General features: G+C 45.4%; 5 protein-coding genes across 5 annotated transcripts; 1 reads left to right on the top strand and 4 right to left on the bottom strand.

The window, feature by feature from the left end:
* Positions 1-20,266: 20,266 nt before the first annotated feature.
* On the bottom strand, positions 20,267-22,114 carry LOC130830405 (sperm-associated antigen 11A-like). The gene is made up of 2 exons (XM_057697612.1): positions 21,992-22,114; positions 20,267-20,455 (listed from the first exon to the last, which is right to left on the bottom strand). The coding sequence occupies exons 1-2, from the start codon at positions 22,044-22,046 to the stop codon at positions 20,268-20,270; spliced, it is 243 nt and encodes an 80-aa protein (XP_057553595.1). The 5' UTR covers positions 22,047-22,114; the 3' UTR covers position 20,267.
* A 15,617-nt stretch (positions 22,115-37,731) lies between these two features.
* LOC130830404 (sperm-associated antigen 11B-like) lies at positions 37,732-44,083 on the bottom strand. The gene is made up of 3 exons (XM_057697611.1): positions 43,972-44,083; positions 42,775-42,924; positions 37,732-38,098 (listed from the first exon to the last, which is right to left on the bottom strand). The coding sequence occupies exons 1-3, from the start codon at positions 44,024-44,026 to the stop codon at positions 37,965-37,967; spliced, it is 339 nt and encodes a 112-aa protein (XP_057553594.1). The 5' UTR covers positions 44,027-44,083; the 3' UTR covers positions 37,732-37,964.
* A 3,809-nt stretch (positions 44,084-47,892) lies between these two features.
* Positions 47,893-51,341, bottom strand: LOC130830505 (beta-defensin 104A-like). Its single transcript, XM_057697759.1, has 3 exons — positions 51,267-51,341; positions 50,862-50,913; positions 47,893-48,395 (listed from the first exon to the last, which is right to left on the bottom strand). The coding sequence occupies exons 1-3, from the start codon at positions 51,339-51,341 to the stop codon at positions 48,211-48,213; spliced, it is 312 nt and encodes a 103-aa protein (XP_057553742.1). The 3' UTR covers positions 47,893-48,210.
* A 50-nt stretch (positions 51,342-51,391) lies between these two features.
* On the bottom strand, positions 51,392-59,577 carry LOC130830504 (beta-defensin 106A-like). The gene is made up of 4 exons (XM_057697758.1): positions 59,529-59,577; positions 56,883-57,020; positions 51,945-51,952; positions 51,392-51,409 (listed from the first exon to the last, which is right to left on the bottom strand). The coding sequence occupies exons 1-4, from the start codon at positions 59,575-59,577 to the stop codon at positions 51,392-51,394; spliced, it is 213 nt and encodes a 70-aa protein (XP_057553741.1).
* Positions 59,578-63,462: 3,885 nt separating this feature from the next.
* On the top strand, positions 63,463-66,872 carry LOC130830503 (beta-defensin 105-like). The gene is made up of 3 exons (XM_057697757.1): positions 63,463-63,532; positions 63,834-63,875; positions 66,745-66,872. The coding sequence occupies exons 1-3, from the start codon at positions 63,463-63,465 to the stop codon at positions 66,870-66,872; spliced, it is 240 nt and encodes a 79-aa protein (XP_057553740.1).
* Positions 66,873-70,278: the final 3,406 nt, after the last annotated feature.

Genomic DNA, 70,278 nt, shown 5'->3' with positions numbered 1-70,278 from the left:
GCTTGCGGGACCTTAGTTCCCTGACAAGGGATTGAAACTGAGTCCTCAACAGTGAGAGCCCAGAGGCCTAACCGCTGGATGGCCAGGGAATTTCCTGCTATTGTAAATCCTGAGGTGACTCACTGTAAGTGTGATTTCTCAGCTGTCCTATCACCTCTATAACCACTTGTCTGTATTAAACTCCCCCCATTTGAGGTCCTTATATTTCCTTCAAGTTCCCTCATTGGATTTTGACTGTCTTCCAAGCCCATGCTCTAAATCATGACAATGTTAAAGTTCTGTTCATTCTTCCCCTTGTGGTGACAACACCAGCTAGAATGACACGTGGCTACACACTGCCCTCCTGTCTACTTTATCAGCATCTGAAGGTTTAGCATAAAGTGGGAGCGTTGAGACGATGATATAGAGTTGCCAGTTGCTACCAACTAATTGTGGCCCTTGGTTTACACATTCCTCACAATTGTGTGCTTTCCATCGTAGGTATGTGAGTGAGGCAGTTTCTAGAATTCCAGCTTATCACTGTTATTTTAGCTTAATTATTTTTCTCCAAAAGAATGTAAGCAAGCAAACAGGAGAAACAAAACCTTTCCTTGACTATGTAACCACAGAGTGCCTTTTCTTCTGTAAGGGTGGCAAACTGTAGGCGTTTAGTCTGGGACCATCTATGGAAGTATTTTGTTTTGTCTCCATGGAGGTTTGAAAAGCAGCTTAGCACTTAGTCTTATTTTTCCTGCTTTATGCATTAATATATTTGCATATCTCCTGAAGGCATCTGAGCTGCTACTCCTGCTTTACAAGATATGATCTTCCCTTCAAACCCAAGTCAGAGAGTTACATTTCAACATGGGGAAGTGAAGCAGGAGGGCATAGGCTGTATTTCACACTAGGTGATTGAGCTGTCTGTCTCCACCAACTCCCTGGGTATGGACTAATACTTTATGTCATCTTTAGGCAACATTTTTGCATCTTCCAGGCATGAGCGAACATTGTTGACCCTTTTAGCTTCCTGAAAATACTCTTGAATTGTGAACATTTTATTTGACGTTTTGCTCCAACCACTGTGCTTAAAAAAAAAAATAGAGGAAATACCAATAGAAAGGAGAAGAGAGGAAGTGCAAAGAAGAGACAAGTGTTGGTGCAGGGGATGCCTGGCTCTCGGGGAGTCACAGACTCACGACCTGGTTGATCGGGCGGAGCAGAGTCAGAGACACAGCTGTTCCCCCCGGGAGCTGGAGCACATGGTGGGGAAACACAGAGCGAGTTAGGGAACGGTGAACAGTCTAGTCTGGCCAAGTGGACGAGCATGGGGACAAGTCTGCCTTGATTCAGCTGTGGGGGCCGAGACAAGAGTTCATGAAAAATTAGGTCTAAGGTTTAAATTATCAAAAATGCTGACCTCACCAACATCTCCCTCAGTAAAGACAGGGAAGAAGGGCTGAGAAAGCCCTGCTTACAATCTGGCCAATAAGCCTGGTGGTAACTCTTCCAAAAATCTTTGTGTTTTAAAGATGATTTACATAATCTACCTCCAAGTGATGTCTTTCAATGACTCTGGGAGTGTGGCCATTGTGAGATAGGCCACGGATGCCAGGGCCCGTCACTGGATCCCAGCCTCTCTGTCCTCCTCCTCCACACCTCAGCAGCGGTGCGGTTCTCAGCTCAACTAGACATGGTCCAGAGGGAAGAGCTCACAGTAGAGGCAGTGCCTGTTTTTCTCCACCTAGGAGCTGTGCCAAAAGTAATATTTGAAGAGTATTGAGGAAGGCCATGGGCGTATCTTCTCAGTGGTTTCTCACTGAGTCACTAAGACTGTAATACTAAAATCACCCTACATTGCCATTTCTAGCCCTCATTTGTTTATATGAAAAATAAATTAATTTCAAGAGATGATGCTTAAGGTCCTCTTTGGCTACCTTACTAAGGCGTCATTTCAAGGTTCTCCACACCCACCATGACTTACCGTCACACAGCCATTCCTCACTCCTCTGGACATGGACCAGTCTAAGCCAGCCAGACCCACGGATGACTCACCGTCACCTTGATGGTGAACTACCCCTCAGGATTTTACTCAAGGGCCCAGCAAACACAGAGATGCTTCTCAGCTTTGGGAAAGGGTGAATAAACTAGCAAAGTGATTCCATGTCCATATTCTGCACCAGCTGTGCATAGAGAGCTCCTCTTAGGTGCTTCTTGGGTCACAAGTCCAAATCTCCTCAAATTACCCATCCTGACTTGCTTCAAGTGAGGACCATAATTACTTGATGTCGCCTAAGAATATTACAAGAAGAACAAGAAAAAAAATGAGAGCCATTGCGTGGGGAACAGAACGTCTCAGGAGAGAAGAGGCAGAAGCTTGTGTTGTCTCTGATATTGAACCTTGGGCTGTGCCTACTTTGTGTTTGCTGGAAGGGAAGGGGAACAGTTCACTGCAGAAAAGACCTTGGCTCCAGTGAATGAATATTCATATTATATTCAGGCTGGAGCTTAAAGGGCAGTCTCTTCCTTTTCTGGGCACACCCAGGTTGACTCCTGCCAGGAGGTAGAAGTGTCTCCTGAATTAATACAGCTTTAAAATTGTTTTGGCCATTCCTTATATTTCTCTTTGTAGCTTAGACACCTTGAGAATATCTTTTTTAAGGAAGAAGACACCCTGATGCTTTAGAATGCACAAATTAAGCAAAGATGTAAAAGACATATGAAGGGCTCTAAAAATTAATTCTTCTCTACCAACTTATGGTAGAAAGTGAAGGAGCCAACTCTCCCCAGTGAATCTCTGTGCTCCAAGCTCTCCCTCAAATTTTTATATTTTTCCTGTTCTTGCTACTTTCTTTCTTATTATAGAGGAAGTTTTTCTCTTTTCCAAGTCTCTTCTCTCTATATCTTTAGAACCCACCTCTTTTAACCATATACTGTTATTTATCCTCTTTCTCTCTCCTGCCACTTTCTTACCCTCTCTTTCTCCACTAGCTCCTGTGTTAGAGCCCAGTCACACTTAATTCTCTAGGTACTCATGTCCTACATTGCTGTCATCCTTTGAATAACTGGAGGTATTTCCAAACTAGGAAACTTAGGGAAAAAATATCATAAAGGAGAAATAATACCCAAAGAATCAGGAAATAGAGAACATCAGCAGGCAATGCAAAGTCAACAAAGGATTTACAAAGGACAACCATCTGAACAAATTTATGTTTTAGCAAAAAAATTACAGCAAATATGGAGATAGGATCAAGATGGCAGAGTAGGAGGACGTGCGCTCACTCCCTCTTGCAAGACCACCGGAATTACAACTAACTGCTGAACAATCATCAACAAAAAGACACTGGAACTCACCAAAAAAGACACCCCATATCCAGAGACAAAGGGGAAGCCACAATGAGATGGTTGGAGGGGCACAATCGCATTAAAATCAAATCCCATAAATGCTGGGTGGGTGACTCACAAACTGGAGAACAGTTATACTGCAGAAGTCCACCCACTAAAGTAAGGATTCTGAGCCCTACATCAGGCTTCCCAACCTGGGAGTCCAGCAACGGGAGGAGGAATCCCCAGAGAATCAGACTTTGAAAGCCAGCGGGATTTGATTGCAGGACGTCCACAGGACTGGGGGAAACATAGACTCCACTCTTGGAGGGCACACAAAAAACTGTGCTCACCAGGACCCAGGGGGAAGGAGCAGTGACCCCATAGGAGACTGAACCAGACCTACCTGCTGGTGTTGGAGGGTTGCCTGCAGAGGTGGGGGGCAGCTGTGGCGCACTGAGGAGACAGGGGCACTGGCAGCAGGGGTTCTGGGAAGTGCTCATTGGCATGAGCCCTCTCAGAGCCTACCATTAGCCCCACCAAAAAGCCTGTAAGCTTCTGTGCTAGGTGGCCTCAGGCCAAATGACCAACAGGGTGGGAACAGAGCCCCACCCATTGGCAGACAAGCAGATTAAAGTCTTTCTGAGCTCTGCCCACCCAGCCTTACCTAACCTACCATCAGTCGCTCCCATCAGGAAGCACCCATGAGCCTCCTAGATAGCTTCCTCCACAAGAGGACAGACAGCAGTATCAAGCAGTATCAGCAGTGTTTCATCTTGTGGAACTGAAAACCACAGCCACAGAAAGAGAAAATGAAAAAGCAGAGGACTTTGTACCAGATGAAGGCACAGGATAAAACCCCAGAAAAACAACTCAATGAAGAGGAGATAGGCACACTTACAGGAAAAGAATTCAGAATAATGATGGTGAAGATGATCCAGGACTTTGAAAAAAGACTGAATGCAAAGATCAAAAAGTGTACCAAAGACCTAGAAGAATTAAAGAGCAAACAAACAGAGATATGCAACACAATAACGGAAATGAACAACACACTAGAAGGAACCAACAGCAGATTAACTGAGGCAGAAGGGCAAATGAGTGACCTGGAAGACAGAATGGTAATAATCATTGATGCGGAAAAGAATAAGGCAAAAAGAATGAAAAGAACTGAAGACAACCTAAGAGACCTCTGGGACAATGTTAAACGCACCAACATTTGCATTGTAGGGGTCCCAGAAGGAGAAGAGAGAGAGAAAGGACCCGAGAAAATATTGGAAAAGATTATAGTTGAAAACTTCCCTAACATGGGAAAGGACATAGCTACCCAAGTCCAGGAAGTGCAGAGAGTCCCAGGCAGGATAAACCCAAGGAGAAACACGCCAAGACATATAGTCGTCAAATTGACAAAAATTAAAGACAGAGAAAAGTTATTAAAAGCAACAAGGGAAAAACGACAAATAACATACAGGGGAACTCCCATCAGGTTAACAGCTGATTTCTCAGCAGAAACTCTACAAGCCAGAAGGGAGTAGCATGATATATTTCAAGTGAGGACAGGGAAGAACCTACAGCCAAGAATACTCTACCCAGCAAGGATCTCATTCAGACTCGACGGGGAAATCAAAAGCTTTACAGACAAGCAACAGCTAAGAGAATTTAGCACCACCAAACCAGCCTTACAACAAATGCTAAAGGAACTTCTCTAAGCAGGAAACATAAGAGAAGAAAAGGATCTACAAAAACAAAAACAAAACAATTAAGAAAATGGTCATAGGAACATACATATCGATAATTACCTTGAAGGTAAATGGACTAAATGCACCAACCAAAAGACACAGACTGGCTGAATGGATACAAAAACAAGACCCATATATATGCTGTCTACAAGAGACCCACTTCAGACCTAGGTACACATACAGACAGAAATTGAGGGGATGGAAAATGATATTCCATGTAAATGGAAATCAAAAGAAAGTTGGAGTAGCAATACTCATACCAGATAAAATAGACTTTAAAATAAAAAATGTTACAAGAGACAAGAAAGGACATTACATAAAGATGAAGAGATCAATCCAAGAAGAGGAGATAATAATTATAAATATATATGCACCCAATATAGGAGAACCTCAATACATAAGGCAAATGCTAACAACTATGAAAGAGGAAATCAACAGTAACACAATAATAGTGGGGGACTTTAACACCCCACTTACACCAATGGACAGGTCATCCAGACAGGAAATTAATAAGGAAACACAAGCTTTAAATGACGCAATAAATCAGCTGGATTTAATAGTTATCTATAGGACATTACATCCAAAAACAGCAGATGACGCGTTCTTCTCAAGTGCACATGGAACATTCTCCAGGATAGATCACATTTTGGGTCCTAAATCAAGCGTTGGTAAATGCAAGAAAATTGAAATTGTATCAGGCATCTTTTCTGACCACAATGCTATGAGATTAGAAATCAATTACAGGAAAAGAACTGTAAAAAACACAAACACATGGAGGCTAGACAATATGCTACTAAATAACCAACAGATCACTGAAGAAATCAAAGAGGAAATCAAAAAATACCTAGAGACAAATGACAATGAAAACATAACCATCCAAAACCTATGGGATGCAGCAAAGGCAGTTCTAAGAGGGAAGTTTATAGCAATACAATCCTACCTCAAGAAACAAGAAACATCCCAAATAAACAATCTCACCTTACACCTAAAGAAACCAGAGAAAGAAGAGCAAACAAAACCCAAAGTTAGTAGACAAACTAGAACATTTGTAGAGACATGGATGGACCTAGAGACTGTCATACAGAGTGAAATGAGTCAGAAAGAGAAAAACAAATATTGTATATTAACACATATATGTGGACTATAGAAAAATGGTGCAAATCAACCTGTTTGCAAGGCCAAAATAGAGACACAGATGTAGAGAACAAACACATGGACACCAAGGGGGGAAAGCAGGGAGGGTTGGGGGGAAATGAATTGGGAGATTGGGATACCAAATTGTACACTCTAAATATATGCTGTTTATTGTCTGTTAAAAGAAAAATTACAGCAAATATAATATGGACGATGGGTTAGAGGATTACAAGGCTAAACGTCGGCAGACTGAGAGCTGAACTGAGGGCTATTTAGTTCCCAAAAACAATGGGATGAAGAGACAGACTTGAGAGCAAGAACAACCTGGAAGTTAGAATCCAAAGTTGGTATGATTGAGCACGAGAGAAGGAATCAGGAGTGAGAGGAAACAGGCTAGGAAGGCCGCCAGTGTTCTGCTCAGGGGACAAGTAAGTGGTGGTATCGTCAAGAGGGAGAGACAATCAAGCTGGTGACACCCGACAGGCGTGAAGGGAGACGTGCTCTGGAGAGAGCCAGGCCGTGATGTGACACCTTCTAACAGGCTCAGACTAGTTCAGGAATTTGAAGCCTTTGCAGTGACGCGGTGCTGTGTGCATTTTCCCAGAGTCACAAATCACAATCAACAAGTGCTGCTCTCCCGACTCCTGAGGGCAAAACTAAGGCTGTTACATCAAAAATTCACATGAGGCTACCCATCTGACGGCAGTGTTTTCATTCCAGGCAGGAGGAGTGGCCATGACGGTTACTTTCTGTTTATCCTTCTACACTTGAATCGGATTCTTTGACTGCATTTCACGCTCAGCCCCAGTGAAATGCCCCACCAGACGACAACTCTTGCCAGCCTACGTGGTCTGCTGGTGGCTGCTTCCTTGAGCAGGAATTTTAAGGGATAGGTGATGCTTAGAAAACAGTCACCAATGGGCCAGAGGCTCAGGTGGAGGAACTAATGTATCGAAAGGCAAGAGGTGGGACCCTAGGGAAAATTTTTGAAAACATAAGACTTCTGCCACTATTATGTAACCAAAACTGATACTTAAACTTAACCTCTTGGCTGCTGCTGAAACAAGCATTGGGAAACCATCAGATGCTGTACATGTGACGACTGCCATCTACTGAGCCGTTATGTTCCCAGCACTGTAATTCGGGATATGATGTATCTTTTGTGACAAAAAAAGCATGAAGTCAGTATTACGATCTGGATGGTAAGGATAAGGAAATTGAGGCTGAGAGAAGTGAAATAAGTTGGTCAAATTCAAGTTTGGAGTCCAGGTCCATCGAGCTCACAGATAAGGCTAAACATTCACTCTACTATTTGGGGTCATTATAACTATGTTCTGTATTCACCTTTTCGTCACAGGTTTTCGGAGTGGGGTTTCCCGATGGAAAGGCCAACGACCGGATGTGGTAGAGAATGAACGGAAGAGGATTGGGGGAATTGAAGCTCTCTCTCACCCACTCCACCCAGACCACAGAGCTGTTGTGAGATTGCCCAGATATCTGTCTTATGCAAGTATCAATAGCACCAAGAGATATTCAATCAGCTGATGAATTTGGCCTCTCCCTCTCAATCTTCCATATTTAAAAAAGAATGCCTTATGATTGCATATATCAGAAACCAGAAAACCTTTTCTATAGAAGACTAGACAGTACATACTTTTAGGCTTTGCTGGTCATATGCTTTCTGTTACAAACACTCGGCTCTGCAGGTGTGGTGTAAAAGCAGTCGTAAACGATATGTAAACACGCGGGCATGGCTTTGTTCCATAAAACTTTATTTACGAAAACGGATTGCAGCTGGATTTAGCCAGTGGGCCATGGCTTGCCGGCCCCAGGCATATATTTGTAAGATAACAAGTGTGTAGTCAGCCTCTAAGGTGGCCTCTGATGGCACCCGCCCTACTGGCATTCATGCCCCCGTGTAACCCCCTCCTTTTGCTTGTGGACTGGCCTGGTTGACTCGCTTCTAGTAGAATGTGGCAGAAATGATGGATTAGGCTGTAAAAGAAGTGTGGGGTCAGATTTGGGTACCCACTTGCTCTCATACTTGCTGACTCTGAGGGAAGCCAGGTGCCATGTTTTGAGCTGCCCTACAGGGAGGCCCGTGCGTCAAGGAGACTTTTGGCCAACAGCCGCTGGGGACTGAGACCCTTAATCTCACAGCCTGCGAGGCACCAGCTCCTGCCAGCACCCCCCCCCCCCAAGTGAGCGTAGAGATGTGAGCTTTCCAGTGGAAACGCAGGCTGGCTGACAGCCTGACAGCAATGTCACGAGGGCCTTGATCCAGAAGCGCCCCGCTAAGCCGTGATGGTTTCCACAAGGCACAGAAATTGTGAGATAGTGTTTGCTGTTTCCAGCCATTAAGCTTTAGGTCCATTTGTTATGAGGCAATGGGTAACCATTATGGTGAGGTGTGGTACAAGCCGTACTCTGCATGAGATTTGGAGACGTGAGATTTTCGGCCTCAAGTTTTTTGACACATTTTCTGTGTGAGTTTAGGTTAGCTGCTGATGCGGTCTGGGCCTTCCATTTCCTCTCTGCCTGCCAAAGGAACAGGAATAATGCATTTCTGAGGTTATTCAGGTCTAAATCTTCATACTCCATTTAATTGAGTCAAAACTGATTCCTGCCTCTGAACCAGAGTCGTGAACCGGCAGCCCGTAGGTAACATACAGCCCACCGACCTATTCTGATATAATTGCTATCATTTTAAGGACTAAAGATTCTGCAGAAAAATCCAGATTTCTGGCATCTTCAGGGAAATTCTCATACTGTAACATCAAGGAGTATCCAAAGATCTTTCCGCCTTTACATGGAATATGATCCCCGCAATGCAGTACGGGACCCCCAAGCATTATTTTTCATGGGCCTGTCTCACTTCTTTTCGATGCCTGGCTCTGAGGTCCTCTAGGAGCCACTTAAATTGTGCACAGTCTTGCACTGAGATAGTCCCTAAAGCAGAGCAAGGCTGTTCTCTTAGCTCCTGATTATGTCTTGAGTCCAGGACGTTGGCCACCTGACGTCTCCATCTGTCCCATGTGAAATCCAGCTGCGTCCCGAGATCCGCACCCACAGGTCCTGCCGCAGAGACCGCAGCAAGACTCAGCTGAGAGCCCAGACAGGGCGTGCGTCTGGTCTGCCACAGTTGCCACGGTCTTCACGCGCTGCCACAGATCTAGAAGACCTCTCATCCCTCCTACAGCCTCTACAGGGAGACAGACGCGCGTGTGCACGCACAAACACACACACACAGAGAATTACAGCATTCGCTCAGAGGGAACCCACGCTTGTCTTATATTCCCTCTGCCCCTGGTACATAAGAGCCTGAAAAACGTCCCCTTCGTCCACTTTCCTGCAGGTCCTCACTGCCCCGCATCTATCCTCTAACAATCTCTGTGAATCCTTGATTTCTCTTTTCTCTTTCCCATTCTTTCTCCGTCCACATCCTTCCTTTTCACCACCCCCCACTTGACAGTCATGTAAACATTTTTCTATTTATATATGCTGTTTGCATGTGTATTCTTATTCTTTTGAGTGCTAGGCATCTGGTCATGAAAAAATACAGTCTGTATAATGTATGTATATACGTACATAAAAACTTAAATTACTGCGACCTAAAATTTGTTTTGTTTTGAGGGTATTTTTGTGTTTTGTAATAAGCATCTCACAAGACATGTCTGTTTTAGGAAACACGCTGGCCCAGGCCCAAATCTGGCCTTTAGCTCTCTAGTTATGTATACATACACACAGCTTGCAACACCTGTACAGACCTGCACACCCAGCTAAGAAACTTGTCTACAAAAACCTACAAAAACTGGAGGAAAAAAATCAACAAAATCTCTAGATGTTTTCAAGCACAGTACACATTTTAGGAAAATAACTGATAATGGCCTGGACTTTATTCTCCTGGAGGTTGGTATTTGGAATCATCAGACCACCATATATTGCTGTGAACATCATGGCTCCTTGAGCAAAAGACCGCTGGGACGGCTAGGGTGGGACGTGCTGCTTTCCAAACGGTCCAGATTTGCCTCTGCCCAGCGGGTTCTCTGTAGCCTCTTCGGACCTGGATTTTGTTCAAGACGATGGTGCCCAGTGTCACAGGCTGCCTTGCTCAGCTGCCTGAAGTCTCTCCTACAGTCTCACATCACAGACTCTTTTCATCTCTACCTCTTCCCTGGGGAGACCTGGAAGCTCCAGATATCAGCCTGCAGACGCCCCGCAAGCTGCACGTGTCTACTCACAAAAGGAAACCATCACGTGTGCCTGAATACTTTCCTTCATTTCAGTCTCCCTCGACTGACCTGTCTTTTCCTGTTACCACCCCTGACCCCTGCGCCTTTCTCCATCTTCCACCCTGTTTGTAGGCACCACGCTCACCTCTTCTCTCCCTCTGGCTCTTGCTTTCTGTCCACCTCTATTCTTCGGTCTCTGTGTTCTTGCATCTGTCATTGTCTGTCTCCTGCCTCTTTCTCTGTTTCTATCACTGTGTGTGTGTGTGTGTTTCCACTAGGTGGTCTCTCTACCTCTGCTCTTGAGGACAATGCCGTGGTCTCTGGGTCTTCCCACATCAGAATACGCTTTCTGCCAGGCTGCAGTGTTTCCAGCTCTTAGGACCACCAACCCCAGCCAGCCAAGGGCATTTCCTGACTGGGCACATTCCTCCTCTGGCCATGCAGGTGCCCCCTGGTTACTCCGGGAGAACATGACCAGAACGCACAGTCCTGCTCCTGTCAATAAACCTCTCCACCAAACTCGGTAATGACACGTCCTGTGAAGGTTCCTGGGGAATGAAGTAAAGAGATAAGAATCAACCCTCATTTCCTGCGGAGAGAAGGGCTCAAGGAGAGGGGGTTCCCATCTTATCCAGGACTAAACATCCTCAAACGCCCACGAGGCAGGCAGAGGGCTTGAGTGTGTCTTCTCTTCGTATGAGGAAATAGGACCAAGCTGAAACGGCAAAGTGATGCTCCTGGGGGAGCTTATTCACTTTTTAAAAATGACTATCTTCAAAAACATAAATAAATAGATAAAAAATAAAAATAAAAATGACTGTCTTCTAGCTTTGTTATTAACAGCAACAAAATCTCAAGGTTTAAAGGGATCTTCGAGGTCATGTAGTAAAATGCCTCATGTGATGGTGAATCCTGCCTTTTTGAACACTTCTAATGTTGGTGAGCTCACTGTTTCCAAAAGAATCCCACTTTATTTTCAGCTGCTACATCTGTTGTTTTATTTTTCTCCTTATTGGGCCAAAATATGCTTCTTTAAAACTCATCTCATTGTTCCTGTTGTGGTTCCTGGTTCTCAAAAACCTCCCTCCCTTCCTTCTTTCTTCCTTTCTTCCCTTCTTGTTTTCTTTCCTCTTTAGTTAGACTGTGTCCTTTTAATTTTATTTCTAACTTTTTGATTTTTTTAATACATTTATTTATTTATTGGCTGCATTGGGCCTTTCTCTAGCTGCAGCGAGCGGGGGCTGCTCTTCGTTGCTGTGTGCAGGCTTCTCATTGCGGTGGCTTCTCTTGTTGCAGAACACTGGCTCTAGGCACGCAGGCTTCAGTAGTTGCGGTGCACGGGCTTAGTTGCTCTGTGGCATATGGGATCTTCCCAGACCAGGGCTCAAACCCGTGTCCCCTGCATTGACAGATGGATTCTTAACCACTGAGCCACCAGGGAAGTCCTTGACTTTTTGATTTTTAAATTTCAGGTATAATTGACAAATAAAATTGTAAGATCATGGTGTGCACATTTTGAAAAGGTTTCCCCCATCTAGTTAATTAACACATTCATCATCTCACTTCTCCTTCTCCTTCTCCTTCTTCTTCTTCTTTTTGTGAGAGCCTTCTTCCTTTTTTCCCTTCTTCCTCTTTAAACTTGAACACACATTTCAAACTTGGTCAGAGTGGTAATGACTCAGGACCAGCTGCTCAGACTGCGGTGCTTCTGGGGAGAGGTGAGATTGGGCAGCACCTCTTTTCTTTCTCTACGAATTTTCACCTTCAGCAGAATAGTTCTTTGCATCCGCATCAAAGCCCTGTATTGTTTCCCTGAAATCTTCTTGAGGAGACTGGTTTCTGGAGGTCTGGGGGAGTCTACAGGAAGAGGATTTCAGCCTTTCAAACTTCCTGGCAGGCAGAAAGGAACATTTGAGCAAATTGGTGTGGGTTCATGTTCAGACCTGAGCTACTAAACTTTAGTCAATGTCCCCCTATTAGCAAGGGAAGAATTATCTAGAAGAGGTAGAGGGGGGATTTCTTGGGAGACAGTTCCTAAGCTGGTATTTCCATTAGACAGAAATCTCTGCTCTCACTCTTTTTGCCTCCACGGATGTCATCAAACGTAAAATGCACCACTTTTTAATGCACGACTAAAAAAATGTCAGTTCAACTATGAACAATGTATTTTTATCATATGGAGTTTTAACTTTATAGTTATTGAATGAGCTCTTCGAAACTTATTTAGACATAATTACTTATTATATTTTGTGCTTTTATATAAGTGAAAAAAATTGTTTCCATGTCAAGAACATTGTTAATGAAGCAATTCTTACAAGGGTGTTTAACTTGGACTTTTTTCAAGGATGCTGACACCTATTAGGCAAACTCTGATGATGGTCTTTTCTTTAGTCTTAGGTGAAGGTGTCGACAGAAAGTCTCTAGTCAAAAACCAGAGCTGACACTCTTTCCGCAAATGGCGCTTTGGCAGGGGGTTGGCTGGAGCATCGAGGAGCTGCTCCCGGAGCAGGGGTGGGGTCTGTGGAGGGACGCATCACTAGGCCACCAGGAAGGCTCAGCAAAGGGAAGAGAGGACCAGATGCCCACGAGACCCTCACCCTCCATGGGGTGGTCATGGAGGGCGCTGCCACCTGGAGAGGGAAATTGCGGGACTGGAAGATCCCGGAACGAGGCTTTCTGCCAGCACTGTGTTTCTCCATCCCTCTTTTCATGAGGAGCTGTCTCTCCATTGAATTCCTTTCCCAGGACTCACGGTGTCCTCCCTCCATGTGAGCAGAGCGCCATGCATGCCAGGAAAGCAGAAGGGCCAGCCAGGCACCAGGAATGCAAATTCTCACGGTGAGACAGCCTGGGGCTCCCGGGCTACACCTCTGCTTGAGCAGCTGATGGCAGAGCTGGGGTGACTCACGGACAGGATGTTCAGGTGTGACACTTGATGCTAGGCATGGTGCAGTTCCAGGTGAGTGCCACGAAAAACATTTCACTTGATCGTGGTCACTGTGTTGCTCCAGGGAGGAAGCTGGGGGAGCACAGACGGGGCGGCTACCGGCCCAAGTTATGGCTCGAAGCCAGGTGAGTGTCCTCACCCTTCAGAAATCGTCTTTGTTAGAGAATGGTCTTCAGGACACGGGGATGAAGGGGAGGCTGGGACGAAGTGAGAGAGTGGCACTGACATATACACATGACCAAATGTAAAATAGATAGCTAGTGGGAAGCTGCTGCATAAGACAGGGAGATCAACTCGAGGATGGGTGACAACCTAGAGGGCTGGGATGGGGAGGGTGGGAGGGCGGCTCAAAAGGGAGGGGATATGGGGACATATGTGTAAATACAGCCGGTTCACTTTGCTGTACAGCAGAAACTGCACAACATTGTAACGCAATTATACTCCAATAAAAATCTAAGGGAAAAAAATTAAAAAGTAGAGCTAGCTTTGCTGTAAAAAAAAAAAGATTAAAGTCATATATTTACAGAGCATACCTATGTATGAAGTTACATACATAGGACTCTATGGGAAATAAATGTGTGAGTTATTTTCTGAATCCAAACGCCTTGTGCAGGATTTATCTGCTTGTTTTTTTCAATGAAAACTCAAAATCAACTTTAATAAATATTTGTTTTAATAAAGTAAAACATAAAAATGTTTTTAAGAGTCTGCAATAGCTATCTATCTACCATCTATTTATGTAATTCAATGATTTTTATCTCTTAAAATAAAAATATTTTCATATACCAGAAAAAAAAAAAAAGAAAGAAAGAAAGAAAAGAAATCATCTTCATTAGCCCTGTGGTTCGCAGGGCCATCTTGGCAGCACTTAAGAAGTACATATGGCGCCCAAGGCTCCACCTGTAGGGATCTGACTGAGTGCCTGGGGTGGATTCTTAGCTGATTCTGTAAAGGGACCTGAGTGACACCATGATGCGCGTCCAGAGCTGAGAACCACAGCCTCAGGTAGAGTGTCATGGTTCCCTCAAACCCCCTCCCTGCAGTAATGTGACCCCGGCCACCACCACAGCCACCCAATGAGTAAGGCTCCCAGTGAGTGGCCGACAGAGGAGCTGCAGTGACCCTGATACACGTTGTTGCACCACATGCTGCCACAGGCCCCCTAAAATCTGTGAGGAGAGAGGCTAGCCCTCCCCTCAGAGAGAGACTGCGCTGGCGGAGGAGACAGGCCGTGGGCTCCACTTCACTCAGAGAGGGAGGCTGCTGTAGAGGAAACACCGCCCTGGGAGCCCGCCTTTGTACAGGAAGACAGCGCTGTGCGGGGGGCGGGAGCCCCGTTTCAGATAGAGAGCATTCCCCAAGGAGACACGTGGGGCCCCCGGCCTTGACCTCAGAGAGGTCAGCAGCTCCCTTGGAAAACAAGGCCTGGCGGCTGGCCCTTGTTCTCAGACAGAGAGGCAGAGAAACAGTGAAAAGAAATGCCAGAGGGTCGGCCATTTTCCTTCGAGAGAAAGACGGCCCTGTTGGAGGAGAAACGCCTGGTGGCCAGCCCTCCGTCTCCTACAGGGAAGAGAGCTCCCTGAGGAGAGAGGCGGGAGGGTCGCAACCCCCTCAGTCAGAGACAGGGCTCTGTGAGGAGAAGTACTGAGAGCCACCCTTGTCCTCAGACACAGGGGCAGAGTCCTGAGGAGAAAGGCCAGGTTGGCGGTGCTCTGCCTCAGAAAGGGAGACAGCCCTTCATGAGGAGAAATCGCAAATGGCCTGCCTTCTTTTTCAGACAGAGAGAAAGCGCTCTGAGGAGAAAAGACAACCCCCCTCTTTAGACAGACAGACAGACAGGCAGAGGAGCTCTATGAGATGAAATGCCGCCCTTCTATCCTGTGAGAGCTTCGTTGCTCTTTCTGGTGACGGGTGTGCTTCAACCCTGTCCTCAGGGAGAGATCACACCTCAGGACGGCACGTGTTTGGTGGCTTCTAGGCCCTGTTTGTCAGGGAGGGAAACAGGAGCAGGAACAACCCAATCAAAAAATGGGCAGAAGACCTAAATAGGCATTTCTCCAAAGAGGACATACGGATGGCCAAGAGTCACATGAAAAGCTGCTCAACACTAATTATCAGAGAAATGCAAATCAAAACGACAATGAGGTATCACCTCATACCAGTTAGACTGGGCATCATCAGAAAATCTACAAATAGTAAATGCTGGAGAGGATGTGGAGAAAAGGGAACACTCTTGCACTGCTGGTGGGAATGTAAATTGATACAGTCACTATGGAGAACAGTATGGAGGTTCCTTGCAAAACTAAAAATAGAGTTACCATATGACTCAGCAATCCCACTACAGGGCATACACCCAGAGAAAACCATAATTCAAAAAGACACACTCCCTCCAGTGTTCATTGCAGCACTATTTACAACATCCAGGACATGGAAGCAACCTAAATGTCCATCAACAGATGAATGGATAAAGAAGATGTGGTACATATACACAATGGAATATTACTCAGCTGTAAAAAGCAATGAAACTGGGACATTTGTAGAGACATGGATGGACCTAGAGATTGTCATACAGAGTGAAGTGAGTCAGAAAGAGAAAAACAAGTGTCGTATAGTAAAGCATATATGCAGAATATAGAAAAACCGTACAGATCAACCGATTTGCAAGGCAGAAATAGAGACACAGATGTAGAGAACAAACATGGACACCGAGTGGGGAAAGCAGGGGCATGGGGGGGTGAATTGGGAGATTGGGATTGCCATATATACATTACTAATTAAAAAAAACCTCAAATTGTACACTTTATATGCAATTTATTGTATGTCAACTGTATCTCAATAAAAGTTCTTAAAGAAAATAAATAAATAAATAAATGCAGTTTATTGTATGTCAATTATATATCAATAAAAGTCCTAAAACGAAATGAAACAAAGCAAAATAGAAGCAGGAGTCCCTTGACTATCCCCACGTTTTGGTTTGGGCTTTTCTAAAGCCGTCTTTCCAGAAGCCATCTGATGAGCTTTCTCTTAACTTCTTGTCTTTCTTTTTTCTTTTCTCCTTCCTTTTCTTCCTCTCAATGTAGTAGACATGAGCTACAAGTTCAAGACAAGACCACAGGCCCTGGGCTTTCGAGGACGCATCAGGCAAACAGCTAGAGGCGTGTGGCTGCGGGGCGGGTGATGTTCGCCCTGGGTGTCCTCGGGTGGTGCAAGAGGGGCCCCAGGTCACTCAGGGGGATGCTGTGCTGCCTCCCCAGGAAGTGTCGTGTCAGCCAAGACCTGAAGAGTGTCCATGGGCCTCGGAAACAGAATGCACAAAACCCAGGAGGTAAAAGATCAAAGGAACTTCCGAAATGTAAGATCCCTTGGGCGGGTTGGAGATGGCTGGAGCTGGAGGGCCCCAGGTTTTGGTGTGAGGCCTCTCGTGGTCCATGTCGGGGGCTTGGGGCCCCACACGAGGACAGGCAGCAGCCTTCAGTGAGTTCTGGGCAGTCTTGACGGCCAGGGCCTCAGAAGGTCCGGTCTGGCTGCAGACTCCCAAGTCTGGAGGACCCTCACTTCACCCCCAAGTGAGAGAGGAAGCCCAGGACTGTGGGTGGATTTCTGAGCTCCCGGGGCCCCTGGTTTTCTTGGCTCCTACATGTGTGATTGGGCTGTACCAAGCTCTTTCTGCGAAGACGGCATATTTGCCTTCCATGGAGGAGGATTCTGCAGGCTGTTTCAGAGGAGGAATGCTAACAGGCTGAGCTGGTGCAACAGTTGTGAGGATGCATGGCCTGTGGCCTCGCAGAAGAACTATGTTGGAGGATATTCTCGTTTGTTTTGTTAAAACTGCATCTCAGCCTCTGCAGTTTATCTGTGTTCAAAGACCCCAAGACATGGGGAGGGCAAGCGCGTTTGTCTGAAGAGTCCAGAGGAACTTGACAAAGAATATTGACATCAAACTCAGGTGAGGGACTGTTTCACCCATGAGGGGTTTAAAAACCCACTCGGGCTATAATTGTACAGGGAGAGATCTTGTGTAAATGTGTCCATGTGTATGCCTGTCTGTATTTTGATCGCTAAACTACTCCACCCACAGGTATTCAAATATGATGTGTACTATTTCTACACTGAAAAAAATCTCAAATCACTCTATGTCTTATTTGAATCAAGAAGAGTCCCACATTAAGTAACAAAATGAATGACCCGTATTGTCCCAATACACTGTCGTTGGCAAGGAATTTGAAATCAGCGTATGCAAATATATGTGCACATTACAGCTGACGGGCGTGAGAGCTACAGGACTAGAGTCTGGGGTTTCAACTCCGCATTCGAGAGTCTTTCCATGCCACTGTGCTCCTCGTGGGGGGATTGTTTGATTACGTGACCTCTTGGGCCCCACTTTTGTCTAAGATTCCGTGTTTGAGGAACAGGGGACGGCAGGTGAATTCTTGTCGCGGAGACTTGGCATCCAGGACTCCTCAGGGCTCCTCCCAGCCTTGCTCTCCAGCTCTGCTGCCCACGGCGGGCAGCAGCGAACCCCGAAAATGACTGGCTCACGTGCTCAGCTGTGAGGCAGTACAACAGGCAGAGAGGGTAAGGGCTTTGTCCCACTTTCTGGCCAGCTGTGAGAGAAGAGAGGGGGATGTGGGCTTTAGGCTGCGACAGGGATGTGGCAGTCGTCACAGCGGGGTGTCCCCAGTCCCCTGGTGGCCCCTGCATCCTGTCCTTGGGTCAGAAAGGATGGCAGCGGTGGGTTGAAGATCTGTGTTTGAGGCTTGGATTAATTTCCTCATTCATCACCTAATTTACATGGACTGTGCTTGGCTGGTCACTAAAGTTCCACTTAGGAGTAAGACGCAGACCTGTGCTGAGGATTTCAAAGGCCAGCAAAAGAAAGCAGATATGCCAGTAAATAATGGCATCACAGATCCTCACATGGGGGTGCACCAAAGAGCCTGAGGCGGGCACAGAGCTCCAGGGATAGATTCCGGTGTGCGGTGTGCAGGGGAGAGGCTGGCAGGGTCCTGAGTGGAGGGACATTGGAGCCCTTTGTGGTATAGGGAGGGACTTCCCTGTCCTTCCCAGCTACTCACTAGCCGTCTCAGAAGAGGAAGCTGAGTCTTTGAGAGGTGCTGTGGAGGATAAGTGTATTTAACTCAGAAAAAGGAGCCATGGGGATGTACAAGACTTTCCAAGTATAAACACTGGACCCCTGTTGGGCCCAGTGGGGTCCCTCTGCCTCCCGCTGGCTGCCTGGGGCCCAGAGTCAGCACCAGGAACAGTCCAGCCCCTCCTGGGGTCGGTAGAGGGTCCATGCTCCCTACCCCACTTCCGCCAAGAGAAGAGAGCTTGCCAAAATCCAGGTTTCCCCGCCCCCCCCCCAGCTACCGCGGACCCCTGATGAGGCACGTCCACCCACACGGTAAGCAGTGTTGGGTCTCCCTCATTTTATTTTTGAGGAAAATAAGGTCAAGAGAAGGGGCTAGAGGTAGAACCAGACCCCGGTTCCCCAGTATTCTGGGCACTGTGTTTATATTTGTTTGTTTGTTTGTTAAATCCCTGGTGGACGTGGAGTGATGGACAGTTGACAGAGTGTGTGTCTGCCTGTCCTGAGCGTGAGGACTTGCCGTGTTTCACTTGGGAGCAAAAGCTAAGCCTGGGTCAGGTCCCTTCCCAGGCAGGTATTCCCTCCAGGTCCAGAACTGGTCCTCCGTCCTTTGAAGGGATGACAGAGGGCTCCACAGAGATGCCTGCGGTTAAGAGAGGCTCCACTCCATGCAGCCCCACGCGTCTGTCTGAGTATATTTAGAAAAAAACCAAGAGTGAGTTGAGGAGAGCCTGGGGGGAGACCAAGGCATTATGCCAAATGTTCATTGAAACTTGAGCTGGGAATCCAGATAGGAACCCAGAAGGAGATTTTCTCAGTGGCCCTTAAAGTGAGTTCAGCTTATTTGTGAGCAAAGTGGATTCAGGCAGTGAAATACGGAAAGAAGCTACCTTATCACACTCTCTACGTAGCCTAGGAAAACCTTGGCAGCTGGTTTCACACATCAGGACACTTGCTTTTATTATTCTTTTACATTTCTTACCTGTGATTAATATTTATTGCTCTTTGGATGACTGGCTCAGAGATACAGTATGAGTGACAAGTTCCAACGGGATTCAGAGAAAAGCAAAGGGCAACGGGTTGTAAGCGTCAAGGTTACACGCTTTATGAACAAGAGCCCTGCTTTGCTTTGCTTACTCAGAAATATGCTCTCTACAGGAAACATAGAACAACGAGCCCTTGGTGGGCTAGATACGCCAGGAACCCACTTAAGAATCGCTCACCTGGGAAGTTCACTTGACCTTCTGATATTCGTTTCCTTTCCATCCTTAAAACGGAACTGCTTCAACCTGATTATATTCTCCATAAGACTGTGTGGTGATCAACTGAGATAGCCTGAGATTAAATGTTTGAAAATTTTTTTTTAAATCCTATTTACATGTGACTTATTGTCACTTGAGGAGGCTGTGGAAAGGGCACAAGTCACATCATATTCTGGAAATAAGTAGGATGGGGCTGGGATTGGGTTTAATGAGAAGAAAGATGTCATTCAGTGGAAAAGAGGCCAGTAAATTGGCTGCATTTCTGTCTCTCTGATGATGACATCAGTTTGCAGCTGGGTTCCTGATCTACTCCGATTTGTGGGTTTGTAAGAGACAGTCCCTGGACCAGAGAAAGGAGGTAGATATAAAATTCTGAGACTCTTTTAAAAAACAAACAAACAGAAAAAAGGCAAAGTAGGCAAGCGTTTAGGAAAAATCTTTTATCAGACGTTCACCCTGGGTACTGGATTCATTTGACACGTATTTATTGAGCACCTACTACAAGCCGCACATTCTTCTAAGCCCTTAGGATACTTCAAGATCCCACCTGCCTCTGGAAGCTTACATTTAGGTGCTAGATTCTCCATCCATCTCTGGTTTATATTTTCTTTCTTCCTCTGTATGTGGTATGCAACACCTATTCCAGGGATCGGAGCAGATTTCAGCTTTTTTCTCACCAGAACGGCAGAAAAAAAGTCTGCAGGTTCCATGTTGCATAAGGCAGATAACATTTCGAATTCCAGGTGGAATGTCCCCTATCAATTCAATAAATTAGAGTTGATATTTAGTTCATATAGCAAAAGAATAAAGGATGACCCCGGCCTACAGGCCAACTCTGCATGTTTACTATATTCTTAAAAAATTAAGTATCTGGACAGGTTCAAGTTTAACTGGGCTTCAGTTTCTTAGCTTTAAACCAGGGACTATAATCTGTACCTAGAATGTTGTCAGGAAGATATATATATCATATGTATATTTTTATATGCTATTGTATCGTATCAGGCTTCTCAAGCTTCCTGATGATGGATGTGAGTTAATGCAATAAGGAAAAGCAGAGGGAGTTCTGGGGGACAGAATGGGATGATTGGAGGGCGGGTCTTGGTCTCTAGGAAAATAAGAAATGGTTCTCATTCTCAGCTGGTGGCCTAATTTTCGGTTTTACAGCCTACAATGAAAAAGAAAAGAAAACAGAGTTCTCCTCACCATGACTTGTGAACTTGTAGGTCAAGCACAACTACCCAATGTTCCCATAAGGAAAGCATTTTCTATTTATCACAAGAAAGAAAAAAAAAGGAACTACATGTGGTGATGGATGTAGACTAGATTTATTCTGGTGATTATTTTGCCATACACACAAATATGGAATCATTATGTTGTACACCTGAAACTAAGATAATATCATATGTTGATTATATCTCAACTTAAAAAAGAATTGAGACAGTTTGGGAATGAGACGGTTGAAAGAAAAGTCTCATGTCAGGTCTACAAATGTCATCTATCATGACTCAAAAAACAGAAAATCAAAACACTCACGGTGTCTGTCTTACATGATTTGGAAAACAACACTGCACGACATCAGAGCTCCAGATGGGGTATACGCTCTGCACCTGCGTCACCTCAGCTCTGTCATGGCTTGGAGAGGACAGCGAGTGAAGAGACGGGCTCCTCATCTAACGAAGCTCAAAGAAGCAGAGCCTAGGGATCTGGAGATCTGCACTGGCCTTCCTTCTTCCAGCAACAGATGATTTCTCCTTGGACAGCTTACTTCACTGGCTACGCCCCCGTTTTCCTGTGTGGAATAGGCTCTCTGTGAAAGCTGGAGGAACGCTACTCTCAGCAGGAATGACCGCTGCCACTGGGACTGAAAATTGCCCTTTCTCGGGAGCGTGTGCCCTCTCTCTGTAAAGTGTGGGCTTCCGCAGAGGAGCATTCATTCCCTTCCAGCCCTGGCATTTGGAGAACTGTCATTTCTTTACGCAAACTTTTCTCAGACTCTGGTGAACGCTTCCTATTTGTACCAGAACAAAGACGCCCTTTGACTTGTGTTATGACCCTGAAAACTCATACCTAGCTTTTAAAAAACTCTTTATAGGGAAAACCAACATGGCCCAGGGCTGAGCCCCAGAGGGGTCCCCCTTCGCCCACCAAGGACACAGACACACCCCCAGTCCCCGCCCCCACCCCACACGGACACACACATCAATGGAATTCCTGCACTGCCTTCCCCAGGCTCTCCCAGCTCACCCCTCCTGGCTGGGAGCAGCTTTCTGCCCTGACCAGGAGATATTTACCTGAGTCCATTTGGACCAAACAGAAGAGAACAGCGAACAGAAAGAGGACCTTCATGTTTTAAGGTTTCCTCGGGTCTCCCCACCTCCTGTACAGAAAAGCAAATCTGATGAAAGAGCCAAGTGAAGCGGAGAGGAGAGGGCACAGAAGCGGGACATTTATAGGTTTTTGGGTACACTAATCAGGAATGAGCACATTTATCTGGTCTACTGACTAAGGCTGTGGGCAGAAGTCACTGGATGCTCTTCCTTTCTGCCTAAAAATAGACAGGCTCCGTCGTATTCAGGGACTGACCAATAACTCGGCACATAGAGGTTGAAGTGGAAGAAGAACAGGGGTGGTGGTTACTTAGCACCAGGTGCTGGGCTAGGTGATGGGGACAGAGACTCACAAAGATGTGGTCCCTGCCTTTCAAGCAGCTTCTGGCTGTGCAGCATCTACCGCAGTTGAACGCACAGGCACACTCCCAAGTGTGTACCCAACAGACGGAGCCCATGTGCACAAGGACAGGTACATGAATGTTCACAGTTCATTACAGCTATCAACGCAACACAACCCCAAGCGGAGTACAACATAGTCGTAGAACGCATGCAACACGAATATGCCTCATGAACATTCTGAATGAGAAAAAGAGAGGAAAAAAAAAAAGCCGGACACAGCGTACGGTATTATTGTTTAAATTTGGCAAATCTAATCTATGTATGCAAAGTCAGGAAGTAGTCTACTTTGGGGGAAGAGGGCAGACTCTTCTCTCATTAGACAAAGTTTTCTTGGTTGAGGGGGTGGGTCTAGTGGGAGTCATGGGAGCATGGCCCTGAGGGCCGCGTTGACCTGCTCTAGGGAGAGTCCCGCGGGGCACAGAGTTGCAGGATGGAGCCGCGCCTGAGAGGGAGGGTGGCGTCAGAGCCAGGTCTGGAAGGACAGCTGCCTGTTCAGGCTGATGTAACAGATGATGCTAAAACACCCAGTGGATGCAGCTATGCACTTTGCCGCTACGTGATTTTGGTCCCAGCATCACTTAGATTTACTTCCCTGGAAATTCACTCACTAAGAAGTTAAAAGCAAGTCTTTTTCCATCCTGTCACCCAGGCCTTCATGATGGCTACTACCAGTTTCTTATTAATCCTTCCAGAGGTTTTCTATGTATATGGAAGCAGGTATGAATCTAAACTCCCCTTTTTTAATAAATGATAACAGAATATACACCTTATTCTAGACTTGCCTTTTTTCGTATGACATATTCTGGAGATGTTTTAAATAGGTGCATGAAGAACTTCATTCTTTACAACAGTTGCATAATAGCTACAAGACCACATAGAGGTGGTCTCCTGCCCCTATTTCACCAAAGTGCAGCAAATATATTTCACCATGAGTCTTACCTACAAAATGGATTTTGACAACAAGATGTCAGATGGCAGTCCCATACTCCTGAAGGTGAGCAAGGGCACCGGTGGGTGGCACCCAGTGTGGGCACCCAGGAGAAGGGGAGGACCAGGCATTCATTTTGGAGATTCCAATTCAAGAAAGATTAAGCAAAGGAAGTGGGTCCTAACAAAGGATTCCCTTATTCGCTGGCTTTTCTGTACCTTGTAAAAACACCTATGAAAATATGACTTAAAGAGAAATTGCTCGGGAACTTTATACCTCTCTTTGCCAGCAAAAAGGTCTACCAAGTGCTAAGTAATTATAAAATAGATATTAAGATGTGTGTGTATGTGTGACAAACAGTAAAATTTGACATTTTTTTTCTATGGAGCATTTGTTCTGAACACATCTGGGAAATCACCTGTTGTAAAAAATATATAAGCAGATTGATTTAATCCTTGAGAAAACGGACTTCCATACCAAAAAACACATCCTAAAAGTTCAAGGATTCCAATGAATAATTATAATTCTGAATGCATCTCTGTGGATGGAGAAAGTGCAGCTATAAGATATAAGGATTTTTGTTCAATAAAAACACAAGAGTGTGTATACCCAAATGTATGGGTCATTTTAAAAAAGTCACACCTTGGTAAATGAGACAATACCAAGTATGTTCTATTCTTTGTATTCACTCTTGCTATTTATACTGGCCTGATTTAGAAAGCATTTAAGGTAAATGTGGATGGTATATATTTTTCTAGCTGTAAAGCCTAAATAGTTGTGAAACTATAGTTTGCAAATTGTTTTCTGTATAGTTTGGAAATTTCATAAGCTGTGTTGGAAAATCGGCTCATTTGGAGGAGAAATAAATTAATAGTATCAAGATTTATCACCCCCCTTTTCCTCTATACTTGAATCTATTCCCAGGTCACAGACTTGGCATGCAACCAGTAAGGAAAAATTTCGCAAATAGCCTGGAGGACCAGGCATGCCACTCCTAGGGAAGATAAACTTGAAAATCAAGCTCATGCAATGACCTCATTAATCTGGTCACAGGTTCACAAGTTTGTATAATTACAGGGTTGAAAGAAACTAAAGCTCATTTTGTTCCAACACAGGAGACAATTATTCCAGAGTGTGTTACACTCACGAATACTAGAAAACAATATAAGGAGAGGTGAGAGACACACTTGGGTTTGAAAACATTCGATAACAGCAAAACATTTTTATATATTCAAGGAAAACCTTGATACAATTCCACAATAATTAGACAAACAACCCAATTAAAGATTGGGCAAAGGACTCAAATAGACATTTCTCCAGAAAAGAAATACAAATAGCCAACAAGCACATGGAAAGATGCTCAACATCATTAATTACTAGGGAAACATAATTAAAACCACAGAGAGATACCACTTCACTTGTGCTAGGATAGCCATTAAAAAAAAATAACAGTAACAGCGGAAAATAGAAAATATTAGTAAGGATGTGGAGAATTCAGAACTCTCATACCTTGCTGATGGGAATGTAAAATGGTGCAGCTATCACAGAAAAGTCTGGTGGTTCCTCAATAAGTTAAATGCGGTTCTTATATGATGTAGAAAATATATATTCTATTTATTCAAATAAAACTTGTGCATGAATGTTCTTAGCATCACTATTCACAATCACCAAAAAATGGAAATGACCCAAATGTCCATCAACTGATGGATGGAAAAACAAATCGCGGTGCAGCCATATAACAGACCATGTGCTATAGCCCTAGAACGACCTAGATTTGCTGTGTAAGTCACAAAGAGAAAGACAAATATCATATGGCATCACTTACATATGGCGTCTAAAAAGTGGTACAAATGAACCTATTTACAAAAACAGAAATAGAGTCACAGACTTAGAAAACAAACTTACAGTTACCAAGGGGGAAAAGGGAAGGGAAGGATAAATTGGGAGATTTGGGCTGACATATACCCACTATTATAATATATATAAAATAGGTAACTAATCAGGACCCACTGTATAGCACAGGGAACACTACTCAATACTCTGTAATTGAGTAAACAAGGGGAAATGAAGCTAACTATGTAATATGGGGAAAGCAGATAAAAAGGAGTGGATACATGTATATGTATAACCGATTCACTTCGCTGTACAGCAGAAACTAACACAACACTGTAAATCAACTATACTCCGATAAAAAATTAATTTAAAAAAGGAATGAAGGATTGATACATGCTACCACCTGGATGAATCTGGAAAGCATTCTGTCAAGTGCAATAAGCCAGACACAAAGGGCCATATGTTGTATGATTCCATTTGTATGAAATGTGCAGAAGTGGCAAATCCATAGGGACAGGAAGTGGATTAGTTGTTCCCAGGGATCAGGAAGGGTGGGGATGGGGATTGTCTGCTTAGTGGACAGGGTATTTCCTTTTAGGTGATGGAAAAATTCTGGAGCTAGGTAAGCTAGTGATGATGGAAGCCCAATGTGTGAATGTACTTAATGCCACTGAACTGTATACTTTAAAATGGTTACAATCACAAACTTTGTGTTATATATATTTTATTACAACAAAAAAAGAGAAAATCTTGAGGATTTTTGAAATCATATAATATCAGAACAGAAAGGAACCATTAATGATTGTGTTGTTAAAATCCCCCTCATTTGGGGCTTCCCTGGTGGCCCAGAGGTTAAGAACCCACCTGCCAATGCAGGGCACACAGTTTTGATCCCTGGTCCAGGAAGATCCCACATGACATGGAGCAACTAAGCCTGTATGCCACAACTACTGAGCCCAGGTGCTGCAACTACTGAGCCCAGGTGCTGCAACTACTGAAGCCTAGAGCCCGTGCTCCACAGCAAGAGAAGCCACCACAATGAGAAGCCTGCACACTGCAACAAAGAGTGCCCCTTCTCACAGCAACTAGAGAAAGCCCACATGCAGCAACAAAGACCCAACACAGCCAAAAATAAATAAAAAATTAAAAGAAAAAAATCCCCCTCATTTTAGAGAAAGTGACTCACCTGAGGACACACAGATGGTTAATTTTACTTCCAGGAACCAGATCTTTGAACAGCCAGGAGGTATTTCTTCTACCAATGTAATGAGTTGTAATGCTAAGTACATATACACACATGCAAACTACTCTACCCGCCATATAAAATAGAATGCACTCTGATTTTATATGTGAAATCTAAACTCTTTCAATTCCACCTTTCTGTCTATAGGTGGCAATCTGTGATGCTTTTGGACCTGAAGACAAATGACTTCCTAAGAAAATTATCTAAAAATCCACAAAGAGAAAAGAACTTTCTGTGGGTTCATGTTCAGCCACATTATTGGTGGAATCCATTCTTTATGGAATGTTCAGCCACAACATTTTCAAACAAAATGAAAACTATGTCGTTAATCTTATAAAATTGAGAATGTATCATCATCAGTGCAACAGTCTCTAACATCTTAATAAATTTCCAAAGTCTCTGAGGCCAGCGTCTTCCTCTGTCTATATGTAGAATGAAGTATTGTGGTTTGAAGTCCTTTAGAGTTCGAAAATTATGCAAGTCTTTGATTCTATCTCTAAAATTCATTAATATAATTAATAATAATAAAATTGACCTATGATTTAGCTGCCAGGAAATTCCTGTTTGACAGACCATCATAACAAAAATGTACTTTGGACCCCAAAATGGTGTATATTTCCATGATATTTCTACACTTCTTATTTGGCCTTGTGTGACATGCAAAGCAACAGAATTTAGAAGTTAAATGATGAAGTAGAAAAATCTTTGTTATTTTATAGAATTATTTAATCATAATACCTTGTTTTGTGCATTTTTTTATAGTTAAAAATGAACTTTTACAAGCTTTATCTCTTTAGCAATTCCATAATCTAGACAGGGTAGTTATCACTATTCCAATTTTAATAGTTAAGAAAGAGAAGCATGAGGGGACAGGGTATAAGGTTACAAATATTATAAAACCATCAGTTTTAGCATGGGGATCTTTTGGTTCCTTGTACAATATTCTTTGTCATCGTATGTTTGGCCATAATTTAAAACCTACCTTCCTTACGTGTTCATCATGTGTTGCCATACCTTTGTTACCTTAAGTTGTCACTTGACTAACAGACCATTAATACCAGTGGCCAAGCACCTGGGAACTCCTTGGCAGGAGAAGCTATATCATTAGTTGGTTGATACCAATATTCTATACATTAAGGATGTGACTTGTAATCACTAGAAGGCTCTGTAAAAGGACAGCCCTCCCCACTGTCCCATTCTTAACAAGCTTAATCCAGTTCTCTTTTATTTTTTTTTTTTCTGGCCATGCCTGGGGGCTTGCAGGATCTTATTTCCCCAACCAGGGATGGAACCCACACCCCCTGCAGTGGAAGTGTGGCATCTTAACCCCTGGACGGCCAGGAAAGCCCCCAGTCCTCTTTCTACTGTAGTTTAGAATCTGTAAGGAGAATTCCCATTCATCAAAAAACCAAGCATTCATTTGGCCATTGGTTATCACCTTGGCTTCTGTATCTGAGTAAAAGAAACAGTGAGAGTTTCCTCAAGGGGTTATTTGGGGCCTGTAAATAAGGCGAGTGAAATTCCAAGTGCCATGTTTGCAATAAGGTGTATTTGGTAGATAACAGCCATCTGCTGGGGACAGCGTGGTGGACTGGAACTCCACTGCAGTCTCCTGAAAGAGCAGGCTGTCATCCTTCTGATTGGCTTGGACACCAAGGCACTGGAGCCTCCAGGTACCAAAATGGCTTCCCCTGGCACAAAGAGGGAGAGTGTCTTCCCCCTTTCCATTAGGGTCTGTGGAAGAAGCCCAAGGCTGTGCAGCTGCCCCCCAGTATTTTATAGAGTTCTTAATTTCAGTCTAGTCATTTCAGTCTAACCATTTCATTAAATACGCGACTGGATACAGTGAGAATTGGGCTGGGAATTCCACCCACCTGCCATCCAGGGGGTGGATGAGACAGGGTTCTACTGCCCTCAAATAAATGGTGATTGAAGCCATTTACGCTTCTCCACTCATTTATTTACCCCCTAGAACGTAAGCTCCACGCAGGCAGGAGTTTCATGTCTTTGGTTCTTTACTACATCTTCAGCACCTAGAACAGTGCTTATCATATAATAGGTACTCAATAACTAATTGTTGAGTAACTTCATGTTCACCAACAGAGATAAAATTCAGATAAATATATAGCGTATGTTAAACAAACAAACAAACAAAAACAACACTACAAAATAAAGGTAAGGGAATAGTATTGGGAAGACCCATCCTGTGAAAAAGATCCACTGCAGGAATCAGAAGACAATTCTGTCTCGTATTTTTTTTAAAAAACTGTATCTACTAATTACAGGCAACTGCCTGCAAGGACAAAACAAGGTGGGATAAAATAGTAAGCTAAGATTCGAAAAAATGAACTGCAAGAGTGAAGTTTGTGGTGCTAAGGAAAAGTCAACACTTTGGAAATTGAATTAATGTTGTGAGGGTCACACTTGAGTTGGCATCCCAGACAGAGGAGGGAAAAGACACAGACACGAAAACTACTAGAGAAGGTGAGACACAAAAGTCAGAGGAAGGCAAGTCAACTAAAGTCTCCAGCATCCCTAGGAAGAAAACAGAAAATTTTCAGAGAATATGTAACATGAATGGCGGTTACCAGGAGCTGGAGGGAGGGGAAATGGGGAATTATTAAGCCACAGGTGTGAAGTTTCAGTTACGTAAGATGAACACGCTCTAGAGGTGTGCTGTACAATACTGTGCCTGTGGTCAACAATGATGGACCATACACAACATTTGTGATAGATATCCTGCTAAGTGCTTTTATCACAATAAAATTACATTAAAAAAAAGGAATCGTTAAAATACAATTTAAAAATAGTTTGTAAAGTAGAGAATTACTGAAATAAGCCAGTTTACAGGACTTACCAATTTTCAGATAAAACCAATTAAATGAGAAGTGCAGTTCAATATGACTTAATGAAATGTTTAAGGCATAAACAAAAAGAAATAAAAGCCTACAAAAATCAGGAGTCCTGTAAAAGAACAAGAGCAGACCTGCCTTATGTCCCTCTTACACTACACCAAATGCTAGAGGAGAGGCACCTTTGAGATTTTAGCAGAAAAATTGTGCTGTGGGGATTTGATTCTGTGATGGATTCTCTCTCATGGGTAAAAAAGAAAATCATTCAAGGAATCAGAAAATATTTCATCAAAATATGATTCTTGAAAATATTATAAAATTTACATTTGTTTCTATACTACTTTGCCTCTTTTTTTTTTTTTTTTGAGCAAAGGAATACCAGATGCTAAATTCTGCCTTTAGATTTGCCATGTTCAAACCCATTTTCATGTGTCCTTGTAACAAAGGACAGAAGGCATGACTGTGTCCTTCAATGTCAAGACTGTGGCTTTGCCATTCTGTTGGTTCTGGAAGGAACAGCTACTTGTGAAAAGCACTTAGTAATTGGCTCAATTCAGCTTTTCCTTCTCAAAGTCGTACTTAGGTTCTTACTTACATTTCCTCTATCCAAAGTGGCTCTTCACATTTACTGAAGCATTTCTTACTCATCATGTGTCTATTTTACCACATGTAGTGTTTCATGACCTCCTTTTAATTCCTGAAGCAATAAACAGAATTTTCAGGCTTCACTATCCCCATGGAACTATCTCACACTCCCCGAAAGGCCACAGGGCAGTGTCTTATCTATAATAAGACCAATTTCTCTTTTCACCAGAGGCTCCCATCAAGTCCTTGGTTCGCACCCACATGAATTACATCAACACAGCCCTTGGGTGTAGACCAAGTGAGATAATCAACTGGGTCCGCACCACCTGACTCTGGCTGGGGCAGCTTTCTTGTTTATGGCTAGGGAGTCTTACCACAATATCTGCTTGAAATGATCTTTCCACTGACTTCCTCTCGTCCTGGAATCCTTCTGGTGTGTCTCTCTTTTGTGTTTATTTCTGTAGCTTCAAATAAAGACAAAAGCGACCCATCAGCATAACCAGCCTCCTTTCCTCCCAACCCTGGAAACTCCTCTGGGGTGTTCTTTGCTCCATCCTAACTCAGTTCTTTAGTTACTTCCTATAACCCCCCATATTAACCCCCCTGTACAGCTAGCAATCATTCACCGGACCCTTGGGTAAGCCAGGGAGAAGTTTAGGGCAATTATTCATCATTTTCCTAAAGTCCTACCCCAAATTCTTGTCTCATATGTCTCATAGGTTTTTTCTCTCTTCCAGATTTAACCTAATTCATGGCAGAAGAGCACGCCAAACTCCTGCCGTCACATTTCCTTTGTCTACTGAGATACGTGCATAACTTCTGGAAATAGGTGTCCCAGGTGGACAGACCTTGTTAAATTGTCTTCACCAGCTGTGGCCATGCTACTCGTTTCCCAGGATGAGTGACTCATTCACACAAACGCGACTTATTGGGTGGACACTTTCACCCACTGTGCTCACCAGGAGTTACCCAAAGCACCGACGCAATTATTACTGGAGTTGGGACTAGAACCAAGTCCCGGGCATTCCCGGTAAGTGCCACTTCCACTCACACCCTCATGTACACAGTCATCTGGGACTCACAGAGCCACATGCCCTCCTGCAGGGAAAGCACCTGCCCGGGGCTTGTTGAGAAGCCTGTCCTAGCCAGCACAGCCAGGAAACATCCTGAGAAAGAAATGTGTATTGTCTTAGGAACAGCAACGTTGTGTAAGGCACAAAAGCCCACACCCACACGTCGAGTCTTCTGGCTCAAAGTGAGTTGGGTTAGGGTCCTGGGCGTGTCACCTGATCTGCACCTGATCTAGGTTGGATCACTTAACTCTGCCCTACAATGAGGCAGATGTGATAACTGACCCATTACAGGAGCCTTGGGTAGACAGGTAGGAAATAGTGACCAGCTTTCTCCAGGGGAGCTCTCGGAGCGCAGAGAAAGGAAGAGCAGGCTGGAAGCAAATCAGAGAAGGAGCCCATAGGAAGAGATGGAAGAGAGAGAAGAACAGGTTCTCTGAGGCTTTCTGTTCTCTCGAGAGCGTAAAATGACTGGCCATGGGCTTCACCACAGTGCCCCCTGGTGCGTATAGACCCAGTGGAGCCGTTTCATCAGACCCCCGAGGGACGCACCCCCTGCCCCATAGAGGGGCCTGACGTTGACTCCCTGCAGCCGGGGTCCACTCCCATCCCTGCTGTCCTCATCCATAATACTGATGTTACTCATCTGACTCCAGGAAACTTTTCTGGTCCATCAAGAAAGACGCTGTGTTAATGAACTCAATTCCCCTTCATTTGGACATACGAAGTTTAATTTTTGTTCTTATTGCTAAGAGATTCCCTGGGTCCAGTAGGATCACCTCCTATGACCCAAGAGGTAAGGGCAGGCCGGCTCAGAGCAGGCCGAGCCTGCAGGGCTGTGATGACCACCGCGTGTGTGGACAGGAAGAGATTAGGTGTGGCCATTATTAATCACAGGAAGCCGGACAGGGATGTGACGGCTCGAGCCCCCCACCCCGGCCCCGCCCCGCCCCGCTCTGGCAGACCTTGGCTCCGAGGAGGAAGCAGACTTCCTGATGACAGGAGACTCCGGGGGTGGATGAGTCAGAGGGATCAAAGCCCCCCCCCCCCCCGAAGGCTTTCCAGGGTGCAGTGGGGGGGCGGGCGGGACACTGTGTGGATGGTGGGCGAGGGGAGCAGATGGAAAGGCAGTCATGTGTGTTACAACTGGCTCTGCAACGACCTAGAGCATCTCTTCCCCCAGGGGTACAGCCGGTGTCCATACAGCCTGGTCAGGCCTGGGGACCGGCTCTCCGCCGGCTTCCGTGAAAAGACCACTGTGGTGTGACTAATAGAGCTACTGGCTCAGAACTGACCCTGAGGATCCAGGGTGCTGGTTCCCTGTCTCCAGGCAGAACTGCAAGAATGACCTCAGGATGGCAGGAAAAATCAGCTTTTACCTGTTTCTCATGAATCCCCAAGTAGTTTCTAAAAACCTCTCTGGATAACACGCTTTAATGTTTTATAATCTTAATGCCCAGGAAGTTCTTACATTAAATTTATGACTTTCTTGAGGCAATTTAAGTCAACTGTAGTCTGCCTCTGTGAAAGTATGTCTTTGTTTACATGTACACACATATTTGCTCTTAGGCACATCAATTTTGTCTTTTAAAAAGAGTAATACAATAACTTAACAGAGTATTTTTAAAGATAAAAATCACCAATAGTCTTAACATTGGAAATTAAAATCTTTTTTTTTTCTTTTGGACATGTTTTTCACAATTAATTTTACATCAAATATATAAAAATTGTATCCTTTAACTTCTAAGACAGAAAATTATCTTACTCATTTTATTTTATGCATTTTTACATTTTTTATTTGCTTTTATGTTTATTATACCTAAGGGATATGGAATATTCCTTTAAGAATTGGGTTGGCCAAAAAATTCCTTTTGGCCAACCCAACAGACATAACATAGTTTGCTAAGATATTGCTTTATTGTGAACATTCAAATTTTTTTTCAAAAAATTTCTCAAAATATTTTTTGTTATTTCTTGTTTTTTTAATTAAAAAAAAGTTAAGACAACTTAATGTGAGACTTACCTTTTTAAAAATATCAATGCACATTACAGTATTGTTGACCACAGGCGCTATGTTGTACCACAGATCTCTTGAACTTACTCATCTTGAATAACTGTTACTTCACACCCATCGAAGAGTAATTTCTGAGAAGCAGAATAAAGGCTGGACAACTACAAGTATTTCATGTCTCACATACATATTTTAAAAATCTCTTCACAAAGAGCTTAGATAAATTAGCAATGCTCCTGGTTGTAAGTACTGGTTTCATCACACCTTCACTGTCCCTAAGTATCAGCTTTGTGTGAGGGTGTCTCTATGTGAATTAAGCGTGGAACACATTTATTCAAAAAGAAACCTGGAAAGGCAGGATTCCGTAAAGAGGTCTGCATGCCTAGTTTTGTCACTCTGAGCTCTGGAATCCTGATTGCAACCTAGATACCCACACATGACAATATTGGAAAGGATTCTTCGCTCATAAGAACTAAACAAAGATGTAGAGGGAATGAGGGGCTCAAAGTGTCCTAACGAGTTAGAGTTTACTTACAATTAATTATAAGTGGTGACTAAAAACAGTCACCACTTGCACATATTTTATGGCAAGTTTATGCAAATTCCACTGTTTCTTCACTATGGCTCTGCTAAGATATCCTGGAATCGTCTTCTGAGCAGAGATACAAAATCCTAAGATAAACAACAGATGGTTTCCATACTTAGAGCACGACCATTGCTTGCTGCCTCCCTCACCAAGGCCTCCACGGCTGGTCTGCTCGGGGAGCTGGGGTGAGGAGTCAGTATAAACTCACTAGACGTTTAAAGGGAATGAGCTCTTTAACAAGCAGGAGAGGCTAAACTAAACGAGAATGGGTGTCATGTCAGTGGAAAAATTGCAAAAGAAAATTTTAATTGAGTGGGTATTTTTATTGAGAATTGAAAAGATACGGTTTGGTCAATAAAATGAGAATTAAATCCCATGAGAAAGGCACACTTTGAGACAGAGAAAGTCTTTTCGCAAAAAATAGGCACATTTTAAGATGAATAAAAAATCTAATATCTGAACATAAAAATCCCCAAATAGTGAAAAATAGAAGGGCACTATGCAGAAAGAAAAATTTGTGATCTTAAAAAAAACCCATATCTATCTATCATCTATCATCTATTTATCATCTGTCTATCTATCTACCTATCTATCATCTATCTATCTGTCTATCTATCATCTATCTATCATCTATCATCTATTGATCTATCATCTGTCTATCATCTATCATCTATCTATCTATCTGTCTATCTCTCTATCATCTATCATCTATCTATCTATCATCTATTTATCATCTGTCTATCTGTCTATCCTCTATCTATATGAAAAGTAGGGAGCAAAAATGGAAAGGCATGGAGATTATGGGTGAGAGAGACTATATAAGGAGAATATTCCCAGGATAACTAGGGTTTAAACAGTGGGCATTTCAGAAAGAGAGATGGGAATCAATGAAGGAAAGAACATGTAAGGTTACTACACATAAAATATATAAAAAGAGCACTTATGCATAGATAAGAATGAAGCTGTAACCCAACCAAATTATTAAAGTTCACAGAAGAGAAAACATGATCAATAAGCAAACAAATGGGAAAATGCCCAACTACAAAGCAATTAGGGCATCCCTGTTCTGGAAATGAGTTACCATTTTTCATGCATCAGAGTGAAAAGAATTTAAGGTTTAATAACATTAGAGGTTGGCAAGCATGTAGAGAATCAGATATTTTAACACACTGCTGATGGGCATATACATAGATATCCTCTCTTTAAAGGATAATTCATATAGATTATGATTTTAAACACGCATACTCTCTAACCTAACGATGCCAATTCTCAGTATCTTATACATTTTCTTAAAGATGATTGAACCAAAACGCTTATTGCACTATTGTTTGTAAGGTCAAAAAACATGGCAGCGACATGTTTGTCAACACGGACGTGGTAAAAGAAGCTATGGTAAGTCCACACAATGAAATGTTACACAGCCATGAAAACAAGAAGGGTGAAGCTATGTACACTTCCATATAGAGACCTCAGAGATGACATTTTAGGTGAAAAATGAAAGTTACATTGAAAATACCATTTTCCTGGGGATTGCTAAGTGGAATTTCTCGAAATTTGCTCTTTGCTCCTTGGAATGTTTGTAATGGAAGTGAGGTGTGATGAAGTTTGAGTAAAGGAGGATAAACTCCCGAAACAAAGACACACAACGAAGCAATGATCTAGTGGTTGACATCCAGCTGGCCGTATTGCATTCCCTCCTGCCTCCCCTGCCCTATTTCTCGTGGTTCAGGATGGAAGATGACTTGTTTGAGAAGAGGGTGGACCAGAGAGGGCACTGCTTTCCCATTCTGTCCATCAAAGAAACTCCATTTCGACGGGAGCCCTGTGGGCTCCTCTTCCCAAAGCCCCGGGACAGGGAATTCTTGTTCCACAGAGTTTAAGGTCACCTCTATTGGCAGGCCTATGGTTGATCTGTCATCTAACTCCATCCTTCAGGGTGGCTGTCTTCCTGGTACAGAATATCCTATACTGCTATTAGGAGGAATATCTCCATGTGCACGTGGAGGCCATCTTCCCATTGCCTCAGAACTTGCAATGTTCTACAGAACAACAGGAGGACCTGGGGTCTGCTTACTCAGATTTACTTATTTATTTATTTAATCTTTATTGGAGTGTAATTGCTTTACACTATCGTATCAGTCTCCGCTGTACAACAAAGCGAAAGAGCCACATGTATACATATATCCCCATATCCCCTCCCTCCCAAGCCCCCCTCCCAACCTCCCCATCCCACCCCTTCAAGTCTTCACGAAGCATCAAGCTGGTCTCCCTGTGCTCTGTATTAGCCTCCCACTAGCCATCTATTTTACACTTGGCAGTGTGTATATGTCGATGCTACTCTCTCACTACATCCCAGCTTCCCCTCCCCCCGCCCCCCCCCACCCGGTGTCCTCAAGTCCATTCTCAGAACTCCAGCCAGGGCCCAGGTGTCTGATGCTTGGTCGCTCAACTACATGTTGCTGAGGGACCATGGAGTCAGAGGCATCCCTGGCTTTCTCCCAGCATCTCTGCCTGCTGTCTCAGCACCGCTCTCTTTCCTGGACCGCTTTCTCCTTCCTCTTGTAGGTCTCTCTTCATCTCCCTCGGGGACTCCTCATTTTTCTGTGCCTCAAGGAAACATCAGCATTCTTCAGTGTCGTCCCCCTGTTCCCTCCAAAATCTGTCCCTGGGTGACAGGTTATAAAACTTTTATAAGATTTCAGTTTCTACCTACACGTGAATGACTTTGACTTTTTTTTTCCAGTTTTTTAAAATTCATCTCTATTGAAGTATTGATTTATTTACAATAATTTACAACTGTTTGATTCACAGTGTTGTGTCACTTTCTGCTGTACAGCAAAGTGAATCTGTTCCACATACATCCACTCTTTTTTAGATTCTTTCCCCATATAGGTCATTACAGAGTATTGAGCAGAGTTCCCTGTGCTCTACAGCAGGTTCTTATTAGTTATCTGTTTCCTATATAGCAGTGTGTGTATGTCCGTCCCAATCCCCTAGTTTATCCCTCCCCCCATTCCCCCTTTGTAACCATAAGTTTGTTTTCCGTATCTGTGACTCTGTTTCTGTTTTGTAAATAGGTTCATTTGTAACATTTTTTTTTAAGATTCCGCATAGAAACGATATCCTATGATATTTGTCTCTGTCTGACTTACTTTACTCAGTATGACAATCTCTAGGGCCATCCATGTCACTGCCAATGGCACTGTTTTGTTCTTTTTTATGGTCGACTTTGACTCTTTTATTTCTCGTCTCCTGCTCTCTCCCAGAGCCCGTGTGAGTCCATGCAGGTCCCTGCTGGGCATGGTGAATGCCGCACGCTTCAAATCGGACATCCCCAGACGGGTCTAGCCCGCCCCTCCTGCCCCCTCGGCCCAGGTGTTGCCTGGTCCCCAGGACTCTCTCCCATCCCGTGCCCTTGCTTCTCCTCCGTTACCAAGCCTGTCACCTTGGACTCTGCAGAACCGCCTTAACTGCTCCCTCTTCAGAGCCACTCTCAGCACCTCAGCTGCTGACCACGTCCTTGGCCTTCACTGCTGTGAGCATCTCTTACTCTCCTGCCTCTGGTCTCGCACGTTTCCAGTCCATCCCCAATTCTTTTGTTAGAATGAACATCCCAACACTCAAGTATGATTACGTCCACTCCCCTGGAGCAGCTGGTAACCTACTCTTGTTTATCCGTGCAAGGTCTTCAGCGTAATATTTGTTTTCTTCCACAGCTTCGCCCCATTTTCCTGCACCCTCTCAGTTGATTCTTGTAATTACTCCCTCTCTTTTGTGGTTATGGGGAGCTTCTCCCGAAATTCTTAGCAAATCAGTCTTTCAAGTCTCCATGACTTCCTACAAACTGCACCCTTTGCCTGAAAATCTCTGCTTCTCTCTTTCACTTAACAAACTCCTACTCATCCTCCAAAATCCTGCTCAAATATGCCCAGGAATCCTTTCTTAATTCTCTCACATTTATCTTCCCCATATGTTGGATATACCCACATTTCAAATGTAGCAGCATTTTGTTGTTTTTATTTACTGAGATGTGTTTCTCCCCCACATATTCATATTTTCAATTCATTACATTTCTCAGTGTCTAGAACAAAAGTAGGTACTCAAAAATACTTTTAAAATAAAAGAACAAATGACTTCAATGCTTTCCTATAAAAGTTTATTACATTCACATCTACCAGTAAAAATTGTGTGATTTGGAAGATATTGTACATCTGAAGCTAAGTCACTTTCTCTAAGATCACGTCAGAAGATCATGTGTAGCAGTTTTTGACTTTTCTTTTGCTGCAGTAAAATGTTTAGACTGTCTGGCACGGATGACACAGTCTCAGCCCCTCTCTGCTCAGCTCCTTCTCCAAAACACCTGCATCTGGGTTGATGGCCTAGGAGAACAGGCAGTGGACAAAGCTCTGGCTTCCATGTCGGCATCCTCAGTTCTGAGGTAAACAGCAGGCATCTTTGTTTTTAGGGCAATAGCCTAGTTGAAATTCCATATAATTACAAAATTTTTGACATCTGCCCTCACTTCTCCTGCAGTTGACAACTTTGAGATCTGTTTCAACGTCTGTATAAAGAAATAGCCAACGTCAGCCTCTTAAGACCATCTCAAGAATCAAACACTGGTTATCTCAGCCCAAAGGGATATGGTGGGGGATGGCAAGGGATAGGGAAGTGATTTCTTTTGTATGCGACTCCATCTATCGTATTCGCATGCAAGCATTCTGATAGCATCAAACTCAGGTCCTGCCTAAAAGTCACCTTCACTCTCCCTGAAAATTCAGAGGCAATCAGGACGAGAAACGGTGAGGGATGCGTTACAACACAAATGCTGTACTTTACATAATTTAGAATGTTGTGTAGGGGGACAAATGAGGACTCTCTGAGGCAAACTGTGAAGTGGTGTGGCCCCATCACACATGTACTAAGTGCAACAGTCCCTGAGGAAAGTGGGCAGAGCCGTCCCTGCAAGGGAGATGAGACATGTAGGCCAGGCCAGGCAGGCGGGGGTGGCAGAGGGTAGAATTTTAAAGAGTTAAAGATGTATTTTCTCCCCCTCGCCATGAGAGAGTGCCTGGATCTGATACCTTAAGCATGAGTCAAGTTACTTGAGTAATGTAACATTGATATCTCACTCTAAAGTAATAAAATTATTAAACATTAATTTTTCTCTTAAATAATATATTACGATAATGATGACAAAGGGCGAGGGGTAAGTGCTCAAAAAAGAAAAAACCAATGAACACGGTGAAAGCAGAGGCACAATCTCAGAGAACTGGCAGTAAGTGCCTGGCTAGGGAAGGCTGCTGATGGGTACCACAGGGTGCTCTGATTATCAAGGGCGCTGCCACTGATTTCAGATTTGACCTTCAGACAGATCACACGTGAAGAGATGTTACCGTTGTCCTGTCCTAACTGCGTTCATCAGTATGCCTTACAATTATTTGGCTAGATCAATAAGTCAGTTGATCAATTAAATTATTTTCTTATCACCTCATTTTCAGAGCAAGAGTCTTTTTTATTTTAAATCTATAAAAACCTGCATGGCTTCCCTGGTGGCACAGAGGTTAAGAATCTGCCTGCCAATGCAGGAAATACGGGTTCAAGGCCTGGTCCAGGAAGATCCCACGTGTCTCGGAGCAACTAAGCCCATGTGCCACAACTACTGAGCCTTTGCCCTAGAGCCTGTGAGCCAAAACTGCTGAGCCCACTTGTCACAACTACTGAAGCCTAGAGCCCGTGCTCCGCAACAAGAGAAGCCACCGCAATGAGAAGCCCGTGCACCACAATGAGGAGTAGCCCCTGCTCTCCACAACTACACAAAGCCCGAGCACAGCAACGAAGACCCAACACATCCAATAAATAAATAAATAAATTTTTTTTAAAAAACCTGCACATAGGGAATTCCCTGGTGGTCCAGTGGTTAGGACTCAGTACTTTCATTGCCAGGGCCCCGGGTCTGATCCCCGGTTGGGGAACTAAGATCCCGTGCACCACGGCCAAAACAAACAAACAAATGAACCCTGATAGTGTCACCACAATCAAGGTCATAAGCATATTCATAACCTGCAAAAGTTTCCTTGTGTCCCTTTGTTTTTGTTTTCTTTCATTTTTGTCTCTCTTGTGGCAAGAACATAAGCTGTACCCTCTTCACAACTTTTTAAATGCACAACCCACACCGTGAACTACAGGCTCTATGACGTGCAGCACACCTCCAGGATCTATTCCTCCAGCATAAGGGAAACTTTATCCTATTGAACAGGAACTCTACCGATTTTTCTACCCTCTTCCTCCGGAAACATCATTCTATTGTCTACTCCTTTACCTCTGATTATTTCAAATACCCCATATGCTTCATAGTTTCAAGTTCCAAACTATAAAATCAACTCCAGGTATGTAGCTCTGCCTTTCCCAAGGGAGAGATTTACCTCCTCGGACCTACTCTCACCTAGCTAAGGCCCAACACAATGCAAAGATCATTTTCACTACGGCTCCGATGGAGGATGACCGAGAATGGTCTCGACGCACCTGAGAAGGGTCCTGCCTCCTAGAGCATCCTGCGCCAAAGCTGTGGGGCAGCCATGGTGAGGAATCCCTTCCTTCTGGGATTTAAAACTCCTCGTCTCTAATGTTCACTCTGCGGCTTTGCTTACTCTTCTGATCTACTCAGAATAACCCCGTCTTAAGGGAGTTACAGTGTCCCTCCAGGTATCCTAGTCTCACGATGACACGTGTCACTTGTTTCCAGGTTATTTTGAAGCAGATGTTTGCACTTTCTGGTTGTCCTTTCTAGGCCCCTCCAGTGGGAAACAGAACTGGACACACACCTCTCACCAATCAGAGGAGCCCATGCCTACTGCACCTACACACAGGGCAGACCCGTGTTCCCCTCCAGCCCCTGTGCAGCTGCACCTCCAGTCATCAAAATGATTTCTAGAAAATTAATAGAACTAGTACCCTGAACTGAAACAAGAGAGGATAATGCTGTAGGCTCTAGAGGAAGACAGTTCTGAATTCACACAACTCTTCTGTTACTTAGATGGGGTGTGCGTTTGAGAAAGCGACTCTTCAAAGAGCTGAGATTTCCTTGACCATCAAAAGGAGGTGATAAAACCTCTCTTCTAAGTTTGTATGAGTTCTAGCAAAGTGCCTGGCACACAGTAGGTGCTTATTATACTTAAATCATTATTATATTAATTAAATGGGTTGGGACATACTTTGGTGCTAGAAGCCTCTGGCCCTGGAATCTTCTACCAGTCAGTAAAAGCAACAAGAGGAAAGAGGGCATAGTCTTTGGAGACCACTGGGCTGGCCCAGCCACTAACAACTCTGACATCACCTGGGGAAAGTCCGTGGGCCTTGTTCTTCACAGTTTACTCATTTGCAAAGTGGGGATAATAATAGCACTTATCTCCTAAGGCTATTGTGAAGATTAAATGACTTTATGGGAAGCAGTTGGAACAGACCAGCACAAAGTGAGCAGTTATAACTAGTATTATTATTATTATTACTCATGATAATGTCTTGTGGGTTGCCACGGTAACTTGTAAGACAAAATGATCTAATGTTATGAATCTCGTATACAATAAGGACAAGTTCATAACAACATTTTGTCCACGGAGCATTTTTTTCATGAAGCAAAACCAGTTTACCTGAGGATTCACCTAGGAAGTCATTACTGGGCACCTCTGATGTGCCGGGTCCTGCTCTGGGTGTGGGCTTTGCGCTGCGAACGTGGCAGCTCATCTCTTGCTCTCCGCTCAGGTTTACATTTCCCACTAGCTTTCACGTGATTTGGAGACACAGGCAGAGCACACAGGGGCCACAGAAGTCACGTGGTCCAGAATCTCCTACAGGGGGATCACAGTCCATGGACCAGCTTGAGAGCATCACAGGTCAGTCCCCAAGCCAGTTGCGTCATGCCTCTCTTTATAGCTCACAGGCCTGCTCCCTTCCCTGTTCTTGGTGATTCTGCCAACAGCATCCTCCTCTAGCACCAGCCTTCTCCCTTCTTCTGCTCCAAGAAACATCCCTGTCAACTAACCTCCCTTCACACATACCCACGCGGACAGACATGCCTGTGAACAATCCAATCACTCCTCCTTAGAGAAGAGTTACATTCTTAGTGCTGGTTGACCCTTACGTTGTAAAGACACAGCAACAGAGGCCCAGGAGGCCCACACAGCTTCCCTGAAGTTCACACGGCTGCAGGCAGGGCACAGGGTGTGGTCAGCAGTGAGCGCTTTTCTTTGAAGCGTCTACCCCTCTTTCCCCAGCTGAATTCCTGCAGTTTCTGACACTTCCAAGGCTTGTAACAGAGAGGTGGATGGGGAGTAGGCAGATCCGAGTTTCTTATTGATTTGTTGTGTTCTGAGCTGACTTTGTGCTCTTGGAGTCAGCGGCAGGAGAACACACCTCTACCCTAGCTCGCGGCTGACTCCTTCACAGGCCCTCAGTGTCCAGTGGCATCTAAGGCATGTTGTCACTGACCCCTCATGTGGTCAACAGAGTCCCTCTTCAACAGGACCAAGCAGACCCCTGCGTGAGGCCCAAATCTGGACCATGGAAAACAAATACGTGTTCTCCCCACCAAATGCCCAGGCACCATTCCAAGGCAGCACCCACCTGTCCTTTGCACCTGCCACCAGGGAAACTCACCTGAGCAGCTCCCACCCGTTAGACTCCGGAGGTTGAGGAGGTGTCAGGCCACCACAGCCTCCCACAGCAAGAGAGACATACTCAGTTCTACAAGGGACTCTGTCGAAGCCCCTCTCCAGTGTCTCGAGGTGGGATGGGCCTCTCCAGTTACCTGTGGCCCTTCCCAGAAGCTTCTTCCAAAACTCATCTCAGTCACCCCTTCTCTGTTGGAGGCCCCTGGCAGGGTGCAGATCTCAGACTTTTCTCTGCAGGTTTCAGTCACCTCCTTCCTACAGAGCCGTCCACCTCTGCACTCCCTCGCGGACCACTCCGACACCACCTCCCCCGGCCGCCAGCTTTGGGTGGAGTCTGAGCCTCTTGTCTGCTCGGTGCACCCACGTTTCACAAGACCTTCAGGGGTGCTGTTCTGGGGGGCTCTCAGACCCCCACGACCTTTCTGGCAGGCAGAGCAGCCCCAGCTGTCCACGTAGTGCCTCTGACTCTCCAGCGTGGCTCAGCGCCCCGGCCCCCGCCCAGTCACCGCCCATCTATTCTTCCTCTAAAGGTTCTGCCCTCCATGTACCTGTTACAGGCTCCGCCACTTACCTGAGAAGGGGGCTGTGCGAGCTAAGTGCTGGCGTTTTACTTGGTGATGTAACACGTGAGACCCATTTGTTCCTTGTCCCGGGGATGCTTCCTTTGGTCCCCTGGGACCCTCAGTGTCCTGCTGGTCAGCACATGTGACACTGGACAATCCTGTTTCAGAGTAAACACACAGCAGAGAACGCTCAGAGCTCTCCATTCACAGACCCAGGAGGATGCGGGGCTTACATTCCAAGGGACGAGTGACGGTGGAGGTGGGAGGGGCGGGGAATTGTCGCTCAAGGGATTTAAAGTTCCAGTCATGTAGGACGGATGCGTCCCAGACCTGTTTGTTGTCCAGCTTAGGTAACAACATGGCCTGTGTGCTTCAAAATTTCCTAAGAGGGTGGATCTCACATTAAGTTTATTACCACAGGAAAATAACGGCACAAAGAAAGGGACAGGGAAACTCTGGAAGGTGTTGGGGCGTCCATCCCCTTGGCTGTGGGGATGATACCACAGGTGTTTGCATATATCCAAACTCATCACATTGTGCACATTAAGTAGGTGCAGTGCCCTGTGTGACACCCATACCTCGACAAAGCTGCGAAAATGAGCAGATGGATGGAGTCGGTTGGAAGAGGGACAAATGTGACATGAGCATGTGTGTGTGTGAGAGAGAGACAGAGACAGAGATGAACGACGCCTGAAATGCTGCGTGCTGGAGCCTGGGTACCCCGTGGAAGCCAAGTGGCGCACCCCCCAGGCGGTCACCAAGGAAGTTGTTGAGATCCGCTAAATTTCAAGGTCTTTCCTGACACACACTGTCCTTCTCTGTCAGAGGAAGCGGGTGGTGAAGCATAAGAAAGTAGAGTCAGGGTTGAGACCCTCTCTCCAGAAGCTATGCCAACAGCACGGAGAGTCATTCACGGGACTTCCCTGACAGCCCCGTGGTTAAGACTCCGCGCGTCCAAAGCAGGGGGTGTGGGTTTGATCCCTGGTCAGGGAGCTAAGATGTCACATGCTGCAGGGCACGGTCAAAAAAAATTTTGAAAAAAGAGAGTATCATTCACAAAGCAGAGCAGAGACTCCTGCCGATAAACCCACCAGGAGATGGGCTCCCAGGGTTGAGGGTCTCAAGGCCAAGCCCGGACTCCCATCCTGGAAACCACCACGGTGGAGACATCCTGGCCTGGGGCCCAGGCCACATTTTCAATTTACCTGGAAAGAGCAGGACCACAAGGAGGAGGGTGGATGGAGGGAGGAATTGCTTCATGTCGCTGAGGGGACTGCAGCTGGGACGTCCAGGGCTGGGCGCGGGCGGGCAGCAGGAGGGTGTCTTTTATACTCAGGCCAGGGGGAGTGGGCCTGCAGCCCGGGCCCAGCCGCCTGCAGAGTAACTTCCTGCTCTCCCAGGACAGGGGGAGAGGCGCTATTTTCCCACCGCCAGTGGAACAAACACTGAGCCATTTTTCTCAGGAAGTAAATAACATGCCTGAATGCCTTGGGCGGATTTGGTGAATAAGATCAGGGGAAGAGAGGAGGAGGAGGAGGAGGAGAGAGGGACAAGATAAATGTCATTAACATCAAATCGCCAATTTCAAGTGCTCCTGGTTAAAGCACTGCTTTCCCTTAAAGTGGTGACAAGTAAAGCTGTCACAGTGCTTCTGCCCTGTCTTCTGAACATATTTGTTTTAGTGTAAAATATCATGCAGAAAAACACAGAACATTTCAGGTATGACCTGACTTTCAAGGCTGCACTTCCTGAGGTTGCAGAGGTGGTGCTAAAGCCACTCCAAATCATCCTTCCTCTTCTTTCTCCCGTCTCTCCCGAGGCTCTTTTTACCCGCCCCGCTCTGACTGTAATTTTTCGGACTTTTTTTCAGTTTTCTCCCCTCTTTCTATTCTCCTCTTTCCCCTAGGTGCCTGACTGTTGATGCCATTGGATCCAAGTTAACGCTGTTTTGAATATAAGTTCTGGGACTTCCTAGGTGGCGCAGTGGTTAAGAATCTGCCTGCCAATGCCGGGCACACAGGTTCGAGCCCTGGTCCAGGAAGATCCCACATGCTGCGGAGCAACTAAGCCCATGCGCCACAACTACTGAGTCTGTGCTCTAGAGCCTGCAAGCCATAACTACTGAGCCCACTCACCTAGAGCCCATGCTCTGCAACAAGAGAAGCCACCACAATGAGGAGGCTGAGCACCGCAATGAAGAGTAGCCCCTGCTTGCCGCAACTAGAGAAAGCGTGTGCACAGAAATGAAGACCCAACACAGCCAATAAAAAAATAAATCCAATAAATAAAAAATTTTATTTAAAAAAAGAAAGAAAGAAAATAAGTTCTGTAGCTGAGCCTGGGTTTTCTCTTCTAGTGATAATTAGCTTCCTCCCTCTTCTGCGTCATACTCTTAGCAGGCACGAGGTTTCATTTTGCTGCTTTGTTACAGGCTTGTGCAACCCAGGCAGGGTGTTCAGGACTTAACCAGACGTTATAACCATCTAACATCCACTGTGACCCCAGTGACTCTGGGAAGGGCAGTGTTTATCCCGTGTGTCTCATCTGACTGCACATTTTGGTCCACAGAAAAATGTCTTCAATTGTTGGTGTAAGTGAAAATATGTCTGTTCTACCTGGAGAAAGGTGGAAGTGGATGGAGAAGGTGGCGGCAGGTACCACAGAGACTTGGCATCCGAGGAAGCAACAAGGAAGCCAGAGGAGGATTAGAGCTGCTCACAACTGCTCACAGACATGTCCCCGCATCTCGACCCAGCAATCCCTTCTCTGGGTGTTGGGAGCACGGAGGTTCTACTCCGAGGTGTTAAGATCAAACGCATCCTTTTATTTTTGGCATTAGGAAGTCTTCCAGTTCAAGAGGACAGAGGGGACGCTGGCAGGGGTGGGAGAAAACTGGCCCAAGATAAGGGTCATTAGTCACCGAGGCCGTCAGATTCTGACAACTGGATGTCTGAAGAAAGTAGATGGTCAAAGAAGGAAGTGAAAATCTGTGGTTAGCCCAACTCTAAATGGACATTTCTCTTATTCCCTCACCCACACTCTCTTTACTTCTGTATTGTAGTCCAACAGCTATTTCTTGCACTTGTACTTACATTTACTTAAGTGTAGAATTGGGGTCTTTTATAAACATGATGCAAATTTTACAGTATATAGGCAACTTATTTCTACAGATGTTTGTTTTCCCTACGAAAAGAAAGCCCATTCTAATATTCCAGCATCAATAGTGATGAACAATATTCTGAGAACCACCACTCAGCTAAAGGAAGGCTCTAAGTCACTCAAATCATTTGATCTAATTAGATGAAGAAATCGAGCCCGAAACAGTCACATCTCTTCCTCTAAGTCTTTTTTTTTTTTGTAAATTTATTTTATTTATTTATTGGCTGAATTGGGTTTTCACTGCTGCACACGGGCTTTCTCTAGTTGCTGAGAGCGGGGGCTACTCTTCCCTGTGGTGCGCAAGCTCCTCATTGTAGTGGCTTCCCTTGTTGTGGAGCACGGGCTCTAGGCGCGTGGGCTTCAATAGTTGCTGCACATGGGCTCAACAGTTGTGGCTCACGGGCTCTAGAGCACAGGCTCAATAGTTGTGGCGCATGGGCTTAGTTGCTCCGTGGCATGTGGGATCTTCCCAGAGCAGGGCTCGAACCCGTGTACCCTGCATTGGCAGGCAGATTCTTAACCACTGCGCCACCTAGGAAGTCCTTCCTCTAAGTCTTAAGACAAAATAATCCTCCCCCCACCACCCCGCGCCCCAATACTTCTGAAAAGAGCAACCTTGAGAAGAAGGAACCAGTGAAAAGCTACACAAAGATTGGTAAGGTTGTTATAAAGGCAGTTGGTGTTACATCGGTCCTACTAGAACAAAGTCTTATTCCAGAATTCTGTGTTCTAAAAAAACCGTAAAACAGTTTACCTCTAAAAGCCACATCCATCCTGAAGGGGAGGAGAACCCATTACAGAACATTCTAATCACTAACACGAACTCTTGGGTTTTGTCCATGCAGCGAATACCTAGTATTCTTTTTTTTTAGCTGCTGAGCATGTGACGTCTTGATTCATCTGAGCCAAGTAGGTGGGCTAAAGTAAAACGACAGAGGCTGCTTTGCCTGAGAAGGCTTTCCACAATGCATGTTCCGGCGGCAGCTGTATGTGAATGATGAAGACAGACACCAGTGCAGGACCAGAAACAACTTCGATCCAGGGTTATGTTGTCCCGGGGCATACTCTGGACCCCGCGTTTGCAAGGCTGAGCGCCTGGAGGCTGTTTACCAGACTCCTCTGTCCCCTGTACCTGAGGTGGTAAGATGGAGAGGCTTGCTCACGTTCCCATCCGATTTTCAGCACGGTATTTCACGGGTGGAAAAGCAAGTCTGCCACACCCTCCACGCCTGGGGTCCCCGTTATAAGAAGCCAACTCTGACGGAAGCAGACCCGCGTCGTCTGAACTCGGATTGGCTATTAAATCGTACTAAGGAGTGAGTGCTGAATTTTTCCAAGTATGGTAAAAGCACTGTGGTTACATCGTTTGAAAAAGAGTTCTTTTCTCTGAGTTCTATATTTCAAAGTATTTTCTGATGCCGTGAAAAGACATCCTGAGTGTTTCTGGAAATAACCTAAGAGGGGGAGCTTATTAAGGGGCGAATCAAGACTAAGCACATGAAGTTTCCCTTTTTGGTTTTGGCAACACGGGCACAGTCCACCCCAACAGCTCATAGGTGGCACTGAGCACTCTGTTAGGAGGCGCCAGATGTCAGGTGGTTGCTCTTGTTTATTTTAGCGGCTACTGACATTCATTGGCACGATGGTTCTTTCCTTGGGGTTTGCAAAATAGTGCTCGTCCCATTCTATCACCCGTCCTTCGTTTATTAGCTGGACCACTCTCTGAAATGCAGTCTGGGCAGGAGAGCCAGGTCAAACGTTTTATCACTCCGCTCACTTTGCCAGTTTTCGGGATAAGGGGTCCGGGTGCGCCCACCCAACCCTGCCCGGGGCAGAGCCGCTCTCTGCTGCCACCTGCTGGGGGCGACCCTCCGCAGACACCCACTGGGGTCGACCCTGCTCACGGAGCCTCTCTTCGGGTCTATGTTTTGAATTACAGCGTGTGCCAAACAAATTGCACTTAATATTGATTTATTCCATTTTAGTTAATAAAAGACACGTATAACTGTTGAGCAGAACTGATCAGAAAAGAAACCCAGTGTTATCAAAATCAATCGATATACTTCGGGCAAAAAAAAAAAAAAATGCTGTTCCCTGAAGGCTTGTGGCTGATGGGATCTGTTTTGTGGTCCACCTTGGGGAGTCCTGAGACTCCCCCGCAACCTACATTGCTGTCCTCCCTCAGCAGGCAGCTGCCCTGGGTTCCCCGCACCCGGTACCACGTGGGATGGTCCGGCCGCGAGGCCCGGAGAAGGGAAGGCTTGGAGGTCCAGCTGGGGGCGGTTCTAGGGACCGGGCTGCACTGGGTGTCTGTCTCTCGCAGGATTCAACGAGTTGACGGCCCACTTTTTCAGGCAGCACGGGTAGGTGTTGGGGCATTTTCCGATCCTGAACTCTTGCCTTTGACATTTCGTCCGGCAACGAGACGTCCCGTAGCCGCATATCCTGTCTGCGTCAAGGTCACTTCTCACTAAAAAGCAGAATAAGTCAGTGTGAGTAATTGTACCCGAGGACCGAGAGGCAAGGCCCCGGCAGCGGTTTTGGGGGGGAATGACTGAAATGAACTGGAGGATGCCGAGGAGTCGTGGCGGGACTGACACGGGATGGCGTTTCCCCCAAGACCACGCCTTCTCCACTTTCCTAGCTGATCGATTTCACCATCTGATTCGCTTCCAGCATGACTTTTTTTTTTTTAATGTTAATTGGTTCACATCACACTTCTTTTTAAAACCCCTGCAAACGTTTGCTATTACTTTTGGCTAAATCCACCCCAGCCCGTCAGCATGGTCTACAAAGCTATGGTGACCTGAGCCTGGGCCTCCTTCCAGGCTCATGCTGTTCCCCAGGGGCCTTCACTGTCCCGCCAGAGCCCCCTGGCTTCCCCGCGGTTCCCACGCACCAGCTCTTGGCTGTCTCAGTGCCCCCACTCGCACGGTTCCCTCTGCCTGAAACACTTTTCTCCTCTTCCTGTGAGACCTCTTTGAACCTTCAGCTCTCAACCTAAATGTCACTGTCGGGGAAATCTGCCCATCCTCTTCATGCCCCAGAATTATTGTCCTTCCAATGCAATTTTTTTTAATTCCTTCATAATATGTATCCCAAATTGTAGTTCCTTTTTTTAAAAAATAATGTGGTCTTCTCGGTTGAATTCCGAGTTCCCTGAGTGGGAGGAGGATGTCTGTGTACCCTGTTCACGATCACACACCCAGAATAGGTGCACAACATGTGCTCAGTGATGACCTGCTGGGCACCTGCCTGGAGACCCCAGACTGGGACAAGTAGGGGAGAGGAGGGTGGGGCAGAGGAGATCGAATCCTGATACTTGGCCCTTGGCCTTGAGCAGAAGCAGGAGAGGTGGGTTTCCTTACTCAGCCTCCACGTGTGCTCCCTAAAGCTGAAACCAGCTCTCACGCCCCAAACTGGTAGCATCTCACAGTGGTGCCAGCACAGCCCTGGAAACCCAGGTGATGGTGGAGGGAAAAGGCGGATGGTGGACTGAAGGACCCTCCCTGTAGAGCACTTTACCTGAGGTGGTGCTACAGACAGGTGCCTCCTGCATTCCGCAGGAACCAGACAAACGCATTCAAGGGCAGACGGAATGACACTGGGCCTTTCTTACATAACCGATCGCCCTCCCGTGCACCGCCCCTCCCGCTCCGTGGGCATTTCAGGGGGCTGCAGATGGTAAGAGCCAGAGTCGCCAAAAGGGGGAGCAGCAAGTCACAGCAGTTCATGCCCCCCTCCCCCCCTCCCCCCCCACATGGCCCTCCTCCTGGGAGCCTTTCTCAGGCTTTGACCACAGCAGCCACCCCGACCCAGCCCTCAGCAGCCCCGTGCGGGCAGTGGCGACCCTCCCGGCATGAGTGGCCCCCTGGCCCTGGGGGGCCCCGAACCAGATTTCTGTCTCAACAGGTTCTTTGTCTTGTGATCACAGGTCAAAGGGAAGCTGGTTTTTGATAGATAAATTACTATCATACTTCGACAGACCTGGAATACGCTGATGGCAGAATTTCAGAGAGGTATGCGTGGGAAATGGCCCAGGAAGAAAGAACGAGGAAAGAAGAGTTAAGTGAAACATGACCCCTTGGGGATAAAGACACAGCCCTCGTGAATTCGTGCAGGGACACAGTCTAGATGGGGACAAGGCGGGCAGGCTGGGCACCCTTCAGAGCCTTGGAAATGCACCGAGTGGCTTGAGCAGGATTAGGGAAGTTCTATGAGTCAAACCACAGGTGTGGTCCCCGCACAGCTGGACTCGAGTGGCTCCGAGGACGTGCCCTGCCCTCCCTGTGCGCAGGGTACGTGGCTCAGCTCTTAGAAGGAGGGATTACCCTCCAGGCCAGAGGGTACACAGGTTAACAATGGGGTCAGGAGACTGCGGGTGTCTCAGTGTGACTCTGGAATTTCCCTGGCAGAGTCCAAAAGCATCTGCTACTTGCGTGATCGATACATTTCTTCCTACTGAGATCACAGCATTCCTCTTAGTCCTAATCCTCTGACTTGGTATGAAAAGGTGTGGTAACATTTAGGAGGGTGAGTGGGGTCCCTTTCTGTGCAGAACGAAGCTTTTCGGGAAGCAGATGGGGGTCACGGACGGGAAGGGGAGAAGACATCTCTTTTCACAAAGTCAACAGTGACTAACTGCCGCTGTCCTGCAATGCGGTAAGGATGGTGAGTGAATCCCACCCCAACCCACCCCCGCCGCCTCGTGACATCTAAGGTCCCTGCATTTTTGAGTTCTGACGCCTCACTGCCAGGAGGTGTACACGAGGACTGCCTTTCACTACATTTTCCTCGTGGTCTCCATCAGGGCAGAGATTAAAGGCTGTGATTGAAGAAGGTGGCGGCACCCGCAGGACGTTTATTCTTAGTCAAGGTTTGCTTCACCTCCTGTCCTCTGCAATTGCATTATTTCTAGCTGAGAGTCTCTTTTTACCTGGAGGACCTTGGTAGAGCAGAAGAGAAGTGGTTAAGAGGACAAGGATCCTCTTGGTGCAGAGTGTTGCCTACAAACTGGCCTTTGCCATCTGCCTCTACAAGGATTCAATCATGTGCTGCTGCAGCTTCAACACCCCCTGCAAGGAGCTCTGGGTGAAGATCAGGAATGAGGTGCTCTGTGTGCTCTGGAAAAAACTGGCAGAACAGGTTCGCAGACAGTTAAGATATTTTTAGGAGACAATTTTATGAGCCCAATTCTTGCATCTCCTCATATCTAGAAAAACACTAAAATCCTTCATGGTGACGTCTGCTCCTCGTGACTAGCAGAAACCTTCTGCAAAAAAATATGTGCTCCATCACATGGACACCCCCTTCACCATGATCACACACCGAGATCACGGACCTTCCCCCCGCCGTCTCTTTGGAGCAGTTTCTCAGAGCTATCTGAGATGCTGTCGCCCCAGGCTATAATCTTCATTCTGCCCCAAAGAAAACTTAACCCGCAGTTCTAATGTTGTGTATTTTTTTTCAGTCGACAAGGGGTTGCTGGAGAAACACAGAAGCAGGTCGGCAGGAACTACCACGGGGCAGGAGAGGAGCAGCTCTCTACGGCCAGGGTGCTGCTGATTGCCAAACCAGCCCGGAGACAGTGCTCAGGGTGGGGGCTGTTACTATATGGAAAGGACCCTTCATGAGGAGTTGTTTGCAACTTTATTTGTTTCCCCATCTGGAACAAGAACTGGATGAGATGATCTCTAAGATATTCCTTGATTCAGATGAAAGGACTTGCAGTTCTGTTTCAGTTCAACTGGCATTAAACTGCCCCAGGTAAATTTCAGCCTGGAGCTTCTTGTTGAAATAATGACTTAGACAAATGTGGTTAGTCACTCCCAGGACCCTCTGAAAGGAATCTACAGAAATAGATAAGCACATGATGTGAAAGAGAAGAATGGCGTGGGAGGTGGGGGAGATCTCAGCACGTTTCTACCACAGAAAACCTGTGGGGTGAGGACAACAGGTGTCTGCAGGGAGCAGGTGTGGAAAGGAATGAGGAGAGGAAGACACTTGTTGCAGGACGTACCTTGAAGGCTAAAGGGGAGAAGGAGCAGGGCCGAGTGGGGCAGGTCTTCGACCATGTTGTGGGCCTGGTGCCCGTGAGCAGGTGACGTGGGATGGGTAGGAAGAGCCTCAGACGGCAGTGAGGCACGGCAGAGGGGAGCCCGGAGCAAGGCTGCCTTGGGAAGATCCCCACACCCACCCACGCGGCCTGCTCTGGGTCTGCTCCGCTAACTCTCTGGCTGGAAGCAGCCCTGGGGGACAGGGTCCTCACAGCAGGCAGGCCCGAGCACCAAGGGGGACGTGTCACCCACGGGCTCCGCGCCTCTCACAGCTTAGGCGCAGTGACCTTGGGTCGTGAGCCTCAGGGCAACGACAGCCTAAATTCAAGGGCTGACACGTTGCTAGAGGCGGAGTGTGGACAAGTGTGAGAGGTGGAAAGTGCTCAACGTCCCAGGTCAAGACCCGCCCCCCCGGCTTCCTGGGTTTTAGCTCCAGGAAGACCACCAAGGGATCATGGGGAGAAACCAAACACGAAACCCTGTGGGCTCTGGCAGGGAGCAAGGAGGAGGAATTATGTGAAATAGGTCCAAAGAATTCTCTATAACAGGAGCCTGCTCTCCAGGAGAGCCAGGTCCCACCCTGGAGAAGGGTGTTTCCCCTCCTCTAGCCCCAGCCCACCTTCCTGTCTCACCCGAGTGGGGCTGGGAGAAGCTAAGAAACCCTGGTGAAGGAGGCACCGCAGAGACACAGGGCAGGCAAGCACTGAGGTTCACTTGTGAGATTATAAACGGCTGCCCTTGCCCCCACTCCAGCCCCACATCAGCAGGGCTCCGGTGCAGACAGCAGATGACAGCTGAAAGAGCTGCAGATGCTAACTAGTTACAAAAGAGTTGTTTCCAGGGAACCCAAAGATGCCAGGGGAGACAAAAACAAGGACATCGGAGAAAACCGAGGCTTCTGACACCTACAGCTGTGGTCCACAGGAAACACGGCCCAACCCCCAGTCAGAGTAACATAAAACCTCACACCAGAGACCCATTCACCTCAGTCCCTATTACCCCATACATACATCATGTCTGGCTTTCAGTAAACCATGACAAAGTATGCTAAAGGCAAGAAAAAACACAGTCTGAAGAACTAGACTCAGATATAGCAGAAAATTTCCCACTATAAGACGGTGAATTTAAAATAACTATGATTAGTTTGCTAAAGAAGATTTGGCAACATGCAACATAGATGGGTAATGTAGGTAGAGAGAGGCAAACTGTCCCATGCTCTTTGGAAGGAAGTCCCGTGCACAGCCCACACTTAAGGAGTGGCAAATTACGCCCACTTCTTTGAGGCCAAGTATCTACATAAATTATTTGGAATTATCCTGCATGGGAGAGCTGTCTCTTCTCCCCCATTTTTTTAAGCTTATTCAATCTTTTGTTTATGTCAGTATGGAGTCATCGTCACGGATCTTTATTTTATGCTTTGGGTTACGATCCAATACTACTTGATTATTTTTGCTCAGATTGCCCCAGGTTGGGTCACTGGGAGCTCTTTGAGTCGGTTCTTGTGCTCCTTGGGCAACCGCTGCTATCTTCTTGTTTGTTCACAGCCCTGCGTGTTCTGGCGCTACGAGCTGCTCTGGGTTTCTGGCGCACGTCTCCTGCTCCAGTCCTAGATTAGCCATCTCTCCAAAGATCCTGGGCTCCTTTTCTTGGAGAGTGATACTAAAAGCAATTATCTAGCTGCCAGAGTATTATTGCTTCTAGGCCATCTCAGCTGACAGAGCAAGGAAATACATGTATAAAAACCCATATATATACATGCATATATATATATATAACACATATACGTGTATATACACACACACACCCCCATGAACATGTTTACATAATCGTCCGTATCTACACGAAGCTAAATATGAGTTCACATTGATGTCTCCAACTCTCATCGTTCCCACACAGATCATCCTAGCTCTTCCTTGTTTACTTGTAAACTTGCACTCCAGCAGTAAGACACCTGGCCCCTACTTTCTCCCATCCACTTAACTGTTCAACGCCCTTGTACCTATATAGCAGGATCTGAACCCTAACCTTGTATTACAAAAGAAACAACGTCATCAACCAGAGTGTGGTCCTTTTGTACAGTTCCTTTGGCCTTTAGATGTAGAGATGGCCCTCCTTTTCAAAGTGACTAGGGTCAGCATCTCCTCCTCCCCCTCCCCACTGCACCCTGCAGCCAAGTGCCTTCACTGAAGTTGTTTTCTCCATTTATGGTACGGTTACACTTGTTTTGTCACATTCTGCATTCTATCTTGAGGCAGCCCTAACGTTCCTATCTTCTTTTATTTGCATAGTGCACCTTAGTTCAATCTTTGTGGTTCTAAGGGTTTTAACCAGTGCCTAGTATCCTACAGAATAGTTTCACTGCCCTAACACATACCCTGTTCTTCCCCTGGGCAACCCCCCGGCAACCTGTGACCTTTTTACTATCGCCATAGTTTTCCCCTTTCCAGAATGCCACATAATTGGAACCATGCAGTATGTAACCTCTTCAGACTGGCTTCTTTCTGGAGCAACAGGTATTTAAGATTCATACACATCTTTTTGAGGCTTGGTAGCTCACTTCTTTTTATCCCTGAATAATATTTCATTATGTGGATGGACCACAACTTATTATCAACTCACTTCCAGATGGATGTCTTGGTTGCTTCCAGTGCTATTGACATTTTGTGCAGGAGTTTGTGTGGATATAAATTTTCAAATCTATTGAGTAAAATCCTACAAACTGATGTTTGAGAAAAATGCAAAAATAATTTAATGGAAAAAAGATGAACTTCTGAACAAATGTGCTGGAGCAATCGAACATCCATAGGTTAAAAAAAAAAAAGAACTTGACCATCTAACAACTTTTAGAAAAATTAACTCAAAATGGCTAATGGATTTAGAAGTAGAGGTGAAACTGTAAAACTTTTTGGAAAGAATACAGGAGAAAATCTTCAGCATGTAAGGTTACACAAAAAGTTCTTAGACTTGATCAAAAAACAAGACCCATAAAAACAAAATATGTTAGACCCCACAAAATTTTAAAAATTCGCTTTGCAAAAGACCTTGTTAAGAGGTTGAAAAGACAAGCTGTGGATTGGGAAAAAGTATTTGAAAACCATATATCCAACAAATAACTAATATCAAGAATATATCAAGGGCTCTCAAAGCTCAATAGTAAAAACAAACAAAAATAATCCAAATTGAAAATAAGCATGTGAGAGAGATTTTACTAAAGGAGATATAAAGATGCAAATAAGTACACAAAAAGATGTTAAATATCATTAACGTTTAGAGAGCTGCAAATTAAAATCACAATGAGCTATCAATACACTCTTACCAGAATGGCAAAAAAAAAAAAAATATAGTGACAACTACTTTTAGCCAAGGCTGGCTAGAATGTGGGTAAGCTAGGTTACACTTACGTTGTTGGTGGGAATGAGGAATGGTGCTGCCATTCTGGAAAAGAGTCTGGCAGTGTCTTAAGCAAACTCCACTTCCAACGACCAAAGGATGCAGCAATTGTACCCCAGAGTACAGTTATCTCAGAGTAATGAAAACTTACATGTGCCCCCAAACCTATAAACATCAATGTTTATAACAACTTCATTTGTAACAGCACCAGATTGGAAACAACCCAGATGTTCTTTGTTGGATGAATGGTTGAACAACTGTGGTTCACCCACACCATGGACCACTACTCAGCAATGAAAATGAAAAGACCCTTGACACATGCAACAGCTTTGAAGACTCTCCAGGGAATTATGCTGAGTAAAAAGCCAATCCCCCCAAAGTTACATACTGCATGATTCTATTGATAAGACATTCCTGAAAGGACAGAATTATAAAAATGAAGAACAGATTAGTAGTACCAGGAGTTAAGGAAGAGGATGAGGAGTGAAACGGCAATAAGTAGGGTCTTTATGGTGATGGAAATGTTCCGTATCAATGTCAGTATCCCAGTTGTGATGCTGAATTATAGCTTTCCAAGATGTTGCTATTGGGAGAAATTGAGTGAATGGTATAGGAGATGTCTGTGTGTTTTTTTTTTACAGCTGTGTGTGACTCTACTATTGTCTCAAAACAGAAAAATGTCATTAAAAGGGTCATTGATTCCAATAGGATTAAGTACATTGACCTTGAGGAATAAAAAGGGAGGTAAGGCAAGATTTCTGACCCAGCAGGGAACCAGGGCTGGATCTTAAACCTGGGGAGCATGACAGGGAATCCTTACCTGAACTAGGAAGCTTGAAAACTTAGAGTCAGAGGTAATTGGGCAGTTAGCCAGTTCCTAGGAAAATAGCAGAAAGTCAATTGGGGACCAGGATGGTGGTCACTGGAGCTACTAGCAATTATAGAGGTATTTACAACCCTCTGCCCACCAGTGAATTTGATTCCAGACTTACAGACAGGGAACAAGTCCATAGGAACTGTCTCCAATTACAGCTAAAGGCGTGGAGTCAAGATGATTAATTTAACCAGGTGTGTGACACAGGATAGTCTTCAGTAAATAGCTTTTCTATCCATACATCATTAATTTAACTACCGATCTTGATATATGTTCATTTCTCTACCCACCCATCATCTATCTGTCATCTAGCTATCTCAACAGCTTGCTTGGGGTTGACTGCCTGAGAGCAAGCTAGAGGTTTGTTCATTATAATAGCTTCTAATCCACTTTTTGAAAGAAATATCAGGTGGCTTAGGGACAAGTCCCTTATCAAAACATTACAGAAAAATAAGCCAAGAGTCAGGGACCATCACGAATGAGCTACTCATGCTCCCTTTCTAAGTGAAGCACTTGACAAATGGATCAAAGACGGTCATTTATTTTTATTAAAGTGTCTTCTTACTGGAGGCCAGAGTAGAAACAAGATGGAACTGGGTCATCCAAGTTGCTCTGGAATCTTAAGAGTTTCTCTTACTTTTCCAACACGCCTGGAGTGTCACACAGCATTTCAGAGACTTCTCGCAGAGACCTACAAGTTCTTCATTTATCTGACAAGACTCCTTGCATCTCCCTTTAAGCTTGTAGCATTTCTCGTCAAAAAATCCACTCCTGGCTACACAAGGGAAAGAGCCACGAGGATTAATTCTCTTTTCAAATATGTCTAGTTACCAGGTGCAGTCGTGTCACTAGTCAGTGAGGACTTCTTTACGAATTGTTACAGAGCCTTATCCTGCCAGCGGATGAGAGGACAGTGGGGGGAGTGTTTTCTATTTGATTTTTCCTGTCGTTTTGTCATACAGGATGAAAGACCAGGAAGGACAGATGTGTCTTCCGGCATGTTGGATTAGGCTGTGTGGGGGCTTTGGGAAACAGAAGGTAATGTTCTTTTACCAAAATCTTTTGGGATATTATCGACCTGTTCCTATAAACACCTCTGGAGTCAGCAGCTTCCCCAATGTACCCTCAAAGTGCTATCCGGTGACAGGAGAGCAAGACCTGAGATTGGGAGGGAAGATGTCCCATGACTGGAGCGAAAAAGAATAAATACATGGAAAAAAAACCATTTACTGCAGTGGACAGAAGTTGAGAGATTGCTTTTAGAGGCTCCGTCTGACTTCCCCTCCACATTCCATCAAATGTGTTCAAGAGCAGGAAGGGGCCCTGTGCTGGTAGTGTTTCTCCCAGACCTTCCTTGTGTCACTGTGTGCAGGATGCCAGCTCTGGCCTTAGTGCTTGATGAGGAGAGATCATTAGAGCAGCCAGCTTCGACTTAAAGACAGGCAGTGCATCTTTTTTTAACATTTTGTTTGTTTGTTTGTTTGTTTGTTGTTTTTGGCTATGCCACACGCCATGCAGGATCTTAGTTCCCTGACCAGGGATCGAACCCGTGCCCCCTGCAGCGCAGACTCCTAACCACTAGACCGCCAGGGAATTCCCCAAGCAGTGCATCTTATCAGAATCAACATTTTAGAGTTGCACAATTTGGGTGTATGTAATGAATGTGTCAGGTGTACACAAATTGCAACTACTGTCAACATATAAAGATGTCTGAGTCACATACCCGCAAAACTGAAGCCAGACAGATGAGTGCCAGCTGGTGCGCTAATCGCACTGAGCATCAGCATGTAAGTTCGTAAGTTTCAACACCCCAATATTTCAGAGCTCAGTGAGCTCTGGCTCCCACCGCAGGACTCTCTACTCTCTCTGCCCTCCTGATAGTAGAAGCCTATGTCAGGCTAGGGGTACTGGACCTCATTCTGACAAAAGTCCTTGCATTCGATCCAATTCACAGTGACGGCCCAGAAAGAGAAAGCCTCTGGAAAGAACAAGAGCGCCCGTGCCTACAGGACTTCTAGTGGACCATCAGAGATCCCCACCCAGAGAATAATGTAACTCTGTATGGGCCTGCGTGTGCACACGGATCACATTAATAGGTCAGTTTCATTTTGTTACACTAGATAACTTTATGTTACATCATCTTGCATTGTGTTGACTAATCGTATACTAAGTATGGGAGATCTGGAAAGGGTGCCTCGGTCAGTCTCCAGAGTGTCCATCAAAGCCAGCGGAAGGCATGGTTCACTCTGGTGCTAGTTCCCCGTGTACCTGGCACAGAATCTACTCACACAGGGTTACTGCAAAACAGACCAGACATGCACAGCTGGTGTGGAACTTCTGAGCATCACACCAAGGATATCACTAGCATGTGGCACGACTTCGGACCCACTGCCGCTTCTGGAAAACCCTTTGTTCAGTTCTATGGAAAGTGGGATGAGTCTAGCCTTGGACTGTGATTTGGGGCAGGATCTGCAGTGAGCCTTCGGAGGTCCTCAGGAGGTGATGACGGAGTTCTCGTGCAGAAAGGACATTTCCTCTCACTGTGGCCAGACAGAACCAGCCTCAAGGCCTGGCTTCCCTCTTGCCTCTCTCTCCACGTGACTTTGAGAAGCTGCTTAGCCCATCTTCAGCTTAACTTCTGCAGCTGTGAAATATATGTAAAATGGCCCTTCCAAGCCAAAAGGGTAGCTGTGAATGTCACTAAATTAGAGGGGGGACAGAGTCTCCCCAAAAGGCACTGGCTTTGGAGAACAAAATGCATCTCCTCATGTGATGGTTTTGCCTCAGTTTCCAGCTCTACAGCCTGTGATGAATGGAGCTTCACTATTTTAAGTAACATGAATACTGTGACTGGCTCGATACACAGCGTTTCCAAGCTCCACCCCTCTCTCTTCCATTTCGTCCTTTCTCTGTCTCTCTTCCTTACCTGTATTAATCTCTGTCACAACTATTTTTTAAAAGATCCATTGATGGCTATCCTTGCTTTTCATTTCTTTTTCAAATTTTTGTTTTTGTTGGTGAGCACAAGACTGGGGAGCAAAGGCGGATCTTGATGTCTTCAAACCTGCGACAGCCCACCCTAGGTGACAGCAGAGAATGCCAAGGCTCTACGGCAGAGGCAAGAGAGGAAAGCTGCCTCCTGTAGCAGAGTCCCTCTGCAGGGCTCCTGGGCCAAGGGCGTCACTGCATCCGAGAGCTGACTGCGCCCAGGTGCCCGTGGAGACAGACTCGCTCTCCAGGCCTCCACCTCTGACAACCTTCCCTGCAAAGGTGCTCATTTTACCTGGGACCAGAAAGAAGAAGACAGCAAAGAGAAAGAGAGATGTCCTCATGACGTGCAGGTCTCAAGAAATCAGCACAGAATCCATGGGAAAAGAGCAGCAAACACCCACATTTATATCTTTCTCCAGCCCGATAACATCTTGATCGGTGAGGCGTGGCGCAAGTGAGGATGTGTCTGTGCGGTCCTCCTAGAGGCCACAGTCACATGGTGGAGAGAAAGACCTGAACTGCCCACTTTAATCCCCCGCTGTGAGAGAGGGAATGGGATACCACTCTTTAAGAAAACGTGAAATTAGGGGCAGAAGCATCTGTCCGCATCAACCCACTACCATGATTGCTGCTAACGTCGAAATACCTTAGACGCATTTGTTAAAACAATCATAAGCCCCCGCAAAGCAACAAATGACTGCTATGTTATGGAACAGGTGGTTCTCATACGTGATCTAGATAAGCTCACCAATTTACTTCCTCACGCCCTACTGCTATCAGAACTAGTTGAACATACAAATACATTTGAGAAAACAGACACATTTCTCAACAGAAGAATTCCAGATGGTATTTGTGGACACTCCCCCTCCAGGGGGCGGAGCTTAACCATCTCAATTTAAATGAAAGAGATTTGCTTCCAAATAATAGGCTAGTAGAACAGGGAGCCTGGCACACCTTTCCAAGCAGTCAAGGTTAACCTCAGGAAGGGTCAGTCATGTTCGCATCCTGTACCCCTGACATGAGGAATGTGAGGAAAAAGACACTTCACTCTGTGCTCTTCTTCTCCCAAACCCCAAACCCCAGTCCAGTCATGAGAAAACATCGGACAAACTGGAATCCTATAGTTTAGTTAAGAGGCATGTACTACTGTGATTTTCTCGGTTTTGACAAATGCACCACAGTTATTAACACTGAAAACTATTAACATGGATGTTGATGTTGGGGGCTCTGGGGGAGGGTAGACGGGCACTCTCTGTACCACCTTTGCAACTTTTCAGTAAATCTAAAATTATTCCAAACTAGAAATTTTATTTAAAAAAAAAAACAATTGGGGAATATCCTAACTTTAGCCTCAGTCACCATGGTATTTTTGTCAGGCATTTCTTATGCATATTGATTATATATCATGAATAACCCTGTTAGGAATGATAGACTGGAAACAGGCATTTTCCCTATTCCCTTCCAACCTCACCTAAACAGAGGTTGGCTGCAACCTCTGCTGGGTTGCCCCCTCCCGCCATGCGCTGCTGGGCAGGTGTACTTTGTCCCAGAGAGGGTCAAGCCGGGCATCTCTTCTTCCCGCAGGCCTGCCATCCCCACCATGGCAACTGGGCAACTCCCAAGATATTGTGGTCAGTACTGAAGTGCGGGTGGGGCAGGGGCTCGCGCCTGCCAAGCGGCGCACCTTGACCACAGCACCAATAGCCCCGGGGCTGGATGACTGACGTCCTGCCCTGAGATGCTCAGGGCTCAGGAACTCGACCTCAACCCTCTCTGGACACCAGTCCGAGCTAAGAGAGCATGGTGGCAGCAGGTGCTGGAAGGAGCAGAAAGCAGGAGGCCAGGTGGGGCCTAGGGTTCACGGGACAGGGCCAGGAACCAGAAACCCTCTCAGGAAGGGTCAGACTTCCTTTACAAAATACACATTCAAAGATAAAAGGATTGGGACTTCCCTGGTGGCGCAGTGGTTAAGAATCCGCCAGCCAATGCCGGGGACACGGGTTCAGTCCCTGGTCTGGGAAGATCCCACATGCCACGGAGCAACTAAGCCCGTGTGCCACAACTACTGAGCCCATGTGCCACAACTACTGAAGCCCGCACACCTAGAGCCCGTGCTCCGCAACAAGATAAGCCACCGCAATGAGAAGCCCGCGCACCACAATGAAGAGTAGCCCCCACTCATGGCAACTAGGGAAAGCCCGTGTGCAGCAACGAAAACCCAGCACAGCCAATAAATAAATAATAAATATTAAAAAGAAGAAGAAAGATAAAAGGACTGAGAATTTCAATGCAGTGACTGCAGAGCTTTAAACCCCAAAGTGGCAGGAAAGACTGTGTGACCACGAAGCTGGCCGGCTACAGGTGATTAAAAATGCCTGAAGTTGAAAGGATGAGGCTCAGCTCTATCCCCAGCGTGTACACATCAGCTGGTGTTCCTGAAGCTTAGCTGTTGAAAACATATACACATATCAGCCATGTTGTGTTTACGGGCCAAGAAAGCTTCATTATGAACTAGCAGACTTGAACAAGAGTTTACAGAAAAGTTAGAGAGAGAGAAATGTGAATTAGTCCTAGTAACAAAACCCAGACACTCTGCTAAGCACTTTCCATAAATTATTCAGTTAATGCTCTCAAATGCCCTGGGCGGTAGGGACCATTTTTACGTCCCCTTTTTCAGAATGAGGAAACTGAAGTTCAAAAAAAGTAAGCAAACTGATCGAGCTCATATACTAGCTAAATCAATCTGTCTGACTCTAGAGTCTACGTTTTTAAATTATCCTAATTTTCATTTCAAAATGGAAGAACAGAGCCTTGCACAAGTATAGGCAACAGGATGGGACTTTTTGGGGGGTGCAGGGATATGGGTATAACTTTTAATACCCATGTTCTTTTTTTAAAAAAATTTATTTATCTACTAGTTCCCTAGGTTATTTCATCCATTTTCATGACTTTGTTTTTAATTTTTCTTTTGGCCAAGCCACACAGCTTGTGGGGTCTTAGTTCCCCAACAGGGATTGAACATGGGCCCCCAGCAGTGGAAGTGCCAAGGCCTAACCACTGGACCGCCAGGGAATCCCAACACCCATGTTCTTAATGAATTAAAAGGATGTGGTATGCACTCCAGTGTTCACTGCAGCACTATTCACAACAGCCAGGACATGGAAGCAACTTAAGTGTCCATCAACAGATGGATGGATAAAGAAGATGTGGTACATATATACAATGGAATATTACTCAGCTGTGGAAAGGAATGAAATTGGGACATTTGTAGAGTCATGGATGGACCTAGAGACTGTCATACAGAGTGAAGTGAGTCAGAAAGAGAAAAACAAATATCATATATTAACACATATATGCGGACTATAGAAAAATGGTACAAACCAGTTTGTAAAGCAGAAACAGAAACACAGATGTAGAGAACAAATATATGGACACCAAGGGAGGAGAGCAGGGTTGGGGGGGGATTGGGGGTGATGAATTGGGAGGTTGGGATTGCCATATATACTTTACTAATAAGAAAAAATATCAAATGGTACACTTTAAATATATGCAGTTTATTGTATGTCAATTATATCTCAATAAAAGTTCTTAAAGAAAAACAAGGGTGTGGTAATTATGACTTCGGTCTTCTAGGTGATGTTGTCACAGGCTCAGGGATTCAGAGATAATTTGGAAAAATGACTGCTACCCCTCCCTTTCTCCTTGGGAAATTTGGGGACAGTACGTGTGAAAGCCAGAAAAGCGACACTCTGCATTTACTGAGCTCTCACAGGGCACCAGGCCTCCCTCAAAGCTTTCCACGTTTTGTTATCATCACAGCAGCTCCTCAGAGCAACCCTAAGAGGCTGGCGGAGCGGCCGTGCCTGCTCTCCATAACCGTGAGTTGGTCCTCGCTACACAGATGAGGAGCCTGAGCTGGGAGAGGTGAAGCATCGTTTGCGCCTACTCCCTGGGCTAGGGCAGAGCTGCCCTGGTCTTCCAGCGCCTGGCCCGGTGTCCTTCCCTCCACCCCAGTCAGAACCCCCCCAACACATGGCTCTACGGAGGCCAAGGGTCGCGATGCATCACAGGAGCCCTTGATCCGGGGAAATGGAGCATAGACTGTGCTTTCTTTACAGATTCACTTCACTGACCAGGGGCTTAACCCACTACTTTCAAATAGAAGGGAGCCTCCCGTCCTCTCAAAGGAACCCCACACCTCTGTTCTGAATAGTCTTCCCTCAGAGATGGTGCTGAGCAGGATGATGTTTTATTTTGTTGTTGCCTTTTTCTTCATTTTGGCTCAGTTTCCAACAGGTAAATGAGAGCAGATGGGATTTTGATGGGGCAGATGGTAAAGCTTGATGATTCTTCTCCGTACCCCCTAAATGGAGAGTAACAGTCAGCTCCTCTCTGCGCTTCTCAGGGGAATTCTGAAACCTGCAGGAGCATTTTCTAAGAGCAAACTACGATTCCTTTAAAAAAAAATTATTCTTAGATACCAGGAGTTCTAGCCTTCAAAAATAAAGATTCAGCCTCTGTGAGGTAGGAAAATTTTACACAGTGCTATTTCCTGCATTGATTTTCACATTCAAAATGCGCTTTGTTTTGAATTTAGGGTGCCAGGCAGGACTCGAGTATTCCCAGCCATTTCCAGCAGGTAAGTTAAATCCCTTTGTACGTTAGGAACTCTGGCCCTGTCAGGCATCTCTGAGTTCTGGAAACAAGGAAGTCATGGAGACAGTGGTGAAAATAGCAGTGCCTGAAATCCCAGCCTGTTAACTCCATCTTCTCTTCCTCTTGTTCCCAGTGTCATATCCGCATTTTCCTTTTAACAGAGAAATCTCTTTGTTACTGGATTGTAATTTTGGTCATGGAGCTTTGGACCTCGTGGCTGTTCTCATCAGCTCATGGCATTAACTAAACCAGGGTCACAGGACCAAAGTCATACCAGCCAATTAACACTGCCCTGAGAACAAGCTCACCCATCTCTTACAGCCTCTGCTCCTAAATCCAGTAAGGTGTGTCCCAAATGCACACCACTGGTCTAAGAAGGATCAAATAAAGGAGTCAGGGAGGTTCAGTGAAGGATCATCACCACTGCAGAAGAGCTGTTCATATTGAATAGCCCACTGATCTTTGTGTGTGTGTGTGTGTGTGTGTGTGTGTGGACTCAACTTATACAGGAAAAAAAGCATATTATAAACAGAACTGAAAGAAATATTCCTGGGCAATCTAAACAAAATGAAAAGTGTTCAGACAGAATTTCAGGGTGAGAAAGAATAAGGCTGCCACTGGTGCCAGGCAGTCTATTAATAACTTTATGTGGATTGTGTCATTTGATCCTCAAAGCATCGCTTTGAGGAGGGTACTATTATAACCATCACTTTACAGAAGATAAAGCAGAGCTATAGATTAGATGTTAAATAATTTTGCCCAGGGGATACAAATAATAAGTAGTAAGCTAGGCTTCCAAGTCAGGACAAGTTTTAATTCCGTTACTCTCAGCCAGGTAGAATAATGCCCACAATACTCGTAAGCAGAGGCAGCAAAGAAAATCTCCAACAAACTGTGCCACACAAGCACTGAACAACCAGACCACACGCTGCCTGGAGAAGAGCAGACGCTGTCTTAAACCATCCCTTCGCCAGTGCCAGTGGGTTGCAACTGCATATGAACCCTGCGTATAAACACAACCAGAGAGGGTGACTAGGGTGATGGGTGGGAGAATAGGTGTTCTAGGTCTGCAGCTACTGCACGTTTAGAGAGAATCCCTGGCATCCCAAGGAGTAGGTCAGATGAGAAATACAACAGAATTCCATATCCTGGGTGATACCATGGCTGGAAATGCTGCTTCTTCCCTGCCGCAGTCATGACACACTCAGGAAGCAGGACAGACGGAGGCACCAAAGCACAGCTATTAGTAAACCCGTGTGCAGAGAGATGGAGCTTACATGAGCTGGGAAAGCCAGGCAGGCGCTAACGCAGAAGATCCTAGGTTAGGAGAGCGGCTGGAATTGAGGAGAAAATCATGACATTAGAAGCTAGACGTGAACAAGCAGCTGAGAAGCTTGAGAGTCAGCTCATGAGCTGAGGTGCCTTGGAGTCACAGAATTGTACTGTAGGGTCAGACCAAGGTGGTGGAGAAGAAAGATGCTGGTTTGTTACTTATAAATGTTACCAGGAAGCCTCTGACGTCATCTGCTGCTAGCAGGAGCGCGTCTTCAGGAGAGCTCTAACGGACACCTTCCCTCACCCCAGTCAAAGGGAGGGAGAATAAGTCACCAGGGGTGGAGTCGATCAGAATTCTTATCCGAAGGTTGTGACGAGTGTACAGCAGCAAGGAGAAGAGGATGGGGAGATGAACCTGGGATTACTAGAGCAAAGGCTGAGGGAACATATTTGATGCTAACAGTGGACTTCCTAGGAGCAAACAGAGAGCCAAGGCAGTCCCCAGGACCGTGGCAATCTCCAACACGACGCAAGCAACGCTCAGCGTGCACACACATGAGCTGCGAGTGAGCGTTCAGAGTTACGTGGGGGCCTCAGGAGACCCAGCAGCCAGGCAGTGGGACGCAGCCCCCAGGATGGACTGACTCAGCCGGGTGAGTAACAGAGCAACACACTCGGTGTGCAGAGAGAGGAGCAGGTGGTGAGGCAGAAGAGGAGAAGAGGATGGTGACAGAGATGACCACCGAGGATGGAGACATGAGCGGTCCAGGAGCTCCGTGACCGACTGCAGGAGCGGCACCAACCTGAAGGCTCAATGTTGTTCTGAGGTTGTTGGGAAGATGGTGGTAAACAGGAAAGAAAGTAAGAGGTTACAATGTCACTGCTGCCGCTGGAGAATCAGACCCCAAACAAAGGCTTCTCCGCTGGCAGAGGCACTACCTACATGATCCATGAACGTTATCCTGAAAAATTCCTGTGGTCGTGTCCAAAAGTCTCTGCTTAAAGGAACAATCAAAACAGCTAACTGAATAAGTAGTGTTTGGCAAAATATCCTCACGTAAATTATTCCATCTGACCACCAAAAAAATAAAATTGTGGCAAGTATTTCTAGAATATCCTTTTGACAAATGATAAAGCTGAGATTAAGCAGTTTACCGAGGACATGTGGCCATTACCTGGCCCAAACAAGAATTGCAGCTAGTACTGAAACTCTACCCTCAAAGATTTTTCAAAACTACCCCTCCCATTTTCACCTTGTAACCTTCACAGCAGCATCAGGTATGTATCTTTATAGTTCTGTAATATACATGGCACTCTGTCCAGCTGAGGTTACTTTTGACCCATGCAAGTTGCTAAATACATGGAACCAGGGACTGCACCTTCCTCTTCCTTAAACATTAACTCTCCCCAGATCTATTCTGAAAAAAGTAGAACTCTTTGGAAAAGTCCAGGCTGTTTCTTGAAACCACTCTTTATAATCATCAATAAAAACCCTCCCTTCCCTTGTGGCTTTGGGCCCTTTCCCCCTTTCTGAGGGTCCGTGGGAAAGTCACGTCAGCAGCTCTTTCTTGGCGCAGGTGATTTTGCTCCTTGCGAGCCATGCAGGCTCGGTCGGGGCAAGTGCAGGAAGATGTGCGCCGAGGACGAGAAGATTGTAGGAACTTGCAAGGTGAATTTTGTCTGTTGCCGACGGAGGGTCCAGTAAGCCACCCCGGCACTCTTCTCGCTTCAGAAACAGGACTGGATGTTCAAGGAACGTCAAGAGAAGCTGCGCAGCTCAACCAGGTCACACAGTGAGTGAGGACAGAGTCCTGCTCATCTCCTCCTCCCTTTGTTCTGTTACTTTGCGTATGTTTTAAGATAATCTTTAAAAAGTTTACCAGTGGGGGGAGGGGAGGGGGGAGGGGGGAGGGGGGAGGGAGGGGTGGGGGACTAAGACGTGCAAACTGCCATGTACAAAATGAATAAGCTACGAGGATGTATTGTACGGCACAGGGATAGAGCCACTATTTTATAACACCTTTAAATGCAGTATAATCTATAAAATATTGAATCACTATGTTGTGCACCTGAAACTACTATAATATTGTAAATCAACTATACTTTTTTATGGTGGTTTTTTTTTTTAACTTTTTTTTTTTTGATGTGGACCATTTTTAAAGTCTTTATTGAATTTGTTACAATATTGCTTCTGTTTTATGTTTTGGTTCTTTGGCCCTGAGGCAAAACCACTGTCTGTATTCATTACATTGTGCATTAGATCAATACGGCTTATTTACCACCTGTTGCAAGTCTGTACCCTGAAACAGCATCAGTTTCATCCTCCTACCTCCCATCCCCTGGTAATCACCATTTTACTCTGTTTTTTACAAGTTTGACTGTTTTAGATGCCACACATAATAGATGTCATATAGCACTTGTCTCTTCCTGCCCATCTCACTTAGCACAATGTGCTCAAGGTCTATCCATGTTGTCATAAATGGCATCAAAATGGCCAACAGGTACCTGAAAAGATGCTCAACATCACTACTCGTCAGGGAGATGCAACTCAAAACCACACCTCACACCACTCAGAACAGCTATCATCAAGAAGACAAGAGACAACGGTGTCAGAGAGGATACGGTGTGTATATATATTTCTAAAACATCTCACATCTACTCAGTGAAGGTCCAGGGCACCAACTGTTTTCCTCTTCCTGCCAGTGGATGAAAATGTTAGAGATTAAGTTTACAATGTTCAGCCTGGAATATGCATAAACGGTTGACTCTCTAACTTTGCCTTCTGAAATAAAATTTGCAGCTTCACAAAATAAAGGTGAAAATTATCAGTCTTATGGGTAGTGATACGAGGTTGACTACTCAGTTGTAACATGTGAGACTGAACACGAAGTCCTCCACGGCCGCATTTGTCTTCCTGCACTCAGACCCCTCCCTGGCCTCCCCCTGCTCTGCTGTGTACGAGGGTGAGTCAAAAATTATCCGCACTCCAGCTGTGCAGCCAACAGAAGTTTTAATATAACTGGAGTGCGGATAATTTTTGACTTGCCCTCATATAATTGGCATTTTCTCTGCAAACTACATTTTCTAAGCTTCCTGGCTTCTCTGGCTGGTGTCCGTCAACTGCAAGTGCCTGGCAGAAGAATGGCAGCTGAGAGAACAGGAGAACTGGGGGGGTCTCTCCCTCACTCCCTCTCCGCTCCAGCTTCTGTGTCCTCACTTCTCACTTGGCAGTCCCACTGCAGGCGCAGCTCCTGCCAGCTCTCCTCGCTCCTGGGCTCACAGCCGAGTCTCCTGCTTTTCCTCCCACCTCGCAGCAGTGGGGGATTCCAGCTGTGGCTAATGTTAGGGTGGCCGCATGGCTCCCATTTTGCATGTTGGGGTTTTCCGACACTTAATTGCCAGCTGCCCATGTTAAATTCTCTTTACTGAACCTTCTGGTGTGGGAATCATTTTCACTCCTGGAGCCTGACTGATTTGACTTTTAGGTTGGCTTGGTTATCAGATTTATTTACATTTGATCAACTGTTCTCCAAAAGAGATCTGAGACATAACCCTTGCGAACCCCACAGCATTTCCTTCATTTTCACAGGAATTAATTCAGGCAAGTGGCAAGTGGAGGATCTGGTCTTAAAAACCTGGTTGAGACATCAGCTGCTAGAGGATGCTCCTCCTCCCCAGATCTCCACAGCAAGCATGCAGTTGATGGTTCACAGAGCATCACGAAACCAGGGTGCCCCCTGCTCATTCCACATCCCATGTTGCTTGACTCCAAAAACTAAAAGTGTTCTGGACCCTAATAGATGTCTTTTTTATAGAAGTATTCACGTACATGTCTCCAAGTCATACATGGTGGTGGACCAGTGGTTGCACCCTGATAGTATTAGCTTAAATCGCATCCCGAGTCAGATGGCTTATGGTCTCAGAGGGCACCTCCCAAAAATGTTCAGCTATTCACGAATTTCCCTTCTTTCTCTTGCTCTCTTCTCTCTTCTGTACTTTGCTCTTTTTAGAACTTTTCCATCCAATCACCACTTTTTTTTTTTCTGAGACACCCAGTCTTTCCTATAAAATAATAAAGTCTCAACTCACACTAATTTCTTGTTATGTGAAAAGTCAGCCCTTTCAGATGTCAAGTGGATGCCCAGGACGTCCTTAGATACATTTCTGTTGATTCCACAATAAATTATGGAGATCTCTGATATCAGTTTCTGGTGGATCTTCTGAAGGGGAAGGTCTTCTGAATGATGGATGAGTCAGAGGGAAATAGCAAGGAAGAGAGACGCTGGGGTTGGTTTCTCCTAAAGTATCGTCTCTCAAGTTAGTCTAGGTGATGCTCCTGTTTGGCAAGACTTTAACTCCATTAATTCTGACATTATAGCTATCGGAGGTCTTACGCTAGGTGGCTATCACCCCTTCTTGGTTCTGGGTTCCACTTCAAAGCCCTCTCGCAGTAACTGAAAGGGAATGACAGTGCCTATGGAGCAAGACGGATCAGTCGGGGCTGAATTCCCAAAAGGCAGAGGACAAAACACTAAGTATCATCAACTCCCACATTCCCAACTGAGGTACTAAGCCACAAAGTTTTTATCCACTATTGAAATTAAGCTAGTATTAATCCAAACAAGATTGTTTTAAATTAATTGTAAATCCCCAAGTAACTGATAAATTATTTCAAAAATATATAGCAAAATCAATAGGAATTAAAATAAAAGGCAATAAAATACAAAGGAATTAAGATGTACACAAAGCAATACATATTTGTAAACACAAAGTAAAGCAGTAATGGAAGAACAGAGGAACAAAAAAGGCATAACATTTTAAAAACAAATAGAAAAATGGCAGATGTAAATCCTACCTCATCAATTATAACATTAAATGCAAACGAATTAAACACTCGAAGCAGAGACTAGCAGAATGAATTTTTTTTTTTTAAAAAAGATCCAACTATATGCTGTTTATAAGAGACACACTTTAGATTTAAGGAAACAGAAAGGCTAAAAGTAAAAGGATGGAAAAAAATACACCATACAAACAGTAACCAAAAGAGAGCTGTAGAGGTTATATTAACAGCAGAGAAACAGAGTTTAGGACAAAACTGCTACTAGAGACAA

The sequence above is a fragment of the Hippopotamus amphibius genome, chromosome 10, assembly GCF_030028045.1.
Source record: "Hippopotamus amphibius kiboko isolate mHipAmp2 chromosome 10, mHipAmp2.hap2, whole genome shotgun sequence".
Classification (NCBI taxonomy): Eukaryota; Metazoa; Chordata; class Mammalia; order Artiodactyla; family Hippopotamidae; genus Hippopotamus; species Hippopotamus amphibius.
Note: the sequence above shows the minus strand (reverse complement) of the source record. Positions and strands in the feature narration are given on the sequence as shown.

Excerpts from the sequence above, each read along its gene's own strand:
- LOC130830405 (XM_057697612.1), bottom strand. The coding sequence starts at position 22,046 with ATGAAGGTCCTCTTTCTGTTCGCTGTTCTCTTCTGTTTGGTCCAAATG. Across the intron at positions 20,456-21,991 it reads TTTGGTCCAAATGGACTCAG|GGGACATTCCACCTGGAATT; the intron begins GTAAATATCTCC and ends TTGAATTGATAG.
- LOC130830504 (XM_057697758.1), bottom strand. The coding sequence starts at position 59,577 with ATGAGGACATCTCTCTTTCTCTTTGCTGTCTTCTTCTTTCTGGTCCCA. Across the intron at positions 57,021-59,528 it reads CTTCTTCTTTCTGGTCCCAG|CCAGGAGTGGATTTTTTGAC; the intron begins GTAAAATGAGCA and ends TCCCTTGTGTAG.
- LOC130830503 (XM_057697757.1), top strand. The coding sequence starts at position 63,463 with ATGGTGCTGAGCAGGATGATGTTTTATTTTGTTGTTGCCTTTTTCTTC. Across the intron at positions 63,533-63,833 it reads TTTGGCTCAGTTTCCAACAG|GGTGCCAGGCAGGACTCGAG; the intron begins GTAAATGAGAGC and ends TTTTGAATTTAG. Across the intron at positions 63,876-66,744 it reads TTCCCAGCCATTTCCAGCAG|GTGATTTTGCTCCTTGCGAG; the intron begins GTAAGTTAAATC and ends TTCTTGGCGCAG.
- LOC130830404 (XM_057697611.1), bottom strand. The coding sequence starts at position 44,026 with ATGAAGCAATTCCTCCCTCCATCCACCCTCCTCCTTGTGGTCCTGCTC. Across the intron at positions 42,925-43,971 it reads TGTGGTCCTGCTCTTTCCAG|GATTGTCCAGTGTCACATGT; the intron begins GTAAATTGAAAA and ends ACTCTGAAACAG. Across the intron at positions 38,099-42,774 it reads TCGCACAGCCCCCTTCTCAG|ACGTTGAAACAGATCTCAAA; the intron begins GTAAGTGGCGGA and ends TTCTTTATACAG.
- LOC130830505 (XM_057697759.1), bottom strand. The coding sequence starts at position 51,341 with ATGAAGATTATAGCCTGGGGCGACAGCATCTCAGATAGCTCTGAGAAA. Across the intron at positions 50,914-51,266 it reads AAAGAGACGGCGGGGGGAAG|AGGATCCTTGTCCTCTTAAC; the intron begins GTCCGTGATCTC and ends CTCTGCACCAAG. Across the intron at positions 48,396-50,861 it reads GCTCTACCAAGGTCCTCCAG|TGAGAAGTGACCTTGACGCA; the intron begins GTAAAAAGAGAC and ends TCTGCTTTTTAG.